Source organism: Eulemur rufifrons, chromosome 28 (genome assembly GCF_041146395.1).
Source record: "Eulemur rufifrons isolate Redbay chromosome 28, OSU_ERuf_1, whole genome shotgun sequence".
NCBI lineage: Eukaryota > Metazoa > Chordata > Mammalia > Primates > Lemuridae > Eulemur > Eulemur rufifrons.
Window position 1 is genome coordinate 43,229,788 of NC_091010.1, and position 72,089 is coordinate 43,301,876.

The window sequence follows — 72,089 nt, forward strand, 5'->3', positions numbered from 1 at the left end:
ACAGTTTTTTGTTCAGCTTGTTGGGTAGAACTTCATTGTGATGTTTTCTCTCCTGGGCCAGTGTGGTATCTGGGATTTGATCTTTAGCTCTTGAGTAGTTTTACATTCGTGGATCTTTCTTGTGCTGATCCGTGTATAATTCTCTTTTGAGTACTTCTTGGAGGGCTGGTCTTGTCTTGGTGAATTCCCTCAACCTTTGTTTATCTGAGAATGTCTTGATTTCTCCTTCGTATAGAAAACTTAGCTTAGCTGGGTACAAGATTCTAGGCTGGGCATTATTCTGTTTCAGAAGCGTGAAAATGGGGCCCCAACCTCTTCTTGCTTGTAAGGTTTCAGCTGAGAAATCTGGCGTAATTCTGATGGGTTTTCCTTTGTAAGTTACTTGTTTCTTTCTCCTTACAGCTCGGAGAAGTGACTCTTTAGTGGATATTTTGGTCAGCCTGATGACTACGTGGCGTGGTGTTTTCCTATTTGCTATGAATCTCCCAGGGGTCCTTTGAGCTTCTTGAATCTGTATGTCTAGAGTATTGGCAAGGCCTGGAAAATTTTCCTCGATTATGTCTTCAAATAGCTTGTCCAACCCTTGCTTATTATCTTCTTCACCCTCAGGAATGCCAATAACTCTCAAGTTAGGTTTCTTCACATAATCCCACATTTCTTGAAGACTCAGATCATTTCTCTTACTTTTTCGATCTATCTCTGTGACTGACTTATTTAGTTGGAAGGAGTTATCTTCAATTTCTGAGATTCTTTCCTCTGTTTGATCTACCCTGCTCTTGAGACTTTCCACAGTGTTTTGTAGTTCTCTGAGTGAATTCTTCACTTCTAGGAGTTCAGTTTGGTTTCTCTTCAATATTTCAATTTCTTTAGTGAATTTTTCCTCCAAATCCTGTATTTTTTTTGTGTTTTCCTTGTGTTGTTTATCCATTGATTCTTGTATATTATTCAGCTTGTTTATGATCCATAATTGGAATTCTTCCTGTGACATGTTGGTGTTTTGAGTCTGGTTTGTGTCAAATGGTTGGGAGCTGGTATTTCTCTTTGGGGATGAGCTTTCCATTTGATTCTTTTTGCTCTCCGTGTTTTTTCGCTGGGCCCTTCCCATCTAGATTTGTCGTTGGATCTTTACTTATAGGTTTAGTCTGGTTAACAGGACTCTTTGTGCTCTATTCTTAGGCTGTGAAACAGTCTAGGTATGTTGCTTCTTTTGGCAAGAGGGGGAGTTGCTGTAGCTCCCACGGGCAAAAGTCTGTCTTGGCCCAATGTCCCCAGGGATCAGGTTCCACACTCTCGCTTCTGGAGAAGTATTCAGTGTTTACACTTGGGCAGGGATCCTATATAAGGTCCGTGGACCAGGGGAGAGGGCCGTCCAGGGAGCCTCTTGGTACCCTATTGCTCCGCAGTGACTTGGCTGTGGGCTCTATAGTGGCAATTGCGTGCCCGCAGATCTCCGGCCCTGGGGGTGACTACTCAGGATCCGGTATGTACCAGAGCCAGGGACCTGGCCCGTTCCGAAGCTCACCGTGGGTCCCCAGTTTGAAGGCGAGAAGAGAGGAGAAAGAGAAGAGAAAAGAAAAAAAAAAAAAAGAAAAAAGAAAAGGAAAGAAAGCAAAGAAAGAGGAGAAAACGAAAGAGAAAAGAAAAAAAAGAAGAAAAAGAAAGAAAGAAAAAGAAAAAAAAAAAAAAAGAAAAACGGAAAAAGCCAAACCAAAAAACACCAAAAACGCCAACAAAAATGAACAAAAACAAACTACATAGCACTTCACCACACCGCAAGGCAGAAAGATACACAGATCTGAAGTATATAATTCAGCGACTCAATGTTTTTTTGTTTGTTTGTTTGTTTGTTTTACGCCTTAGCACAGCTCCGCCCCTTCACTTCCGCTCGGCTGGGTCCGGAGGGGCCATTAGATGTTTTTGTTTTTACGCCTTAGCACAGCTCCGCCCCTTCACGCCCGCCCGGCTGGGTCCCGGGCGGTTTCGCAGTGGATTTCAAGATGACGTCTGCGCGCCCGCACAGCTCCGAGGGTGGTGGGGATCCAACCTCCGCGCTCAAAAAGGCGCGGCAGCCAGAGGCCCAGAGGGCAAAGGTGCCCGCCGAGGCTGTCCGCCACCGGAAAAAAAAAGAAAAAGAAAAGAAAAGGAAAGAAAAAAAAAGAAAAAACCCCAAAAAAACAAAAACAAACACAAACACAAACAAACAAAACCCAGAAGAAATTTACCAAGAATAAAATATACAGTTCGGCGAGCCTATTCTTCTTGTTCGTGTTTTTTTTTTTTTGCCTTAGCGCAGCTCTGCCCCTTCACCCCGAGCGCGGCCCCGGCATATCCCGTACTCCTGGCGTTGGTTCAGAGACCAGCGGAGGGCGCCGGGCAGAGAGAGCCGCTCGGCACTTTATGGCTCCTGAGCGGTTTCGCCCTCGCTTTCGAGATGGCGCCTGCAGAGCTCCGGGGCTGGAGGAGACTGGCTCCTCGGCAGGCAGAGACCACCACTGCCCGGGGGCTGGCGAGCAAGGACGCGCACCAGGGGGTCACCGGCTGGAGAACCGCCGAAAAAGGCAGCACGGGCAGAAAGAGCCGCTGGGCACTTTTTGGCTCCCGAGCGGTTTTGCCTTCGCTTTCAAGATGGCGCCTGCCGAGCTCCGGGGCTGGAGGGGGCCGGCTCCCCGGCAGGCGGAGACCGCCACTGCCCAGGGGCTGGCGAGCAAGGACGCGCACCGGGGGGTCACCGGCTGGAGAACCGCCGGAAAAGGCAGCACAGACAGAAAGAGCCGCTGGGCACTTTTTGGCTCCCGAGCGGTTTTGCCTTCGCTTTCAAGATGGCGCCTGCCGAGCTCCGGGGCTGGAGGGGACCGGCTCCCCGGCAGGCAGAGACCGCCACTGCCCAGGGGCTGGCCAGCAAGGACACGCACCGGGGGTGACCGGCTGGAGAACCGCCGAAAAAGGCAGCACCGGCAGAAAGAGCCGCTGGGCACTTTTTGGCTCCCGAGCCGTTTCGCTCTCGCTTTCAAGATGGCGCCTGCCAAGCTCCGGGGCTGGAGGGGACCGGCTCCCCGGCAGGCAGAGACCGCCACTGCCCAGGGGCTGGCCAGCAAGGACACGCACCGGGGGTGACCGGCTGGAGAACTGCCGAAAAAGGCAGCACGGGGTACAACGCTATTTGCTCTCCGGGAGTCTTTTGTGTTTTTCTGCCCTGGGGCAGATCCGTCCCTCCTCGCCAAGCGCTGTCTCAGCTGAGATCCCCCAGGTTCTAAGGTAATTTCTCAAAAAAGCCTCCTGTCTGCAATGCGCCACGTATCCCTCAGTGATTCTGCGCTGGCCTGGGTCAGGGCTCTATTCAATTGGGAGCGGCGGTCAATGAGGAGGACAAGCCGCTTTCCCGAGAGGCTGCACCCGCCCCGGCTGGGGGCGGGTGTATCCGACCCGCGCTCCGCTGGCTAGTGTCTGTCCCGCGTTCCCAATTTTCGTTCACCTCAGACCTCACTCGCTCTGTTTGTCCCACGCTGATTCTCCGTGGATTCACACCGCTGTTCCTGTGTGGGAGCGGTCTTCTAGCGTTGTGGCAGGTCCGGATCGATGCCTTCCTTCCCGGGAGCGCAGATTCAGGCCGTCACCACCACTCCGCCATCTTTGATTCCTGCACTTTGTACATTTTTAACCAGTTTTTGTCCTTTTTGTTGATGTTATTGAGTTGTAGAAGTACTTTATATATTTTGGACATTAACTCTTAAAAGATATATAATTCCAAATATTTTCTGCTATTCTGTGGGTTGTCTTTACACTCTTGATAGTGTCCTTGGATGTAGAAAGTTAACTTTGATGAAGACCAATATATCTCTCTTTGCTTTCATTGCCTACGCTTTGGGTGTCATATTAATGAAATCATTGCCAAATCCAATGTCATGAAGACTTTCCGTAAGTAGTAAATTATAATTCATAAAGTCAGTCCAATATTCCTAGATACAACATTTTCTAGGAGCCATTCAGCCACCAGAATTATTTGAAATATGAAAATCCTCTTCCCTCTTCTAAGGTTTTCTAATCCACCAAGGAAAGAGAAACCAGATAATTAATTTTGGAACTTGATAAGTGTCAGTTAATTTGAAGAATACATTATTAGTGCTGGGTCTTGAGTTGGAGAATGGTTGTGGATTAAAGACAGTACTTACAAGGAAATTTATAGCACTGAATGTATATGAAGAAACTTCCTTTCATAAAAAGGAAAATGATATAAAATCGGTAATCTAAGTGTCTACATTAGGAAACTGGAAAAAGAAGTGCTAGGTCATTCCTAAGTAAGCAGAAGAAAACAAAAACTAGAGGAGAAATCAATGAAATTGGGAATAGGGCATGAAAAAATAAAAAGAACTGCCTGTTTCTCACATATTTGCTGGCAAATTAAAATTTTTTCATTTGCCAGCCAAGAAGGTTAATGGAGGATAATGTAGGTTAAATTTGTACTTTCTATTTTTAAGCTATTTTTAAAGTTTAATAGCTATTTGCATTTACTAATATGTAACAAGTCCTATCAAATTATTTGCCCATGTTTCTAGTACCTTAGAAGTTTACCTGGCAACCTGGCATATTGTTTAGTAAACACCAGCAAATTCTTTAATTGTATGTGTAACATGAACCCAATATTTTAAAGAATGACTTTTAAATCCACATGTATATGTTTGTTTATAATTATATGCTATATTTTAATTTACACCTATGCACACATACATGCATAGAGATATACACGCAAATATATGCATGTGTTAAATTACAAATGCATGCCAAGTATAAATGGCTTCCTCTAGATGAGCTTGGAATAGGTTAATGGGTTATGTCATTTCTCATCTTACTTCAAAACAGAAAAAAGTGGGAAAGAAGACCAGAATTTGTCAGATATATGTTCACCTGCTGATGCTGTACAGATGCTATGAGACTTATCATTTTAGCCCCAAAACATCAAATTACTATCACATATATATTATGTGTAAAACATACACATAGAAACTAGAATAATAATAGAACCTGGTGAGGTTTTCCAGAGATATTGTTCTTGTCTGGGGAGAGAATCATTACACTTGGAACACGTGAGTAGCAATATGAAACCATATATTCATAGGCGATTCCAAGTTGGATAGACGGTGAAAAGAGCATTCTAGATCTTTACTTGGCATTTACAGTAACACTCAAGCAGAACAGGAATTCCAACACTTAATGTCCATTCCTAACTGTCACTGATCCTGTCAATATAAAGGTTAGAGCTGCCCCTGGACACAGATTCTCTCTTTCAAATGCAAACCTCCAGTAACTGTTGGTGACACTCCTCCAAGGGAGCTTCCCTGCCCTCTTTCCCTTTGTCCCTCTCTGTGCTTATCATTATGAGGACCAGCATGGCCTCTGGGGACTCTGTTTACTTTAATTTCTTATTTGCATTATGCACAAAAGAAGGAAAGTCTGCAATCTGATTCAGCAATTAATAATACTTTTTATTTAAAACATGCACAGGAGAAATGGCTCTGAATTATCATACATTAATCATTTTATTGTGGTTTCTAGTGATAATATATTAACAACTCAACACTAGGTAAACATTGTCACATGTGGCAGTAAATGCTGTGTTACAGAGTATGAGGAAGAGCAGATATAGATAAAATTGTGTGTAAAATTCCAGAAAATCACATTAATGGACATTGGATGTTCACTGCATCTTAAGGGAATGGGGCAAAGTGAGACAACAGGTCAGAGAAGACATCCCTAATAAGAGCAAGGAGGTGGAGGACGTCATTGACAAGAGAGAGAGGCAGAAGACAGCCAGAGCAGGCAGATGATCTGACCTTCGTCACACAGGAATGAAGCAGATCTTGTACAAGGGTGGCAATGAAATAAAACCACCAGAATTCGAAGTGGCATTGAGCTTCTTTGGATCAATCAAAGATTTTAGGTTAAAGTTCTGTAAAATGCTGGTCAGGAATAAAAACAGCTCCATGCGGGCCAGTCCCTCTCCCACACAAATCCGTTTTCCTGAAAGTAATAAATACCAGGGGAAATTACTACTGATGTACAACTGTGACTGTAACAGGTACTGTGTTTGTGACTGTCACTCTTTGATGAATGTTTGGATGGAAGAATGAATTGATGGATGGATGGAAAGATGACTGGATAGACAACTGAACAAAGAATAGGCACACTTGCCATCCACCCGACATCTGATCTTAACAAAGACCCCTCATTCAACAAATGTTCACTGAATAACAGCTCCACACCAAGCAATTCATTAAGTAATCCCACATTATAACAGCTCCCTTGACATTTTGAGTTTAAATCTATATATCTACACGACCACATCCATATTCTCATGTTTCCTCTTCCCAGTCTGAAATTCCACAATCTTTCCTTCCACTCTTCATATCCTCTATGTTCAGCTCAAGCCATACACACTCTTCATCAGCCTCCAAACAAGAAGTTTGAAGTTTTATACTATGCTGTTCCTTTTGACCAACATGCACTTTTCAGAAACTAAACTCAGGTCACAGGTCAAATTCCATTTGTTCTTTGCTCTCTTTGTCATGTGCTCAATTAATAAAACCTGGCCCTCTCTGGGTTTCCACAGCATAGTATTATTGCTTTCAGTGAAGCAATGAAGTTTACCTGAAATCATAATTGCCTATTTATTTATTTCATTTATTGATTTTTCTATTGGTCTAAAATGTGAATTCTTGAAGAGAGGTTTCCATCTTTGTCATTTTGATATCTACACTGCCAGATATAAAGCAGGAATAAAAGCTGACAGCATACAGGAGTTTCCATGGCCAGACACTCAGCACACACATGGAAAGAGTGGAGATCCAGTACCCAAGGTGCATGGTCATGGTTGGAGGAATAGCAGGGTGCTGTGGAATCATTGCAGAGGATCCAGCCTCATTCACAATGTTTCCCTGGCCCCATGGTTAGGTGGCAAAGGTTCTAACACCCTTGATTTAGAGCAAATGTCCTGCTCCTGTGGTTCATTACCTTCTTGAAAATGCCCTGCCTTCTCTCTTTTCTGTTTGCTCTGCCTCCTTTGAGGTAGCTGCTGTTAGAATGTTGCTTACTCCAGCTTATTATGCCTCAGTGTAGGGTATGAGAGAGCAAGAAGCAGGCAGCTTCTCTCTCTGTCCCCTACACCCAGCAGCCTGTGCTTGGCTTTCTTCTCTCACAGCCCAGTCCTACTGAATTACAATGGGCTGTTTATTCATCTGCTTTCCTAAGTGGGGATGAGGCCCTCTGGTGCCCATTCTGTGCTTTTTTTTTTTTTTTTTTTTTTTTGAGTTTTTTTTTTTTTTTTAATTTCAGGATATTATGGGGGTACAAATGTTTTGGTTACTTGTTATGACTTTGCCTCACCCAAGCCAGGATTAGAGGTGTGCCATTCACTCACATAATGCTCACCGCATCCATTAGTGGTGAGTTTACCCACCCACACCTCCCAACCCCCATTCACTATTACTACCATGTGAGCACCTTAGTGTTGATCAGTTAGTGCCAATTTGATGGCAAGTACATGTGGTGCTTATTCCTCCATTCTTGTGATACCTCACTTCGGAGGATGGTTTCAAGCTCTCTCCAGGATAATATAAGAGGTGGTAGATCACCATTGTCTTTTGTATTTCAGTAGTATTCCATACTATACATATACCATATTTTATTAATCCATTCATGAATTGAAGGGCACTTGGGTTTCTTTCACATCCTTGAAATAGTGAATTGTGCTGCCATAAACATTTGAGTGCAGATGTCTTTATTATAGTATGTCTTTTGTTCCTTTGGGTAGATGCCTAGTAGTGCTATTGCTGGATCAAATGGTATTTCTATTTTTAGCTCTTTGAAGTCTCTCCAAATATTTTCCACAGAGGTTGTACTAACTTGCAGTCCCACCAGCAGTGTAAGTGTGTTCCTATGTCTCTACATCTTAGCCCCCACTCTGTGCTTGTTGACATGTGAATCCCCAAAGTTCAGATGGGTGATGAGGACACCAAGTGGAAGACACTCAGTGAAACTGCAGAGTGAGAACCTTTGCAGTGGCACATGAGGAAAGTCTAAATACATTTTGCATTCTAGGAGGAGTTCTTGAGTACCTCAGTGATGTATCCAAAGCAGAATTCCATTTACCTATACTTCAGCCTTCCTGATTATGAAGAACCAGTTTAACTCCCCAAAGCACCATGATGATTTTGGCCCAAAGATGAGGATGTCTAATGATGATTGGAAGTACATAGGTATTGGCAGTGGTGCTCCTGATCATGCACAGGAGCATTTCCACCAGCCCCAGAGGAGAAATCATGTAAATTCCAACTAATTCCAAAAAGTTTTCTGGTCCTCTAAAATAACAAAGGAAATAAATTTCTATTACCTGTTGAGAAAGGCATGAAGAAGTTGCTTTTTTTAAAGTTGCCACTTTCATCCAGAAAATGACCAGGGTCGAACTTCTCTGGGTTGGGGAATTCTTTGTCATCGTGCAGCACAGATGTCAGGGATGTTAATATGGTTGTGCCCTGGAAGCAATAGACATAGGTAACCAAGTTATGAAGGAGTCACAAAGCTGTATGAAACAATAGTAATTACCTAGATAAATCTTTTAATCTGTACATGAAGAAACACAGGTCCAAAAAAGAGCAGGAACAGTTCCAGACACACAGACCCAGTAATCAACAAGGATGAGTTTAAGACCAGTGGTGATGATCTTGCTGAAGGGCTCTCCAATCAAGGTTGAAATCCTGAGCACTTGGTCACTGGGGTGATAACCCTTCTGAATCTGTTCTCCTTATCGTCAAGGTTGGAAGCCAGGGTCTATCCCCACAGGCTGCACTATTTCATCACTTCAGTTTCACACATCCTAGACTATGGTGTAAAATTGAAATCTCTCTTGGCACTTAAAATATCCAGAGTACCTGTTCATAGGACTCTTTTAAAATAGATCATACGATCTAATAAAGTTTAAAATGACATCATCTAACATGAAAACAAGAAGTACAGTAACAGGAATAAACTGATTGTTTATCTTTGCCAAGCAGGATTTTTGTCTTGATATAAAATCATGGAAGAGATGTTCATTAGAGATTGATTCTAACTTACAACCATAGAAGCTATGATGAAATTAGAAAAAAATGTTCATTTTGTGACTATTCAGGTCAGGATCATCAGTTAAAGCTGAATTTATTGGGTGTGTCATGTGGGAAGCAGGATTTACATAAAGGCTTAAAGTACCGTGCCATGTATATTTATTAATTATACATAAAGAGCAAAACCTCTGCAAGCAGAGATCTGGCAAATACTACCTTATTACTGAAGAAATGAGCATAACCAATAATGGCACAAGGAACATATGTGCCCCACCTCACCAATGAGATTCTGTGTGATACTCAAAGCACCTATGTCTTATTCCTCCAAAATCATAACTGGAACCTAATCTTTAGAAAACAATCACACAAAAACAGCCTAAGGAACATTTTAAATGGCCACTAGCCTGGACTCCACAACTTAAAGGAAACAAACGAAGGAAAGTAACTGTGTCCTTGGTCACAGGTAACTAAAGAGCACGATAAACAAATTATATGCTTGTTCCTTGACTCAATGGTAAATGGTAAGAGGATAAAAGCTAAAATAATTCTAGTAAAATTGGAAAAATTTACATATAGGCTGTATATTAGATCATATTATTGTAACAGTAATTCTTGAATGTGAATGCTATTTTTATTAAGTTAGGAGAAAATCTTTACTCTTGGGGCCTACCTGGGAAAGTGCTGATATATAGAGAAATGGATAGAAAGATACAAAAGTACATGTATACACACTTTCATATTTATAGACATATATGTCTATATGTGTTTTAATTTTATTTAGATTAAATTTTTTAAGTACAAATATGGGGAAAATCTATCCCTAAATTTGTAATATGAAATGCCTATAATTTAATTTTTAAAATTATTTCTCTGAATGTTTAAACAAGTAATATATGAAAATGTTTCTTAAAAATATAAAAGCAGGTATACTTTCAAAAAATGATACTCAAACACCTGGAAATTCATAAGGAAAAAATTGAAGTATGACCATTACTACTCCACATGATAAATCAAAATTAACTTGAAATGTGTCTTTATCTAAATTGAAGTGCTAAGACAATAAAACATCTATAAAAAGATAAAGGTAAATCTCTGAGCCATTCGGTGGCAAATATTCTTCACATATATGGCACAAAAACACAATCAGTCTCACATCATTGCATAAATTTCTACTGAACAGAAATGTCTTCTACTGGGCACAAACATAGTACTTGCAAGACCATGCATGAATTCAACCTAGCTCTTTTTCTAACATAGCCCATCAGTATGAATGTTTTTACAAATGCCAAAGAATAACATTTTTTTTTTTGAGACAGAGTCTTACTTTTTGTTGCCCGGGCTAGAGTGAATGCCGTGGCATCAGCCTAGCTCACAGCAACCTCAAACTACTGGGCTTAAGCGATCCCACTGCCTCAGCCTCCCGAGTAGCTGGGACTACAGGTATGCGCTACCATGCCCAGCTAATTTTTTTCTATATATATTTTAGTTGGCCAGATAATTTCTTTCTATTCTTAGTAGAGACGGGGTCTTGAACTCCTGACCTCGAGCGATCCACCCGCCTCGGCCTCCCAGAGTGCTAGGATTACAGGCATGAGCCACCGCGCCCAGCCAGAATAACATTTTTGACATATGAAAAATATATGAAATTTAAATATCATTCTCCATAAAAATTGGTACATGTCCTTCCTCATTTGTTCACACATTGTCTCTGACTGCTTCTATGCCACACTGGCAGATTTCAGTAGTGCAGCAGAAAAGCTATGGCTTGAAATGTCTAAAATATTTACTATGTGGCCATTACAGAAAAAGTTGGTAAACTTCTGTCTTAGACCATTATCTCCACCTAGATTAGTGGCTCCAGCTTGGGGCAAAAGAGTCCATTTATCTCACTTGTAAGAGGATGGAATTAGCCAAACACCTGAATATTTCTCTACAAGACTGTCCTGCACAGAAGGAAATGAATGGTATTCCTTGGGCTCTGGGCTCTCTCCATTCAAAACTCACCAGGCACAGCAAGAGCCGCCCAAAACCTGGTGAATGGGAGATCTCAGCAGATTCAGTGCTCCCCAGAGACAGGCCCTCAGTCTGATGCAGTGGATGGGCGTGGGGAGGTGGATATCCCTCTCTGATTCCTCAGTCTATTTCCCATGTAGATAGCTATAGGAGACCAAGTTTCATTACTGCTACACTCAGACCTGAATAGGGAGAAGCAAATTCCTTCTTAGCTATGTCCTTGGTGAAAACAGAATGAGCTGAAATGTTAATCCTTGTGCCCAATCAGTGACTTTAGGGAGAGCCCCATAATCTCTTGGTAAAGTTATCAATTCTATGTCCTTCAAGAAATGACGTATTTGCAACCTTACCAATCTCATTTATTTTTGCCCCATGAAAATACAATATTTATATATATATATTTGTTAATTTTAACAATAATATGTCCTAGGTCAGGTGAAATAGAGTCGCCTGCAGCATAGCAACTATAACATCTGGATGAATACGGAAACCATGTGAAAAAGGCATTGTATAGCTGCTAAGAAAAAAAATTGGTCTCAAGATCCAGAGATGGGAAAACATCAGAGAGGTACATTCATGGTATAGTTAACTATCAACTGTGTTCACATCATGTCCTCCTCGGAGTCAGGCTAGGGGGTGTTGCAGCATTATGATTGCCATGAGAGGAGAATGCTCCCTTTCTGGAAGAAGATAAACATCATCTCAAATTCTGCATTGTTTCATATATAATATCTAGTGTTTATTCAGAAGTTGTTAGACATTTCAATGATACATCCAAGTGGGCAGGAGAAGAAAAGTGGGGAGGAGAAGGTCATAAAAACAGACCTACATTAGGGAACATTTTTCACCTATTTTTATATATGACCATAATCTTGATACCAAAACTCTGTCAAAAAAAAATGTGAGGAAGAGATTAGAGACCAAAAGCCCTTATGAATAAAAATACAAAAGTCCCTCTATAATATGGAGGAGATCAAATCCAGCTATGTGTATTGACTTATGCATATTTAGTGAGGAAAGTGAGGAAAATATATAATCATACCAAGAGACACTGGGAATCATTTGATAAAATTATCCACACATTCATGACAAAAATTATATAAAAAAAGAGAAGGGAACAAAATTTCCTAATGTCATAAAGAATATATACCCAAATCTACTTAGAGCGGCATTCTCATTGATGAAGTACTAAACCTCCATCCCTTCCCACAGATCAGAATTGAAAGAGGGATGCTCACTATCAGCATTCTATTCAACACTATCCTATAATCTTCACCAGTTCAATAATACAATAAAGAGAAAATAAGGACACAGGAATTGGAAAATAAAAATAAAACAAATAACCTAAACAGAAGGATAATGTACATAGAAATTCCAGATGACTCTACCAACAAATTATTAGCAATGATTAACCAACTTAGCAAGGTTAGTACATATGAGGGCATCAGAATGATAAAACCAATGGTATTTCCAGATAGCAGGTAGAGAGAAATGAAGAAGGCATTTTAAATGTTTATAGGAATGAGATATCACTTATTTCCACTGAGAATGGCCTTTATCAAAAAGTCTCAAAACAAAAAATGTTGGCATGGATGTGGAGAGATAGGAACACTCATACACTGTTAGTGGGACTGCAAACCAGTACATCCTCTGTGGAAAGTAATATGGAGATACCTTAAAGACATACAGGTAGATCTACCATTTGATCCAGCAATCCCATTACTGGGCATCTACCCAAAAGAACTAAAGACATTCTATAAAAAAGACATCTGCACTGGAATGTTTATAACAGCACGATTCACAATTGCAAAGATGTGGAAACAACCCAAGTGCCCATCAATACATGAGTGGATTAATAAAATATGGTATATGTATACCATGGACTACTACTCAGCTATAAGAAACAATGGTGATATAGCACTTCTTGTATTTTCCTGAAAAGAGTTGGAACCCATTCTTCTAAGTGAAGTGTCCCAAGAATGGAAAAATAAGCACCACATATACTCACCATCAAATTGGTTTCATTGATCAACACCTAAGTGCACATATAGGAATAACATTAATTGGGTGTTGGGCAGATTGGAGGGGGAGAAGGGGATGGGTATATGCATACATAATCAGTGCGATGTGCACCATCTGGGGGATGGACATGCTTGAAGCTCTGACTGGGGGGGGAGGTGGGCAGGGGCAATATACATAACCTAAACATTTGTATTCCCGTAATATGCTGAAATAAAATAAAAATTTTACAGCAGCAACTAAGTACTAATTCTTTAGGAAAAAATCTGGCCAAAGATTTGCAAACCACAGCACTGAAAACACATTGCTGGGAAAAATAGAAGAAAGTCCAAATAGATCAGGAGCATAATCATATGGATAAATTGAAAGATATAAGGAATCAAGATGTTAATTCTTTCCAAATTGAACTATGGATTTAATATAACCTTGTTAAAACTCCCAAAGAGTGTTTTTGTGAAATTGACAAAGTGATACTTTTAACATCTATTTGAGAGTATAAACACTTAAGAGTAGCCAAAACAATATTAATGAGGCAGGACCGACTTGGAAGACACACAGTACCAGCAAGCAAGACCTGTTATAAACTTTTATAACCCCAAACAAAAGAGCACAAAGTCCATCAAGCTGCTGAATGTATGAATTTTGCATTTCTCATCTTGTGATGGTAGAGGATTGGAACCAGACTGTGAATTTGGGGATTCAAGAGTACTGAGGTACAGTGTAGGACAAACAAATTTACCTTGGGGATCAGGTAGTTTCTGAATTTAATGTCAGAGGTCACTGCACGTGGCACATTATTGGGGACCAGGTCAATGTATCTCTGGATCTCATGCACCACAGCATCTGTGTAGGGCATGTGGCTCCTGTCCTGCATGCAGGGGCTCCGATGTCTGCCAATCACACGGTCAATCTCTGCCTGGACTTTAGCTGATAAGACACAAGTAAGAAATGATGGAAAAAGAGAAAAATATCACATTTGTTATAGCAATTTAAGATTACATGAAGCATGAGGAAAGTGTCTCAACAGCATTATATACATGAGTTATATGCCCATATGTACACCTAGACTTATACTGAGATTTGCCATAATATATATATACATACCACTCTCCTGCAAACTAGGTATCACAATGCATTAGTACATACCTATACATTAGCATCCAGGACAACTTTAACAAATAATAAACATAGAATCTATGTTGCTCCACATTTATTTTATGTATAATAACAAAACAAAATATTTCAAAAAATAAACACAACATAGTTAAGTCAAGAAATTGCAATCATTTCAAAATGAAAAACATAAAACAAATATTACATTAATGACAAAATAAGGTATAGGGTTTAAAAATACATTGGAATGGATCTATATATGTGTATGTGGTTGGTTTCTTTTTTTTTTTTTTTTAGTTTTAAAATGAGATTTATTGAATTCTAACTTACATACAAAAAGTCGCCTATTTTAAATGTATAGTTTGATGAGTTTTAACAAACTCAAGACAATCTTGTAACTACTATCACAGTCAAGATATGGAATATTTTCATCACCCCAAAAAATTGCCTTTGACCCCTCGCAACTTTTGGCTTCAGGCAACCACTGATGTGCATCCTGTCACTACACTTTGGTTTTCCTAGCATGTCACAAAATGGGAGCATAGAATATATAGTCCTGGGGGTCTGGTTTTTTCTACTCAATATGACACTTTTATGTGTATGTGTTTTTTTCCGTGTGTCTCTGTGTGTATATGCATGTGGAATTTAGAATGGTACACTCTTTAACTTCCCACATCTCACATGTGACCACCTTGAGCATTCTAGCAGCTTCTTCTGACTTTATGTTAATATTTCTAAAAGATGTTTCTGTTTCTTCCATAGCCATTCTTAAATAATATTTAAAGATTTCCTGATATAGGAGATGAGAATTTTAATCTCCATGTACACAGCATATATAGACACAAACACACACACAGATACACACCTGCACGCACACAATTCCTCTCACTCTATTTAACAGAATATATTTAGACCACAATTTCTGCTTATGTCACTATTCATTGTTTACATCATTCTGAGTACATAAATATTCTTCCCTGCTAAGACAACTATGATTACATTATAGTTTTAGTATTTACTTGAATTCATAATTTCTATAGCTCAAGTTAGAATTACTTTCCAGTGCTCAGGTGGATGTTTCAAACTCTCACTAATAATTTCCCAATTATTGGGAAACCACGGACTATCGATCACTTCTCCCTTGTTCCTGGAGTCTCCCCTCAACACGTCTTATCCACCAAGGACATCATGAAGTGCTGGTGCACAGCAGCCTCCCTGACACGCTCCTTCTCCTACAGGAGGTGCCCTGACAGCTGGAGTTCATGACATCCTCTGACTTAGTTTCAAATATTAATATTTAGATGGAGCTCAGCCTCCAGTATTGGAGAAAGAGAAAATAGAGTATAAAATTTGTGGCAATCCCACACATGTTTGAACATACCCTTTTCTTTTAATACACAAAATAATATTGAGAATTCTGATAATTTCTGAATCTTTTCCTTTATACATGACCTAGTAGAATTCTCAGAAAGATTTTATGCTTTTCTCTTTTATCCTGCTGTTCCAAAAATTCCATGACCCTTTAACTTGGGGTACAAGTTTTTATTTCATTCACTCTGCTGAATGCTTGGAGAGAATGGTCTATAAAGATGGCAAATACAAGTAACATTTTTCTAGAATTTTCCTCTTCCTGGAGTAAACAAAAGATGGAGGACCCTAGCAACATCTACCCAACATTCTTTTCTGCAATTCACTATGCTCATCATCTGTGCTCATACCTGTGACCTCTGGGTGCTTCAGCAGGAGCAGAAGTCCATATCTCAGAGTGGTGCTTGTTGTCTCTGTCCCAGCAACAAATAAATCAGATACTGTGCTCACCAAGTTTTCCATAGTGAACTCAGACTGTGAGTTGTTCTTTTCCTAGGAAACATTTGATAAAATTATGTGACCAATTATTTACCAGAACATTTAATTACAGTGAATTTAAAATACCTCACATTGTTATAAGGTTATACAACATATAACCTGAATCATTTATTACTAGACAACACTATTATATGGCAGGGTAGAAACTGTTAGATGAGTTGACTGAAATTTTATTTCCTACTCCCTGTCCCTGGCATGCCTATAAATTTCATTACGGAGACTATTTGCCTCTACGTGAGCCACACAGTGTATTTCTTTTGCCAAAATATAATCAAAAGTGCACTGTTGTCTTTTCTTCATCCATTTTGTGTTGTGTGAAAGAATACAACAGACTGAGTGCTTTATCTAAAACAGGTGTTTGTTCCTCAGAGTTCCAGAGGCTGAAAAGTCCAAGAACATGACATTGACCTTTGGTTTTGCCCTTCATGCCATGTCATCCCATGGCACAAGGCAGAAGGGTAAGAGAGGGCTAGAGCAAGTGAGCAAGAAGGGGATAAATTTGCTTTGATAACAAATCTACTCTTGAGAAATGACTTGAATGCTAGTGCTGTAGGCAGGGTGCAGAGTCCTCACATTGTGAAGGGCAACAAATGCTGAGGTCCCTCTAGCACTTCTCTGGAAACATTGTCCTACAGGTCCCAGCTTGGCTTGAAGATCTCTGAAATGCCTTTGGGGTCATCCTCCTACTGTCTTGATGAATAGCACCTGCCCCCTTTCTTTACATACTAATCCTTTTAAGCAAATGATGCCTTGAGGAATCCCTTGGTTTGCTCATCTAAAGGTGCCTTTGACTCTATACTTGGCCAGGCTGGAAATTTCCAAAATTTTACCACTGTTTCCCTTCTTCTCAATAAATTCCACCTTGAAAACATCTGTCTTCTCTCATTCTATTATAAGTGGCCAAAAGAAGCCGGGCAGCACCCTGAATGCTTGCTGCTTAGGTATCCCTTCTGCCAGGTATCCTAACTAATTGCTCATAAAATCCACATTCCATAAAGCCCTAGGACATGAACACAACTCTGCAAATTTCTTTGCAACTTTGTAACAAGGAAAACCTTTATTCCAGTTTTCCATAACTTGTTCCTCATTGCCATCTGTCACCTCATCAGAATGGCCTGTAATATTCCTTGTTCTATCAATATTCCGAACAATACCACTGAAATAATGTCTAAGATGATTTAGGCTCTCTGTACAAATTCTTGTCTACTTCTGAGCCTACACTAGAATTGCCTTTAACACTCCAGGCATGGCAATCTAGGCTTCTAGGTTTCTCCCTCAAAGTATTCAAGCCTCTACCCATTTTTTCTCTGCCCAGAAAAAATAACCCCAGGTATGTGAACTTTCACCACTTGTATTCAATACAGTATGAAGATCCTAGACACAGTAATCAAGCAAGAAAAAGAAAAGTCATTTAGATAGAAAAGATAGAAGTAAGACTAATTCTGTTTGAAGATAACATGAGTCTATATGAAGAAAAGTCCATAAAATCCAGAAAGAAAATAACTAGCAAAAATAAATGATTTCAGCAATATTTCAGGATACAAGAACAATTCAAAACTAAGATGTGTCTCTATATGCCAATGATGAACAATCTGAAAATTAAATCAAGTAAATAGTTAAATTTACAACAACATTCAAAAGGAGAAAAGACCTAAGAACCTTAGGGGAACCTCAGGAAAGACTCATACAATGAAAACTGACAATTGTTGCTCACAATAATAACAATAATAGAGAATACCTAAATAAATGGAAAACCACCCCACCTTCAAGAATTGGAAGACATCATACTATTGAGATGGCAATTGCTTTCCAAACTGATGTGAATATTCAATGTAATCCCTATCAAAATCATAATGGCCTTTTTGGCAAAAATGGCATAGCCAATCCCCAATTCATATGTAACTACAGGGGAGTACTCGATTTCCCAACTTCAAAACTCCAAATCAAAGATATAATAATCAGTGGGGGAGAATGGGCAATATACATAATCTAAACTTTTGTACCCCCATAATAAGCTGAAATAAAAAAAAATAACACTATGGTAGTGGCAAGAGGAGAGACATCAAGAACAATCATACAAGTCGAATTGACATCTAGAAAGAAACTTTCATATGTATCACAAATTCATTTCTAGCAAGCATGGCAAGAGCATTCAATGTAAAGGAAGAGTTTCTTCAACAAACAGTCATCAGACATCTGGATAATCACATGCAAAGGAAATAAGTTGGCCCTATCCCTCACACTATACTCAAAAGAATTCTGAAAGTGGATGAAAATTCAAGGATAGGAACTAAAAGGATGAAAGTCCTACAATAAAATATAGGGGTAAATCTTAATGCCTTCAGATTTGCCAATGTATTCATAGATTTGATACTAAATGACCAGAAGAAAAAATAGACACACTGGACTTCATCAAAATTAAAATATTTGCCCATCAAGGGACATAACTGAAATGTAAACTGACAACCTACCGATTGGGAGGAAGTATTTTCATATCATTTATTTAATATGGACTAGTTAAACACTTTACTGGGTTTAATGTCAAGATTACATAAATAATTCTTACAGCTCAACAACAAGGAGACATGAAACTCGATTTAAAAAATGAGCACAGGACTTGAATATCATTTGTGCAAAGAAGATATGTAAATGAGAAACAGCATGGGAAAAGATGCTCAATATCTTTGGTCATGAAGGGCAAGCAAGTCAAAATCACTTTCAGTGACACAAAAATTACAAAATTACAAGTAGTAACAATTATGTACAGATAGGAACACTTGCAGAATACTGGTAAGAATGTAAAATGTTGCATTCTCTGCAGAAAGGCTTACTTGTTTTTAAAAAAGATAACCTTAAAATTGCCATAGGACTCAGAAATTCCAATCCTAGGACTGTACTTAAGAAAAATGAAAAATATTCTTGAAGAAAGATCTACTCAAATGTTCATAGCAGCATTATTTATAATATAAATACACAAATGCCCATAAACAGATGAAGCTTAAATTGTTGTATGAATGCGTGGAAAATGCAAGATTACTCAGCCACAAGAAAGAATAACATAAGGATACATTCTATAAAGTAGGTCAGCCTCCAAATCACTATGTTAAGTGAAAGAAGGCAGAAACAAATGGTCACATACACTCTGGGTCCTTTCATATGCTATGTCCATGATAGGCAAATACATAGAGGCAGAAAGCAGATGGAAGGTTACTACATTATGGGGTGGGGAATGGGGAATGATCATGAATGCATTTGATATGCTTTCTGGGGTGATGAAAAGGTCTTGAAACTAAAGACAGCTGGTGGTTGCACAACATTGCGAATACAATAAATGCCACTAAACTGTATACTTTATATAGGCTCATTGCATGTTACATAACTTTTGCCTGAATTTTAAAATGTCAGCACTTCCTGAATTACTCTACAGATTTAATGCAACCCCTGTCAAAATACACACTGGCTTCTGTGAAGACTGACCAGCTTATCCTAAAACTCATACAGAGATGCAAGGGATTCAGAATAGCCAAAATAGCCTGGAAAAAGAGCAATGAACTTGGAGAACTCATACTTTGTGATAGAAAACTTAATGAAAAGCTACAGTAATTAAGACTTCAAGATACTGCACAACTGGCATAAGGACAGACATATAGATCAATGGAGTAGAATTGAGAGCCCAAGAATAAACCCTTACATTTGTAGTCTACCAGTTTTTGACAAGGATGCCAAGACAATTCAATAGAGAAAAACTAGCCTCTCAATGAATAATACAGTGATGACAGGATTCATCACTGTTACCTGATTGACAGCAGCCTCCAAGTCTTTATCTGTGCAAATTCATTTTAGGTTACACTCAATTAAACCTTCCCTCTTCCATCTACCTACTTCTCCCACCACACACTTCTACACCTGTACATAAACCACTCAAACCATCTAAAAACTCCGCTCCTATACCTCATTGAAAATATTTTCAGGTCATTTCTATCTGCAGGACATTGAGGAAGCCCACGTATGTTGAGCCATTCTTTTCCATTCTTCCATGCATTGTATCCAATGATGCTGCCCATCTTCATCTAATGGCATTATATTTTATATTTTCTAACTACTTTGTAATTATTATCATTTCATATGGAAAGTGCATTCTATTCTCTTCAGGGAGATTGTTTTTATTTAAAGAAGTCTATGCATTGTACCTATGAGACAATTTAATTGTACATTTTCTATGATGCTTAGTGCAGATTCATAAAGACAATATGCATTTTATATGCTTGCCAAGAACTGAGGCCTGACTATTTAGACCCAAATACATTAAAGAACTACTCAATGAACCACACAATGCACAAACACTCAAATAACTGTTGCTAACATTTTACCTGCTCCATTTTGATCAGGAAACAATCAATAAAGTCCCGAGGATTATTAACATCCAGCGATTCTTGGTGTTCTTTTATTTTCTCCAAAATATAACCTTTTGTACGAGCAATGTTTTCAAATAGTTTGTTATGAATTCCAGGGAAATAATCAATGAGAACAGGGAAATGATTGCATAGCTAAAATAGAGCACAATTTATTTAATAAAAAACATGTAACAAAAACATATATACCATATACCAAGCTGTGCTAAGAAATTATGGCTTTAACCATGTGTAAAACATGGTGTCAATATTGACAAAGATATTTTTATTGTGCATATAAAGTAATCCTCTATGCTTACAAAAAGATTTGAAGGAAAAAATTCTGACCTGAGAATCAAAAATGTTAATCATTTCCTAGACTCATACATCATTTTTATTGCATAAAACACTTTTCCATCAGTTCTTTCAATTTTCAAACCAATTCTTCCCTACAACCTTATAAGTAAACACGGCATGGATTATTAGCATTCACATTTTGTAGATGACAGCAGAGGTTAAGAGAGTTTGGGCAACCTGATTGAGACCAGAAAACTGGTCCTTGCTGTTTTTCTTTCTGTAAAGCAGCCTCAGAAATGGAATCAGCATTTTAGAAGGGGGATTGTTCTAAAAAGTATCGTGAAAGCCAACAGTACATCAGACTAATTCAATAACTTCTCTAAGACCAAACAATTATTCCTTAGGCAGAGTGTACATCATGCCAATTCAGCACAGGGTAACATTGTGATGCTTGTTTCTGGTTCATGTACCATAAAAACATTCATTTTGTCATTCTTAACACAGTTAGCTTATCAGCTAGGTTCCCATCTGAGGCATCAAACACCCCTGCATTAGGCAGTGTATCCTGACAGTTCCTATGGTCCCAAATAGTTGCAGTCCTTGCAGGAGATATTCTCTTCCTAACTTAGGATACTTTTGCCAAGTAATAGGATGAAGAGGTCTCTAAGTGTTGAGGACAAGACATGTGGGTAATGGAAGTCTTCCAAAAGGGCCTGGATGTGCGTCGAATAATATAGGCGTATTTGGGCTGTCACCCAAGTACCTTATAGAAGTAGGGCTTTGGGGGTGAGTGGAAAAGCCACTGGTCAGGGAGCTAATGGGCTCGAAATCCAGCCCTACATTTAGACATTCACTTTCTGTGTGTAAAATAAAGGGCTCAGCCATCTATCCCAGATGGTCACTTCATAAATCTCTGGGAAGGATGGCAGTATTCAATCATGAACCTGACAGCTTGGTCCATGTAGAATTTTGGATTTGTCAGAGAAAAGAGCATAAGTAGTTTCTCAGGAAAAAGAAATCCCAGACTCACCTGGATCCAGAGGGAGCTTTGCATTTTGAAGTTTTTATTGAACCTCTCCATCAAGGCAAGAAAAATCTCATCTTTGTAATCAAAACGATTCTGGAAAATGATGGAGCATATCACATTGCAGGGAGCACAACCCAGGATAAATGTGGGATCACAGGATGAGGCTAATGAATTCAGAACAATTTTTAAATACCATTAAAATATAAAATAATTTGCCTTTGTAACAGGTGAAGGTAATTTTGATATATTAAGCACTATCTGATCAACAAATTCCCCTAACATCAAAAATTAAATTCAGGACATGTGAAATCAATAAACTTCAGTTGCACCTTAAACCTGAGTTTCACATTAAAACCTCACAGGTTAAATAATGGAATTTCACATGTGGCAATTCACATCCATTGCCTTTATTTATACCCTTTTAAACCAAGTTGTATATTATTTTGGAAGGAGAGAGAAAACATTTTAAAAAGCTACTGATCCAAGATTGTAGGGAAGAGTCAGGTCTGTCTTCAAAGCCTGTGAACACTAAAGCACAGAGATAGAAAACAAGTGAATAATTTGGACATGCAAAGTATTTATATATAATGGATAGCTGCAAGAATCCTATGTTGAAGCAGTAGAAAGGAACTAAAGAGAGAGAGATTGTGGGTGAATTCCTGCACTGTGAAAAACAAATGTGAAAAGTACAATATAGCCCCGTTACAAGAGATGAAAAGCTAATACAAATGAACACTAAACGTAAGATGGATTTGTGTATCTAATAAAATAAAATGAGTAATTTTTATTTCAAATATAAATGCAAGTTAGGCAAGCCAACAAAGTATTGATAAATGAAGTCTTCTCATTTCTCATTTCAACGATTTTTTTAAAACTTCTTTCCCTATTAAGTAAGCCTCCATAATTTCCAATCAACCTCCAAATTTAATTTATTACAGCAAAGCCACTCTTTGCAGATTCTGGAATAATGCTCTCTATGGCCATCAAAACAAGTATGTTTTAATAAATTTTAAAATTTGACCATAACTTAAGACAAATGTGTCATATTACAGACAAAGAAATTAAATTATAAGAAAGGTTGTCCTTTTCTTTTGGTAGGGTGTCTCCAACATGAAAATGTTCTAATTAAGTGATCAGTAAATGTTATTTGTAAAATCTCCCAAACACACATCTATAGACCCTAAATAAGAATGACCTCAGTAAAAGTGTTTCGAATAAATGGTAGGACATTGAACAACAGGAAACCTGTTGAGTTAACCTATGCCAGGCTCCTTTCAACATTACAGGTTTCTGAGCTTTCAGGAAAAGTTGTGTTTCAGTCAAAGAGGACGAAGTTAATTGGCGAAGCCTTAGGATTGTATCTGTGTGTGCGTGCCTTTGTCTGTATGTGTGTGCACTGGCACACATAAAATCTGATTTTCAATCTTTCCTTTCACTTCATTTGAAAGAGAGAATTTTAAGAGGGTAATTTAAAATCTGAGCTGATAATCAGATCCATTGTAACCCGCACTTCATAGGTTAGGAGAATTGGAAATGGGAGGAAAATAATTACCATAAATATCTAAACTAAATCCAATAAACAGAGGAAAAAGAGATAAGAAAAACTGAAAACAGAGCCAAAGTACTCTTAGGAAAGAAAAGGTAAAGAGTTATTCATAGCAGTTAAAATCTAGTTAAACAAATAATTTATAAATTGTTATTTGTGTGTTTTTCAGAATTATACTACAAAATATATTTGCTCAAAAAAGAGAAATCCATACAGTTAGTAATGGTAAACAAGAAATAAGTAATGCTGGTATTTTTTGAATAGTGCTGAATCTCTACAGAAATAGTAACTAATAAGAATTGCACTGAGATATACCTAAGCAAGTAAAACCATACATAGCATCCTCACTGGCCAGAACTGAGCAGGGCCTGGCAGAAACACCCAGACATGTCAGTGAGACTGACTATGCAAACATAGTCCAATTAAATGAAAGCATAGGTCACATGGTAGGTGCTCTGTAAGTGTGTGATGGGGTCACTTCCACCATGACCATTTGCCACATATTCTCTGGGGAAATGTTCTGAAATAGTAACTTACATTTATGCTATGGAAAAAGCATTGCTCTTTAGCAGTTTCTGAAAATGAACTCAAAACCTATACTCATGATTTCTGATTTGAAAACAAAGACACAAGTTAAGGAGAAAATCAGATTAAATGACCTTTTATGTCCCCACTCTATGCACAATCATGCCTGTATACACAGCCCAGATGCACTCAAGCTCCCTGGGGTCTCGGCTTCAAACCTCCCTCCTCCACTATAGGGCTGACAACCAAGACTCATAATGAAAGATCTTGCCACCCCTGAATGTGTCCAAGGATGTCATTAGAGAAGACAGCAGTCTGTAGAGGTCAGTGATAGAGAGTAGAGAGTCACCCACCCTTGGTTTTCCTCAACTCGTCCACAAGGCAGCGGGCCTCCTCTTGGACACGTTCCTCAATGGTCCTCTTCCCCATCCCAAAATTCCGCAGGGTCATGAGGGCGAAGCGCCGAATTTCCTTCCATCTATTTCCATTGCTGAAAATGATTCCTACCAGAATGGGAAACAGAAACTAGGAGGGAAATTCCAGGCAAGGAGGAGGGAACTGACACTCCACAGTCATGTGAGTGGGCCAAGCTCTACCCAACCAAGCTACGTTTCCATCCTCCCTACCCACTTTACCACTGCTGACTCAGGCACATGTACACTTACCAAGTCCTTTACTAGATCTTTCAGAAAGTGGGAAAATGCCTCTTCCAGAAAACTCCTCTCCATGATCAATCAGGGCTTCCTTCACTGCTTCATATCCATGTAACACCACAATGGGCTTCATGCCAAAGTACACAGTGAACACAGGGCCATAGACTTGTGAGAACTGGGAAATGGAAGCAAGATGCAAATAACAGCAAAAGAAGTCAGTATTTGGTCGATATATTGTGCCTGTTCAGACTGATATTATCACTGTATTAGTTAATGTTTTTATTCTGCCACAAACATATTCAAATATGTCTGAATTTTATGCATAAATGTGATGGTGATAGTCATAGCAGCCACTTATCAATGAACTCCAGTGTGCCCTGCATTGGCCCAGGCAATCAGTATACAGATTGCAATTGATTCTGATATTGCCAATCCCATCAAAATACCAACGTCACTTTTCACAGACCTAGATAAATTAATCCTAATCTTCATGTGAAACCAAAAAAAGAGTGCAAATAGCCAAAGCAAACTTATGCAAAAAGAACAAGTTTGGTGACATCACCTTACCTGACTTCAAGTTATATTACAAGGCTATAATAACCTGAACATCATGGCACTGGTGTAAATGTAGTGACATAATTCAATGGAACACAGTAGAGACCTCAGATATAAAACCACATAGCTATGACCAACTGAATTATCATAAAGCAGTCAAAAACAAATGTTGGAAAAAGTATGCCCTATTCAATAAATAGCTCTGGGAATATTAGATACCCACTTGCAACAGAATCAAGAAGAATCCCTCCCTCTCTTGCAATATAAGAAACTTATACAACATGGATTAAAGACTTAAATGTAAGACCTAAATTCATAAAATTTCTAGAAGGAAAATTAGCAAAAACTCTTCTAGACATTGGCTTAGGCAAAGAATTTATCAGTAAGACCCAGATGGCAAACACAGCAATAATAACAAATTAATAAATGGGGCAATTAAATTGAAAGGTTTCTGCTCAGCAAGAAAAATAATCAAGAGACTAAAAAGACAATCTACAGAATGAGAGAAAATATTTGCAAACTATACACCCAACAAATATCTAGCATCCGTAATCTACAACAAATTCAAACAAGTCAGTAAGTAAAAACTAATAACTCCATTAAAGAGTGGCCAAAAGGCATGAACAGAGTTTTCTCAAAAGAAGATAGACAAATTGCCAAGAAACACATGAAAAAATGCTCAACATCGCTAATCATCACAGAAATTCAACTTAAAAACCCACCATCAAATTGGTTTCACTGATCATCACCTAAGAGCACATTTAGCAATAACATTAATCAGGTGTTGGACAGATGTGGCGGGGGTGGGAATGGGTGTATACATACATGATGAGTGTGATGCACACCGTCTAGGGGATGGACAGACTTAAAGCTCTGATTCGGGTGGGGGGAAAGGGCAATATATGTAGCCTAAACTTTTGTACCCCCATAATATGCTGAAATAAAAAAAAATCCAGTAAGATTTCATATTACCCCTGTCAGAATGGGCATTATAGAAATGTCTAAAAACAATAGATGATGGGATTGATGCACTGAAAAAGAAATGACTATACACTGTTGTTGGGACTGTATGCTAGTAATATCTCCATGGAAAACAATATCGAGGTTCATCAAAAACTAAAAGTTGATCTACCAATTGATCCAACAATCCCATGACTGGTTATCTACTCAAAGGAAAAGAAGTCATAATTTCAAAAAGGCAAACACACACACACATACACACACACCATGGAGTGGTACTCAGCCATAAAAAGGAATGACATGATGCCCTTTAGAGCAACTTAGATGGAACTGGAGACCATTACCCTAAATGAAATATCTTAAGAATGTAAAAACAAACATCATGTGTTCTCACTAATAAGTGGAGGTAAAGAATCGGTAAACACTGCCACAAAGAGATGTAAAGGATATTGGAAATCAAGAAGCGGGGAGAATGGGAGGGCTGTGAGAAATAAAAATGTATATATCTGGTACAATGAACACTGCTCTGCTGACAGGTCCACCAAAGCCCTGACTTCAACATGGCACAATTTATCCCTTTAACAAAAACATTTGTCCCCCTTTAATATTTTATAATTTAAAAAGTTTCAACCTCAATACATTTAGCAGGTTTATTTGCCCTATTTTTCAAATAAAGAAAGTCAGGTCAGAGAATTCCAAATTCATTTTCAGTGTCCCAGAGGTGATGTACAAAATATCCAAATTTCAATCTCTGCTTCTTGAAATTCTGACCCTTGAGCAATTTATCAGTTCCTCATGTCTGCCTTGAGACCAATACCCAGTTGACTGCTTCAAGATCACATAAGTAGATCTTGCTATGGGATCCTCACTCAGTACCCCTGGGTGAACGCTAAAACCTTATATTTTTAGAAATCACAACAGATGATTCTAATGCCCAGACCTCTTTGGGATCTGCTGTTATTACTGATGGTGAAACAGTCAGCATCACAGAGGCAGTGTCAGGACATGTAACATCTCCTGACAGAACAACATTTTCCATCCACCAGCATTCTGGGACACAGAGAGCAGCTTTCTGCAGAATCCAAAAGAATTCTCATACCTCCAGTTGTGCCCTGACTGATCACTTGTTTCTTTCATTCACTTATGCTCATCCTGAACCTGTAGCTATTTCTTTGATGTCAGACATACATTCATTATTCAGAGAAGTTCAATTTTCTTGGCTATTCTGAATAAAACCTCTGGCTATTCTGACTTATTGAATAAAATCTCTAATCACACACAGTTTTCCTACCATTTACCTTGAGCCAAAAATCATACCAAATGGCTACAATACAAAGACAGGACACAGCACTCCAAACCATTGCCACTATATTATTTTGGTTCTACCATACAATGACCCAAATGTTCCTCTACTCACTAAATTCATTACCTGATTTTACTGCTTCTGACAGTAACAGACTAGAAAAAGCAACAGAAACATCAAAGTTTGTAGGGATTATGTTTCTTTACAATGATCTATTGTAACAGTATGCTTCCAGGAATATATTTTATTTAATTTTTTTGCATTTCAATCCTTTATTTTACACATTACAAAATTAATTTATCTAAAATGGGTAAACCATCTTTAAAAATAAAATTTGATGAGTTTGTATTTTTTTACATTTTTATACTTTTATACCTTAAAAACTTTCTCTAAAACATATACTTGTGGGCTTAAAATAATGGAGAAACAGAAGGATTTTTTTATAGCAATATTTTACTTTTTTTCTTTTTTTGGTTTCAGAATATTATGCAGGTACAAACATTTTGGTTACATATAATGCCTTTGCCTCGTCCAAGTCAGGGCTACAAGCGTATCTTTTCCCACTACAGTGAGCTCTGCATCCATTAGTTGTGAATGTACCCACCCCCACCATCCCCCTCCCACGGGACGGGCACCCAGTGAATATTACTACCATGTGACTACTGTAGTGTTGATCAATTAGTACCAATTTGATGGCCAGTACATGTGATGCTTATTTTTCCATTCTTGTGATACCTCACTTCAAAGGTTGGGCTCAAGCTCCATTCAGGAGGTGCTAGATCACCATTGTTTTTTGTAATTGAGTAGTAGTCCGTGGTATACATATACCACATTTTATTAGTCCACTCATGTATTGATAATCACTTGGGTTGTTTCCACACCTTTATAATTGTGAATTTTGCTACCATGAATATTTGGGTAAAGATATCTTTATTGCATAATGTCTTATTTTTCCTTGGGTAGATGCCTAGTAGTGGGATTGCTGGATCAAATGGTATATCTATTTTTAGCTCTTTGAGATATCTCCAAATTACTTTACACGGGGATTCTAATAACTTGTAGTCCTACCAGCAGTGTAAGACTGCTCCAATCTCTCCACATCCATGCCTGCATTTCTTGTTTTGGGACTTTTTAATAAAGGCCATTATCAGTGGAGTTAAGTGATATCTCATCGTGGTTTTGATTTGCATTTTCCTAATGATTAGAGATGTTGGGCACTTTTCTATATGTTTCCTAGCCAGTATTCTATCTTCGTTTGAAAAGTTTCAGTTCATGTCCTTTGCCCAATTTTTGATAGGGCTGTTTGATTTTTTCTTGTTAATTTTCTAATGGTTCATGTAGATTATTGTTATCAGCCCTTTATCGGATGTGTAGCATGCAAATATTTTCTCCCATTCTATAGATTGAGTATTTACTCTAATGATGGTTTCCTTGGCTGTACAGAAGCTTTTTAATTTGATTGGGTCCCATTTATGTATTTTCGTCGCTGCTGATTGCTTTGGGAGGTCTTCTTCATAAATTCTTTGCCGAGGATGATGTCTATAAGAGTTTTCTCCACATTTTCTTCTAGAATTCTTAAGGTTTCATGCCTCAGGTTTGTCTGTTATCCATTGTGAGTTGATTTTTGTGAGAGGTGAGAGGTGAGAGGTGGGGATCCAGTTTCGATCTTCTGCATGTGGTTATCCAGTTGTCCCAGGACCATTTATTGAATAGAGATTCTTTACCCCAATGTATATTTTTGTCTGCTTTGTCAAAGATTAGATGACAATATGAGGATGGTTTTATATCTGGGTTCTTAGTCCTGTTCCAAAGCTCTATATCTCTGTTTTTGTGCCAACCCCATGCTGTTTTGGTTACTATGGCCTTGTAGTAAAGCTTGAAGTCTGTTAGACTGATGCCTCCCAATTTGTTTTTTTTTTTTTTTTTTTTTAAGATTGCTTTGGCTATATGAAGTCTTCTCTGATTCCACACAAAGTGTAGAATTATTTTTCTAGATCTGTAAAATGATGATGGTATTTTGATAGGGATTACATTAATTCTGTAGATCACTTTAGGTAGTATAGACATTTTAACAACAGTGATTCTGCCAATCCACGAACATGGTAGGTTTTTCCATCTGTTTCCATCTTCTATGATTTCTTTTCTGAGTGTTTCGTAGTTCTCCCTCTATGTGTTTTTCACCTTCTTCATTAAATATATTCCTAAATATTTAATTTTCTTTGATGCTATTATGAAAGGTGTTGCATCTTTTATTTGACTGTTGGCTTGACTGTTATTGGCATATATGAATGTCACTGATGTCTGTGCATTGATTTTGTATCCTGAGACTTTACTAAATTAATTTATCAATTCCAGTAGACTCTTGGCTTAATGCTTGGGATTTTCTAGATATAGTATCATAGAATCAGCAAAGACTAAGAGTTTGACTTCTTTTGCATGCATTTGGAAACCCTTAATTCCTCTCTTTTGTCTGATTGCTCTGGCAAGGACTTCCAGCACTATGTTGAATAGAAGTGGAGATAGTGGACAACCTTGTCTGGTTCCGGTTCTAAGTGGGAATGCTTTCGATTTTTCCCCATTCGGTATGATATTGGCTGTGGGTTTAGCATACATGGCTTTAGTAATTTAAAGGTATGTCCCATCTATGCCTATTTTGTTAAGAGTTATTGTCATAAAAGTGTGCTGGATTCTGTGAAATGTGTTTCTGCATCTATGGAGAGTATCATATGGTCTTTGTTCTTGCTTTTATTTGTGTGGTGAATTGCATTTATAGACTTGTGTATGTTGAACCAAACTTGCATCACTTGGATAAAGCCCACCTGGTCATGATGAATTATCTTTTTGATGTGTTGTTGGATTCAGTTTGCTAATATTTTGCTGAGTATTTTTGCATCTGTATTCATGGAGGATATTGGTCACCAGTTTTCTTTTGTTGTTGTGTCCTTTCCTGGCTTTGGTATCAAGGTGATATTGGCTTCATAGAATGAGTTTCGCAGGATACCATCATTCCCAATGTTGCGGAATAAATTCTGCAGTATAGGTATGAGTTCTTCTTTGAAAGTTTGTTAAATACAGGTGGTCCAGGACTTAATTTGCTGCAGTATTTTTAATTGCTGCTTCGGTTATTGTGCTTGATATTTGTCTATTCAGGAATTCTATTTATTACAGAGCAAGCCTAGGACGATTGTGTGTTTCAAAGTATTTGTCCATTTCCTCCATGTTTTGTAGTTTTTGGACATATACATTTTTACAGTAGTCAAAGATAATGTTTTGTATTTCCATGATATCTGTAGTGATCTCTCCTTTTTCATTTCTACTTGAGTTTATTGTAGTCCTTTCCTTTCTAGTTCTTGTCAATCTACCAGGAGGGTTGTCAATTTTGCTTATGTTTTCAAAAAACCAACATTTGACTTTATTAACCTTCTATATAGTTCTTTTCTTCTAAATGTCATTTAGTTCTGTTCTGATCTTAGTTATTTCTTTTCTTCTGCTAGGTTTAGGATTAATTAGTTGCTCCTTTTCTAGTTCCTCGAGATGCTTTATTAGTTTGCTGATTTGTGAGTTTTCTGTGTTTTGGATGTGAACATTTAATGCTATTAGTTTTCCTCTCAGGATGCTCTTGCTGTAGTCCACAGATTTTGATAGCTTGTGTCCCCATTATCACTTAGTTCTAAGAATCTTTTGATTTCCCTCTGCACCTCCTCCTTGACCCAGTAATCCTTAGCAATAGATTGTTTAATTTCCATGATACTGTGAAGTGATGAGTGTTTCTGTTGGAATTGATCTTTAATTTTATTCTACTTGATCTGAGAAAATACATGGTAAAATGTCTATTTTTTTAAATTTGTTGAGATCTGGTTTGTCACCTAAGATGTGATTGATTATAGAGAAATTTACATGAGCTGATGAGAAGAATGTATATTCAGTTTTATTTCAGCGGAATGTTCTGTAAATGTCTGTTAAACCCATTTGTTCTAGAGGTATATTTAAGTCCATTGTTTTTTTGGTTTTTTTTTTTTTTTTGCTTATTTTCTGCTTGTAGGTTATGTTCAGTTCAGTCAGTGGGGTGTTAAAATCCCCAGCTACTATGGTATTACTGTTTATCATGTTATTTAGATCAAGCAGAGTTTGCTTTATGTATGTGGGTGCTCCGGTGTTGGGTGCATAAATATTAAAATTCTTAAGTTTTCCTGTTGGATTTTTCCCTTCACCATTATATAGTGACCATCTTCGTCTTTCTTTACTTTGCCATTTTAAAGTTTATGTTATCTGATATAAGAATAGCTACCCCAGGTTTCTTTTGGTTTTCATTTGCCTGGAATTTTGTTTTCCAACCCTTGACCTTGACTCTAAAAGGATCTTTGTGAATCAGATGCATTTACTGGAGACACCAGATACTTGGCTTCTGTATTTTTTTATCCACTCAGCCAGTCTATGTCTCTTCAGTGGACAATTCAAGCCATTTACACTTAATGAGAGAATTGATATTTGGGGTAAATTTCTATTCATATTGTTGGATAAATTCTTATTGTTTTGTTTGACCTCTTCAGTCATTGTGGAATCAAGGTTCTGGAATTTAACTCTTGAGTGATTTTACCTTGGTGAGTGTCTATTGCACTGTTCAGTGTATAATGCAGGTCTGAATACTTCTTGCAGGGCAAGTCTGGTCTTTGCAAATTCCATCCCTGATTGCTTGTCTGGGAAAGTCTTTCATCCTCCCTCATAATGGAAGCTTAGTTTTGCCAGGTAAAGAATTCTACGTTGACCATTATTCCACTTTAAAAGATTGATGGGTGTTAAGTTCCTTCTGGCTTGTAAGGTTTCAGTTGAGAAGCTGGCAGTTAGTCTGATAGGTTTTCTTTTATAGGTTATCTGCTGTTTTTGTCTTACTGCTCAAAGGATTGTCACTTTCATGTTTACTTGTCCAGCCTAATAACCATGTGATGGGGTGACTGCCTTTCACATTGAGTCTCCCAGGAGTTCTGTGTGTTTCTTGTACCTGGATATCTAGATTTCTGGCCAGGCCAGGTATGTTTTCCTCCAGTATTCCAAGAAATAGTTTATCCAGCCATTGTATATTTTCTTCTTCTCTCCAAGATGCCTATATTATATTTCGTTTCTTTACATAATCCCACATTTGTTGTATGTTTTGTTCTTGTCTCTTGTTTCTGTGTTCTTTTTCTTCATCTGATTTGTTTAGCACATAGGCATTATCTTCAAGCTCTGAGATTAGTTCCTCTGTGTGATCCATCCTATCCTTAAGGCTTTCCACAGTGTTTTGTAGTTCCTTGAATGCCTCTTTCTTTTCCAGTATTTCTGTTTGGTTCTTTCATAATATTTCAATTTCTTTAGAGAATTATTTATTCATTTCCTGTGTTGTTCTTGTGGCTTCATTGTGTTTGGTTTCTATTTTCTCCTCAATTCCATTGAGTTTTCTTACAATCCATATTCAGAATTCTTCATCTGTCATTTTAGTCGTTTCATTTAAGTTTGTATCCAGTGTTGAGGATCTAATGATTTCTGTTGGGGTGACATTTCTCTCTGACCTTAATGTTTATTGCCTTCCTCCACTGATTCTTTCTCAGCAGGCTACTTGGTCGAGAACTGGGGGTGCTAGGACTGCTTTATGGCCCTATCTCCAAGTCCCCAAGGGTCGTTCCCTGAAAGTGCTGGGGAGAGGTGCACTGGTCCTGTATTGCCTTAGATGTATTTGAGGAATTTGCATTACCTCTGACCTGTTGTCTTCACCTCTTGCTAATGGAGACTAGTGAGTTTGGTCCCACAGCGTAAGCTCCCAGCTGGTGGATCACACTTGTGTGTATGACTCCACTGCCCTCTAATAGCTTGAGATGGAAGGCACTGTGTTAAGCTATGGAATTACCCTCTCTGTCATGTATTATAATTTGCATAGAGGAGCCAATCATCAATGTCTCTGTGTTAGGCTCTGCTCTCCTGGTTGGGGTATATGAATGCCCCAATCTTTGGGAAGGGTCTTGCCACTCGCAAGTGTTACTTGGACCATGTTCCCCCTTGAGGTAGGGGTAAGGGCAAGTGAAACTGCAAGTTAGTACAACCTCTGTGGAAAATAATTTGGAGATTTCTCAAACAGCTAAAAATATAAATACCATTTGATCCAGCAATAGCACTCTTAGGTATCTACCAAAAGGAACAAAAGACATTCTATAATAAAGACATCTGCACTCAAATCTTTATGGCAGCAAAATTCACTATTGCACGGATGTGGAAACAACCCTAGTGCCCGTCAATCCATGAGTAGATTAATAAAATATGGTATAGGTATACAATGGAATACTACTCAGTTACAAAAAGTAATGGTGAGCACCTCTTATATTTTCCTGAATAGAGCTTGAGCCCATCCTCCGAAATGAGGTAGCACAAGAATGGAAGAATAAGCACCACATGTACTCGTCATCAAATTGGCATTAACTGATCAACACGAAGATGCTCACATGGTAGTAATATTCATAGGGGGTTGGGGTGGGTAAACTCACAACTAATGGACGTGGTGAGCATTGTAGGGGGGAAAAAGGCACGCCTCAAGTCATGGCTTGGGTGTGGCAAAGTCATAACATGTAACCAAAATGATTGTACCCCCACAATATCCTGAAATTAAAAAAAAAAAAAAAAAAAAAAAGGATAGATCGCAGCTGGCGCCTGCAAGCCTTGGTGTGTGTATTTCTATGGTTGCTTGATCTGCCAGTAGGGGGAGCCACCAATATGTGATTCAGGGCTCTTTCACCACACTTGGAAGGCTGCTCCTGCTGGGAGGGGTCATTTGGTTCAATTGCTGAAGTCTCTGGGCAGGTTTTTCCTTCCCTGTCCACAAACCCCAATCCTGGCAGCTGCCCAGATGCAGACAGCAAGCCCTGGAGTTATTATCTTATGAGATGACTGAAGTCAGTCCAGCAGGCCAAATCAACAGGCCGCCAACTATTGTTCAGCACCAAAGCACCACAGATTCACATTGCTTGCACAGAGAAAGCAGCTTTTCTCACTTCTCACCATCTCCAAAGGAAAGTCGCCGGGCTGCTGGAGGAGTGTTGCCTGACACCACCGTGATCCCCAGCGTCTGCGGGCTGAGGATCCCACAGATGGTGGTCCCCCACCCCTGGAGAGCTAGCACTGGGGAGAAGCACTCAAAATTCACCTGCTGACACCAGCCAGCTACCCAAATCAACAGGTTGCGTGCTGTTTTAAAGCACCAAAGTCCCGAGGATTCACGGCAGCTGCACAGAGAAGGCAGCTTTTCTCACTGCTCCCCACCTCCAAGTTCGGAGCCCACTGAGCTGACATGAAAGTCCCCTGGAAGGGGGAGAGGTGCTGCCTGAAACTGCAGCATGTCACAGCATCTCCCAGTTGTACACCCCAAAAATGTCGGACGCCCACCCTTGGACAGCTAGTGCTGGATGTGACCACTCAGGAGTTGGCAGATGCCGGTCCAGTGGGCTGAATCAACAGGCTGCCAGCTGTCCCATCTACATCACAGTCCCACAGTCTCAGGTCTGCTTAGCAGAGAGTCCTGCTCTTTCTTTCCCACCCTAAGCCAACGTAATGATCAGTGGTTTTCATGGGCAGAGTCCCCTTTTCAGAGTTCACCTCCTTTGTTCTGCTCCCACTGACCACCAGGGTGAGGTCCTTGTCTCCAAACTCCCTCACACAGTAGTGCGAAGTAACTATTCAGACCGGTCCCTCCCCTGCTCAGTGTGGTCCCAGCACAGAGCACCAGGGAGTTCAAAATGTTTCCCGCTATTGTCTCCTCTCCACAGAGCCTGTCCTCCCATGCCAGGACTTTGCACCGACTCCAGGCATGTCTCTGTCTGAGTGGGTGTGTAGGTCAGTGGAGAAGCCAGGCATCCTTCTATCGGTCAGATCACGCTGCACTGGCTGGCCAGGTGGGCATGGCTATCCCACACTCGATTCCCCATTGTATATCTGGCACTCTCCAGTCTTTGCCACCATATCTCCTATTCACCTTTTTTCCCACCTGCATTTTGTGTCCCATGCTGTTTCTCTGCAGTTTCACAACACTGTTCTTGGGGGGGAGTGATCCACTCATGTGTAGCCATCCGAATTACTCACCTACTTCTCCAGGAACAGAAAGCCAAGAGGTGACCACTAATCTGCCATTTTTTTCTCTCACCAGAAGTATTTTAAATATTTTCTAGAACTAGTTTCATGAATCATTTTGTTCTTTGAAAGGACTTGAGACATTTTCTATACCAGTGATTTTTTTTATTTCAAAATAGTATGGGGGTACAAACTCTTTGGTTCCAAAACTACAAAGAAGAACTGGTACCTATACTGCAGAAATTATTGTACAATATTGAAAAGGATGGAATCCTCCACAACTCATTCTATGAAGCCAATATCTCTTTAATACCAAAGCCAGGAAAGGACACAACAAAAGAAAACTACAGACCACTATCCCTTATGAGTACAGATGCAAAAATTCTCAATAAAATCTTAGCACACTGAAATCAACTGCATGCTTGAAGCTCTGACTCAGGGGGACATGGGCAATATATATAGCCTGAACTTTTGTACCCCCATAATAAGCTGAAATAAAATAAAATAAAATAAATTTCCTAAATAAAAAAAAATAATAATTCATGATAACCAGATGGGCCTCATCACAGAGATGCAAAGATGGGTCAACATATGCAAATCTATAAATATAATTCACCATGTAAATAAAAGAAAAACAAAGACTAAATGATTGTCACAATAAACACAGAAAAAGTATTTGACAAAATTCATCACCTTTTTTAGATAAGAACTCTTAAAAAATAGGCATAGATGGGACATTCCTCAAAATTATTAAATCTATATACAACAAATGCACAGCCAACATCATACCGAACAGGGAAAAATTGACAGAATTCCCTCTTAGAACTGGAACAAGACAAGGTTTCCCTCTATCACCGCCTGTATCCAACATATCGCTGGAAGTCCTAAGCAGAGCAATCAGACAGGAGAAGGAAATCAAAGGCATTTATATACGGGCAGAAGAGCTCAAACTATCGCTCTTTGCTGACAGTAGGATATTATATATAGAAAATCCCAATTATTCAACCAAGAGACTCCTGTAATTGATAAACAAATTCAACCAAGTCTCAGAATGCAAAATCAATGCACACCAATCATAAGCTTTTATATACGCCAAATAAGAGTCAAGCCAAGAATTAAACGAAAGATGTAATACATTTCACAATAGCATCAAAGAAAATTAAATATTTAGCAATTTATTTAACTAAGGCAGTGGGAGATGTAAATAGGCAGAATATATTTTATTTAAAAATGGAAGTCCAATAACTTACCCTTTTGCAAGCCACTGAAGGAACATAAAGCGTACTTACATTGTTGAAAGTTTTCTTCATGTCCTTAACACCCATCTGTAGGATATTTCCAATAACTGGGAGAGGAGTGGGCCCAGGAGGGAACTTCCCTCTCCCAGAGCTCTGTCTCCAGAGGAAGAGCAGAAGCAAACTGGAGAGACAGAGCACCAGAACCACAGCTGGGTCCATTGCAGCCTTCTCTTCTAACCCAGACAACAATGAGCTTGCACCCCAAGGCTTTTATAATGCTCCCTGCTAATTCAGTGTGTGCTCTTTCACATATAAAGTGGTGAATCACCTAGATCTGCTGATGTCTTCCGAGTGGACTTTGGCCCACTGAGAGGGATAAAAACAAAATGTTCTTTAGCCTTCTTCTTTCCACTACCCACCCTAGACAGTCTTGTTTAATTGTACTGGATTGCAGCCCAAGTATATAAAATAAAAAACAGGGTTCCCCCCTTTCCATCACTGCAGAGGTGAACGTTGCTCAGAACAACTGGTGGAGGAGCCAAACTCAGAGATTTAGTGGGGAGGGTTTGAGAAGCTATGGCTTCTCCACCTCACAGTCTCCTCCAGACACAGCTGCTTCTGATGTTTTTGGTCTATCACTATCAGAAATAATAAAATGAAATAATGTACACTAAATGACAGTTGTAGATTCAATAGAGTATGGGAGGCAGACAAATCACTAAACAGACTCACAGCAGAGAAGCATCACAATGTGCTGAATGGAAGCTGACTGACATTCAGTGGTCATGAGGATCTCAATACAATCAGAATGATGAAAGTTACAGATCACTAATGATAGTGCTTGAGCAAAGGCATGTTCTGTAAAGATATCATCATATTCTTTCTAAATTAACTAGTGCAGTTATTTCCACCTGTTTTATTAAGAAAAAATAAGTTGTGTCAAGACCCAGTTACACAATGTTTTATCAGTCACGTTTACAGGGATTCTAACAATTTACAGAGAAGTTTCACACACACCATCTACCTCTTGATTCTCTCTGTTACCTTTGCCTGAAGTAAAATTATTCTCATCTTGGGGAAGGGAAAGCTGAGCCTTGGAGGTTCAGTACTTTGGCCAAGGATACACGACTGCAGGCAGAAATGCTGAGTCCAGAATCAATAATGCAACATTTGCACCCTATCTGCAAATAAAACATTCAGTTCAACTGGGTTCACCAAAGTTCACATATTGTGTAGTAAGATTCAATATTTCATTATTGAACCTAGTCAGTGACTTTCAACCTGAACATTAATTTTGTTAAATATTACAACACTGATTGACTAAACTGGAGGTCAAAAGAGTTTGGTTTTATAACCTTCAAAACCTCAGTGCCTGCATACGTGGCAAACACTTCATCCAGAGCAAAGAAAAAAGGAATTTTCTACCTGAGTCACATTGGTCTAAAAGAACCACACCAGCTTCTTTGGGTAAAATAAGCTCAGTTGCTCTCTGGAGAGAAATCATTTCGTTCCTTGAGACATAGGTGTCCCTGCTCTGCTCTTCCTCCCTTCTGCTCAGCTGAGGCTCCTGCATGGACCTTTCTTTTTACAGAATCAAAGAATCATAGACAATTTAAGCGGATCTCTCAGATTTACAGTTCTAAGCTTGCCTTTGGTATTTAGGAATGAGCAATTGGCAACTTAGCGAGATGAAGTATCACCAAGGCATCAACACAAGACATCATAGGCCGGGCGCGGTGGCTCACGCCTGTAATCCTAGCACTCTGGGAGGCCGAGGTGGGCGGATCGTTTGAACTCAGGAGTTCGAGACCAGCCTGAGCAAGAGCGAGACCCCATCTCTACTAAAAATAGAAAGAAATTATATGGACAGCTAAAAAATATATATAGAAAAAAATTAGCCGGGCATGGTGGCGCATGCCTGTAGTCCCAGCTACTCGGGAGGCTGAGACAGGAGGATTGCCTGAGCCCAGGAGTTTGAGGTTGCTGTGAGCTAGGCTGACGCCACAGCACTCACTCTAGCCTGGGCAACAGAGTGAGACTCTGTCTCAAAAAAAAAAAAAAAAAAAAAAAAAAAAAAAAAAAAAAAAAAGACATCATATTATTAACAGAATCTCCATGGTCCAACTTCCAGCTCAGTGACATCTCACATCCCATCCCACAGAATTCCCATCTTAGCATAGTTCATCAGGAGATTATCAGTATTAAGCCCCCCACAGTCAAAGAGTAAAGCAAGCCTTTGCTTTGCTAGAGTTGTGGATTAGAGAGGGTTTTTGTAATTATACAATTTATTTTTAGAGGAGTTTCAGGTTTCCAGAAAACCTAAATAAGAAGTATACAGCCCCCACATACCCTCTCCCCATACACAACCATATCCTCTCCCACATTAACTATCCTATCAGTGTGGTTTATTAGTTACAATTAATGATCCAACAGTTACACAAAATCATCAACCAAACTTTATAGTTGATATAGGCTTTCACTATTTGTGTTGCATGTTCTATGGGTTTTGACTACTGTACAAATGACATGTACCCATAATTCTAGTATCTTACAGGATAGTTTCACTACCCTAAAAATCCTCTGTGATCTCCCTATACATCCCTCCCTTCCGCCAAAGCCCTTGGCAATGAATGATCATGTAGTGCTGCCTTTGTCCTGGCTTTTCCAGAATGTCATATACTAATAGTTGGAATTACACAGTATGTAGTCTTTTCAGATTGGTTCCTTTCATCCACTAATGTGCATAAGTTTCCTCCATGTCTTGACAGTTCATTTCTTTTTAACATTAAATAATATTCCATTGTACAGATATACAATGCATCAAACTTTACCCATTCATCTATTGAAAATTTATAGTTTTGCATTTTACATTTAAGTCTTTGAACTATTTTGAGTTAACTGCTGTGAATACTGTAAGGTGTACATCTAGATTCATTGTTGTGCAAAAAAGTCCAATAGTTCCAGCAATATTTGTTGAGAAGACTATCATTTCTCCATTGAATTATCTTTGCTTATTAGTCAAAAATCAGTTAACTATATTGTGTGGATCTTTATTCTGTTAACTATATTTCTAATATTGTGTAGTACATATTTCAGGCTTTACATTCTGTTCTATTATTCTATTTAACTAATATTTTAGCAATACTACACCGTTTTGATTACTGTAGGTGTATAGTAAGTCTTTAAGTCGGCTAAGGCAGGGTCAGTCTCCCAACTTTGTTCTTCTTCTTTAACATTGGCTATTCTGGGTTTTTTGGCCTCTCCATATAATCTTTACAATCATATTTTTGTTAACTAAAAAAGAAAAAAGAACTTGTTTGGATTTTAGCTAGGATTGCATTTTATCCATAGATCATATTAAGAAGAATGATGACAATAGTGAGTCTTCATCTATGAACGTGGAATATCTCTTCATCTATTTAGATCTTCTTTGGTTTCTTTCATTAGAGTTTTGTAGTTTTCTCCATACTATCTTGTACATATTTGCTCACACTTATACCTAAGCATTTCATAATTTTGGTACTGATATAAGTGATATTATGTTTTTAACTTCAAATTTCAATTATTCATTGCTAATATGTAAATCAGTAGGAAAGTAATTCACTGCTATACCTTCGGCTTAGATCCCACAACTTTCCTCTAATTGCTTATAAATTCCAGGAGATTTTTTTGTTATTCCTGTTTTGTTTTATATTGCCTATTTTGTGTTTCCAGGGGTTCTTTTATTCTTCGGAATTTTTTACATACACAATTATGTGACCTGCAAACGACAGTTTTATTTCTTCCTTTTCAATCAATATAGCTTTTATTCCCTTTTCTTGTCACTGCATTAGTTAGGATTTCCAGTATATTGTCAAATAGAAGTGGTGAGAGAAAGCACCTTGCCTTGTTCCTGTGATTAGGCAGAAAGTTTCAATTTCTTACCATTAATGATGATGTTAGCTATAAGGTTGTAGATGCTCTGTATCAAATTGAGAGAATTCCCCTTCAATTCTAGTTTGCTGAGAGTTTTTATCATGAAGGTGTGTTGAATTTTGTGAAATACATTTCCACATCGATTAATATCATCAAGTGATATTCTCTTCTTTAGCAAGTTGAAGTAATGGAATACACTAGTTGATATTCAAATATTTATTCAGTCTTGCATACCTAAAATAAATCCCGCTTGGTACTGGTATATATTATAATTCCTTTTATGTACTGCTGAATACAATTTGATAATACTTTGTTGAGGAGTTTTGCATCTGTTTTCATTAGATATATTGGTCTCTAGTAGTTCTTTTTTTAATAATGTCCTTCTCTGGTTTTGGTAATAGGATAATGCTGGCCTGATAGGATCAGTTAGGAAGAATTCCTTCTGCTACTACATTCTGCAAGAGATTGTTAATTTCTGGTATAATTTCTCCCTGAAATGTTTAGTGTAATTCATCAGTGAAACTCTTCAGGCCTAGTGCATTCTATTTTGGAGGTTATTAATTATTGATTGAATTAATTTAATAGATAAAAGCCTATTCAAATTACCTATTTCTTCTTGTGTGAAATTTAGCAGTACTCCATGATATATATAAAAGATATATTGTGAATGCACTCATAAACTGATGGGGACTTAGGTTGGTTCCACATCTTTGTGATTATGAATTGTACTGCAATAAACACTCCACTATTGGTGTCCTTTTGATAAAATGACTTCTTTTCCTATATGTAGATACCAAGTAGTGGGATTTCTGGGTCGAATGATAGTCTACATTTATTTCTTTGAGGAATCTCCATATGTTTTACATAGAGGTTTTACTTATTTGCAGTCTCAACAACAGTGTATAAGCATTCCTTTCTCTCTGTATCCATGCCAGCATCTACTGTTTTATGACTTTTCAGTAATGGCAATTCTGATAAGGGAAAGGTGATATTTCACTGTGATTTTAATTTGTATTTGCCTTATGATTAGTGATGTTGAGCATTTCTTCATTTGTTTGTTGGCCATTTGTCTATCTTCTTTTTTTTGTTTATTTCAGCATATTAAGGGGGTACAAAAGTTTAGGTTATGTATGTTTCCCTTGTCCCTCTAGCCCCCGAGTCAGAGCTTCCAGTGCGTCCATTCCCCAGACAGTGCGCATCGCACTCATTATGTAGGTATACAGCCATCCCCTCCCCTGCCACATCTGCCCGACGCCCGATTAGTGTTATTCCCAAATGTGCTCTTAGGTGATGATCAGTGAAACCAATTAGATGGTGAGTACATGTGGTGCTTATTTTTCCATTCTTGGGATACTTCACTTAGTAGAATGGGTTCCAACTCTATCCAGGAGAACATAAAAGATTCTATATCACCATTATTTCTTATAGCTGAGTAATACTCCATGGTACACATATACCACATTTTATTAATCCACTCATGTATTGATGGGAACTTGGGTTGTTTCCACATCTTTGCGATTGTGACTATCTTCTTTTGAAAAACTTCTGTTCATGTATTTTTCTCACTTTTTAATGATTGTTTGTTTTTTTCATGATGATTTCTTTGAGTTCCTCGCAGACTTTGGATATAAGCTCTTTATTGGATATATAGTTTGTGAATATTTCCTACCATTCTATAGGTTGTCTATTTACCCTGTTGATTATTTCCTCTGTTATACACAAGATTTTTAATTTAATTAAGTCTCATTTGTTCACTTTGATTGTTGCTACACTTGCCTTTGTGATCTTGGTCATAAATACTTTGCCTAGAACAATCTCTAAAAAAATTTTTTTCTACATTTTATTCTAGAAATTTTATGGTTCCATGCCTTCATTTAAATATTTTATCCAATCTCTAATTTTTGTATAAGCAAATGATAGGGATCCTGTTTCACTCTTCTGCATGTTTTTCCCAGAAGCATTTATTGAGTAGGCTTTCCCTTCCCCCATGTCTATTGTTGTCTACTTTTCCTAAGATCAGTTTGTTGTAGGTAGATGGTTTTATATCTGGGTTCCCTATTCCATTAAATTGTTTTATGTCTATAATTTTACACCAGTACCATGTTGTTTTGGTTACTATAGCGTTAGAGTGTAATTTAAAGTCAGGTAGGATGGAACAGGAGACCATTGTCCTAAGTGAAGTATCTCAAGACCAGAAAACCAAACACATGTACTCATTATTAAACTGAAACTAAGTGATGAGCACAGATGTGCACCGAGGGAAGTAAAACTCAGTGAAAATCAAGCAGAGGGGAGAGCAGGAGGGGAGGGGCAAAAACCTACCCGATGGATAAAATTAGCACTATTTGGGCTATGGGCACACCTATAGCCATGACTCAAGCATTACAAAAGTAATCCATGTAGCCAAAGACATTTGTAGACCCTTAATATTTTGAATTTGAAACAAATAAGAAATAATGTTAGAAATGTGATGCTTCCAGATTTATTTTTTTGCTTGATATTGCTTTGTATATTTGAGCTCCTTCTTGGATGCAAATGAAGCAGAAAATTATTTTTTCTGGACCTATGAAATATGATGTTGATATTTTGAGGGAGATTGTGTTGAATCTGCAAATCACTTTGGGTAGCAGGGACATGTTGATTGTACCCATCCATAAATATGAGATGTTTTTCCATTTGTTTGTATCATCGATGACACAAGTTTAGGGTTAGTCTTTCATACTTCTACTTAGTAGAGATCTATCACCTAATGGGTTAAGTATATTCTTAAGTATTTTATTTTCATTGTAGCTATTGTGAGTGGTATTGAATCTTTGATTTCATGCTCAGATTACCTATTTTTAGTATAGAAAAATGCTACTGATTTGTGTACATTGTGTTTGTAACCTGTGACTTTGATGAATTTATTTATCTATGCTAGGATTCTTTTGGTAGAGTCTTTGGGTTTTCAAATATAAGATCATATCATCAGAGAAAAGCAATAATTTGACTTTGTCTTTCCTGATTTCAATAGGCTTCCATTCTTCCTCTTACCTGATTGCTCTGGCTAGGACTTCCACTACTATGTTGAATAAGACTTGTTTCAGTCTTGTTCCAGTTCATAAGGGAATGCTTTCAACTTTCCCCAATTTAGTATATTGTTGCCTGTGGGTTTTTCATATATGGCAATATCATTTTGAGGTATGTTCCTTCAATATCAAGTTTGTTGAGGAATTTTGTCATGAAAGGGTGCTGAATTTCGTCATATGCTTTTTCTACATCTATTGAGATATTCATGTGGTCTTTGTTTTTGCTTCTGTTTATGTGATGAGTCACATTTATTGATTATTGTATGCTGAACCATCCTTGTATCTCTGGAATGAAGCCCACTTGATTATGGCCAATTATCTTTTTTAGATGATGTTGAATGTTTAATAGTATTTTATCAAGAATTTTTGCATCTATCTTTATAAGGCATATTGGTCTAGGGTTTTTTTTTTTTCCTTGTGTCCTTTCCTGGCTTTGGTTATCAAGGTGATACTGGCCTCACATTAATAGAATGGGTTAGGGAGGATCCTCTCCTTCTCAACATTATGAAATTATTTCTGTAGAACAGGTACCAGTTCTTTGTATGTCTGGTAGAATTTGGCTGTGATTCCATCTGGCCTGGGGCTTTTTGTTGTTGGGAGATTATTTTATTATTCCTTCAAACTCACTGCTCTGTATCGGTCTGTTCAGGATTTCTGTTTCTTCCTAAGTCTTGGGAGGTTGTGTGTTTCTAGGAATTTATCCATTTCCTCTACATTTTCTACTTTGTGGACATAGAGATTTTCACAGTATTCACAGATGATATTATGTATTTCTGTGGTATCAGTTGTAATATCTCCTTTTTCAGTTCTGATTGAGCTTATTTGGGTCCTTTCTCTCTATTCCTGGTTACTCTAGCTAGAGGTCTATTGATTTCATTTATCTTTTCAAAGAACTAACTTTTTTTTTTTTACTTTTTTTAATTATTATTTCAGCATATTACGTGGATATAAAAGTTTAGGTTACGTATACTACCCTTGCCCCCCCCACCCCCTGAGTCAGAGCTTCAAATGTATACATCCCCTAGACAATGCACATCACACTCATTATGTATGTATACACCCATCCCCTCCATCTCCGACACCTGCTCAACATCCTATTAATGTTATTCCTAAATGTGCTCTTAGGTGATGATCAGTGAAAGCAATTTGATGGTGAGTACATGTGGTGCTTATTTTTCCATTCTTGTGATACTTCACTTAGTAGATTGGGTTCCAGCTCTATACAAGAAAATACAAGAGGTGCTATATCACCATTATTTCCAGTGAGAATGGCCTTTATCAAAAAGTCCCAAAACAATGAATGTTGGCGTGGATGTGGAGAGACAGGAACACTCATACGCTGCCGGTGGGACTGCAAACTAGTGCAACCTCTGTGGAAAGCAATATGGAGATAGCTTAAACAGATTCAAGTAGACCTACCATTTGATCCAGCAATCCCATTATTGGGCATCTATCCAAAAGAACAAAAGACATTCTATAAAAAGACGTCTGCACTCAAATATTATAGCAACACAATTCACAATTGCAAAGATGTGGAAACAACCTAAGTGCCCATCAATACATGAGTGGATTAATAAAATGTGGTATATGTATACCATGAAGTATTACTGAAGTTTTAATTTGAATTTTTAAGTCCTCAGCTTAATGATGCTGAGGACTTTAGCTGTCTGGTGGCAATATTTATTCATCATTCATAAAAGCTTAGTTTATTTTGCATATATAAATCCACAATGCCGTCATTTTTCTTTAGCTATCACAGGTATATAGGAAAGTTGCTAGTATAAACAAACACCTTTTTTACTTTGACTTATTTGAAAGTAAATTGTTGACCTAAGTTGAAAGACGTGACATATTGTAGTATTTCCCAAAAATACGGTGATTCTCTTATATAGATAGAGTAAAACCATGAAAATCAGGAAATTAATGTTAATAAGCTGAGACTTTCTAATCCTCATTTCTATTGGTGCTTCACCAATAAGTGCCAAAAATATAAGCTATGTCACATAGCTCCTGAACAAAAAGAACAAAGCTAGATGCATAATACTACCTGACTTCAAAATACACTGCAAGGCTATTGTAAACAAAACAGCATGGTATTGGTATGAAAACAGACACATAGACCAATAAAACAGAAGAGAGAGCCCAGAAATAAAGCTACATATTTCCAGCTAATTGATTTTCTAGAAAGGTACCAGGAACATACATCAGGAAAAGGATACCCTCTTCAATGAATGGTGCTGGAGAAATTGGATATCCATTTGCAGAAGAATGAAACCTTACCATATTTATCACCACATACAAAAATCAACTTGAGATGCATTTAGGACTTAAACATAAGACCCAATACTATAAAACTACTAGAAGAAAAATTAGGGGAAACATTTCAGGACATTAGTCTAGGCAAAGATTTTATGGCTAAGATCACAAAAACATAGGCCACAAAGACAAAAAGACAAATTAGACTATATTAAACTAAAAAGCTTCTGCACAGATAAGAAACAACAGAATAAAGAGAAAATCTGTAGAAGCGGAAAACTATTTGTAAAATATTCACTCAACAAGGTATTAGTATTCAGAATATACAAGGAACTCAAACAACTCAACAATAGAAATAATAATAATCCCACCAAAAAAGTGAGCAAAGGGCATAAATAGACATTTATCAAAGGAAGAGATACTCATAGCCAACAGGTGTATAAAAAAATACTCAACATCACTACCTATCAAAGAAATATAAATTAAAACCACAATGAGATATTATCTTACCCTAGATAGAATGGCTGTTATTAAAAAGAAAAAAATAATGAATACTGGTGAGAATGTAGAGAAAAGGGAACTCTTATATATTGTTGGTGGGGATGTAAATTACTACAGTCATTATGGAAAACAGTATGGAGATTTCTCAAAAAAAAAAAAAAATAGAACTATCATACAACCCAGTAGTCCCACTGGTGGGTATTTATCCAAAGGAAAAGAAATCAGTATATCACTGGAATGATATACATTACTAGATCACCAATGCCAATGCTTGTACAAAGGTGAGGCCTGTAAAGAATATCATGCTATTTGTTTTAAATTCATTAGTATAGTTGTTTCTAAGCTGTTTTGTAAGGAAAAATAAAGTTTTTGTCAAGACCCCAGGTACACAAATAGGGAAGATGGCGGAGTGGTGGTGACTGCCTGGATCCGTGCTCCTGGTGAGGAAGTCATGGATCCGGACCTGCCACAACGCTAGAGGACCGCTCCCACACAGGAACAGTGATGTGAATCCATGGAAAATCAACGTGGGACTAACAGAGCAAGTGAGCTGGGGAGCCACGGTGAGCTTCAGAACTGGCCAGGCCCCTGGCTCTGGTACATACCAGAACCTGAGCAGTCAGCCCCAGCGCCGGCAATCTGCGGGCATGCAATCGCCATCTTGGGGCCCACAGCCAAGTCACTGCGGAGCAATAGGGTCCCAATAGGCTCCCTGGATGGCCCCCTCCCCTGGTCCACGGACCTTATATAGGGCCCCCCCCCATGTGTAAACACTGAATACTTCTCCAGAAGCGAGAATGTGGAGCCTGGTCCCTGGGGACATGGGCCAAGGCAGACTTTTGCCCATGGGAGCTGCAGCAACTGGGGCGCTGAGCGAGCGAGGGCACCGTCCACTCCCCATAGCTAGTATCTTTCCTACGGATAGAGACAGAAACCACCCCTATAGAGGAAGAACCAAAGGGAAATAAACAAACAAAGAGAATTTTGGTCTACTACTAGTGTGGACCCTGCCTGCCTTCTGAAAGACCACAACGCAGTGTCCTAACTCGCCAAAGCGGTCTTGGATCACTCCAATCCTCTAGGGTTGGACCCATCAGAAGCAGTCCACCAACTGAAATAGAAAAATCTCTAAACAACACAACAGTCTCCCCCTCTTGCCAAAGGAAGCAACATACCTAGACTGCTTCACAGCCTAAGAACAGAGTACAAAGAGTGCTGTTAAACAGACTAAATCTATAAGAAAAGACCCAACGATAAATCTAGATGGAAAGGGCCCAGCGAAAAAACACGGGGAGCACAAAGAATCAAACAGAAAGCTCACCCCCAAAGATAAATACCAGCTCTCAACCATTTGACACAAACCAGACTCAAAACACCAACATGTCACAGGAAGAATTCCAATTATGGATTATAAACAAGCTGAATAATATACAAGAATCAGTGGATAACCAACACAAAGAAACCACACAAAAAATACAGGATTTGGAGGAAAAATTCACTAAAGAAATTGAAATATTGAAGAAAAACCAAACTGAACTCCTAGAAATGAAGAATTCACTCAGAGAGCTACAAAGCACTGTGGAAAGTCTCAAGAGCAGGGTAGATCAAACAGAGGAAAGAATCTCAGAAATTGAAGATAACTCTTTCCAACTAAGTAAGTCAGTCACAGAGATAGATCAAAGAAGTAAGAGAAATGATCAGAGTCTTCAAGAAATGTGGGATTATGTGAAGAAACCTAACTTGAGAGTTATTGGCATTCCTGAGGGTGAAGAAGATAATAAGCAAGGGTTGGACAAGCTATTTGAAGACATAATCGAGGAAAATTTTCCAGGCCTTGCTAATACTCTAGACATACAGATTCAAGAAACTCAAAGGACCCCTGGGAGATTCATAGCAAATAGGAAAACACCACGCCACGTAGTCATCAGGCTGACCAAAATATCCACTAAAGAGTCCCTTCTCCGAGCTGTAAGGAGAAAGAAACAAGTAACATACAAAGGAAAACCCATCAGAATTACGCCAGATTTCTCAGCTGAAACCTTACAAGCAAGAAGAGGTTGGGGCCCCATTTTCACTCTTCTGAAACAGAATAATGCGCAGCCTAGAATCTTGTACCCAGCTAAGCTAAGTTTTCTATATGAAGGAGAAATTAAGACATTCTCAGATAAACAAAGGTTGAGGGAATTCACCAAGACAAGACCAGCCCTCCAAGAAATACTCAAAAGAGAGTTACACACGGATCAGCACAAGAAAGATCCACGAATGTAAAACTACTCAAGAGCTAAAGATCAAATTCCAGATACCACAATGGCTTAGGAGAGAAAACATCGCAATGAAGTTCTACCCAACAAGCTGAACAAAAAACTGTCTCGCTTATCAGTTTTCTCAATAAATGTGAATGGCTTGAATTCCCCACTCAAGAGACATAGACTGGCCCAAAGGATAAAAAAATACAATCCAAGTATCTGCTGTCTTCAAGAAACTCACCTAACCTGCAAAGATGCATTTAGACTGAAAATAAAAGGATGGAAATCGATATTTCAAGCAAATGGTAACCAAAAGAAAGCTGGTGTGGCAATCTTAATTTCCAATAACTTAGCTTTCAAACCAACAAAAATAATAAAAGACAAAGATGGCTACTACATACTGGTTAAGGGCACAATTCAACAAGAAGCCATGACTATACTCAATATATATGCACCCAACCTAGGTGCACCTAGATTCATAAAGCAAACCCTACTAGATCTGAACCAAATGATAGATAACAATACTGTAATAGCTGGAGACTTTAACACCCCACTGACAGTACAGGACAGATCCTCTAAACAGAAAATAAACAAAGACATAATGGACCTAAATAGAATGCTAGAACAAATGGGCATGGCTGACATCTATAGGACATTCTACCCAAAGTCCACAGAATATACATTCTTCTCATCAGCTCACGGGATGTTCTCTAAGATTGACCATGTCCTAGGACATAAAGCATGTCTTAAAAAATTCAAAAAAATAGAAATTATACCATGCATCTTCTCAGATCACAGCGGAATAAAAGTAACGATGAACACAAACGGAAACCCTCACTCTTACTCAAAGTCATGGAAGCTAAATAACTTTCTCCTGAATAGTTATTCTATAAAGGAAGAAATCAAGATGGAAACCAAAAGTTTCTTTGAATTAAATGCAATGGAGATACAACTTATCAAAATCTATGGGACGCAGCTAAAGCAGTGCTGAGAGGAAAATTCATATCCATAAATGCCTATATCCAAAAGACAGAAAACCTGCAAATAGACAACCTAATGAATAGACTCAAAGAACTGGAGAAAGAAGAATAGAATGACCCCAAACCCAGCAGAAGGTGAGGAATAACTAAGATCAAATCAGAATTAAATGAAAAGGACAACAAAGAAACTAAAGGGAAATTAATAAAACAAAAAGTTGGTTCTTTGAAAAGATAAACAAAATAGACACACCTCTGGCTAGACTAACCAAGAGCACAAAAGTAAAATCTCTAATAACCTCCATTAGGAACATGAAAGGAGAAATCACAACCAATGCTACAGAGATACAAGATATCATCTATGAATTCTACAAAAATCTTTATGCACACAAACTGGAGAATGCGGAGGAAATGGACAAATTTTTAGAAACACATAGTCCTCCCAGGCTCAACCAGGAAGAAATAGAGTACCTGAACAGACCAATATCAAGAACTGAAATCGAAACAGCAATAAAAAACCTTCCCAAAAAGAAAAGCCCTGGTCCAGATGGGTTCACACCTGAATTTTACCATACATACAAAGAAGAACTGGTGCCCATCCTACATAAACTATTCTCCAATATTGAGAAGGATGGAATTCTCCCCAACACGTTCTACCAAGCCAATATAACATTGATACCAAAACCTGGAAAGGACGCAACAAAAATAGAGAACTACAGACCAATTTCTCTCATGAATATAGATGCAAAAATTTTCAATAAAATACTAGCAAATCGAATCCAAGTACTTATCAAAAAAGTAATCCACCACGACCAAGTGGGCTTCATCCCAGAGATGCAGGGGTTGTTCAACATATGGAAATCTACAAATGTAATTCACCACATAAATAGAAGCAAAAACAAAAACCATATGATACTCTCATTAGATGCAGAAAAAGCATTTGACAAAATTCAACACTCTTTTATGATAAAAACTCTTAACAAAATAGGCGTAGATGGAACCTACCTAAAAATGATATGAGCCATATATGACAAACCCACAGCCAACATCATTCTGAACGGGGAAAAATTGAAAGCACTCCCTCTTAGAACTGGAACCAGACAGGGCTGCCCACTGTCCCCATTACTTTTCAACATAGTATTGGAAGTCCTTGCGAGAGCTATCAGGCAAGAGAGCAAAATCAAGGGAGTCCAAATAGGGAAGGAAGAGATCAAACTCTCACTTTTTGCTGATGATATGATGTTTCCGTTCGACAGACAGCCGCATCTTCTCGCGCAGCGCCAGCACCGTCTCCGAGACACCATGGTGAAAGTGAAGGCTGGAATAAACGGCTTTGGCCATATCGGGCGCCTGGTCACCAGGGCTGCTTTTAACTCTGGCAAAGTGGATATTGTCGCCATCAATGACCCCTTCATTGACCTCAACTACATGGTCTACATGTTCCAGTACGACTCCACCCATGGCAAGTTCCATGGCACGGTCAAGGCAGAGAACGGGAAGCTTTTCATCAATGGCCATCCCATAACCATTTTCCAGGAGCGAGATTCCACCAAAATCAAATGGGGTGAAGCGGGCGCTGATTACGTTGTGGAGTCCACTGGTGTCTTCACCACCCTGGAGAAGGCTGGGGCTCACCTAGATGGGGGTGCCAAAAGGGTCATCATCTCTGCCCCCTCTGCTGACGCCCCCATGATTGTGATGGGCGTGAACCACGACAAGTACCAAAACAACCTCACCATCGTCAGCAATGCCTCCTGCACCACCAACTGCTTAGCCCCCCTGGCCAAGGTCATCCATGACAACTTTGGCATCGTAGAGGGACTGATGACCACAGTCCATGCCGTCACTGCCACCCAGAAGACCGTGGATGGCCCCTCTGGGAAGATGTGGCGTGATGGCCGTGGAGCTCTCCAGAACATCATCCCTGCGTCGACTGGCGCTGCCAAGGCCGTGGGCAAGGTCATCCCCGAGCTGAACGGGAAGCTCACTGGCATGGCCTTCCGAGTCCCCACTGCCAACGTGTCGGTGGTGGACCTGACCTGCCATCTGGAGAAGCCGGCCAAGTATGACGACATCAAGAAGGTGGTGAAGCAGGCGGCAGATGGCCCCCTCAAGGGCATCCTGGGCTACACTGAGCACCAGGTTGTCTCCTCCGACTCCAACAGTGACACCCACTCTTCCACCTTTGATGCTGGGGCTGGCATCGCCCTCAACGACCACTTCATAAAGCTCATTGCCTGGTACGACAATGAATTTGGCTACAGCAACAGGGTGGTGGACCTCATGGCCCACATGGCCACCAAGGAGTAAGAGCCCTGGACCACCAGCCCCAGCCAGAGCGCAGAGGAAGAGAGAGGCCTCAGCTGCTGGGGTGTCCCTGCCTACTCAGTCCCCATCTCACTGAGAATCTCCCCTCCTCAAGACACAGTTTCCATGCCACAGCCCCTGAAGAATGGGAGGGGCCTAGGGAGCCCCACCTTGTCATGTACCATCAATAAAGTTCCCTGTACTCGGAAAAAAAAAAAAAAGTTCCCCAGCACTCCAAAAAGTAACCCCCACCCTCCCCCCCACCCCAACTCCACGCCCACCAAAGCTCCCCTAGAAGGGGGTCCAGTCGATCTGGAAAACCCCCAGGATTCAACCATGAGACTCCTGGAATTGATTAACGAATATAGCAAAGTCTCAGGCTACAAAATTAATATACACAAATCAGAGGCATTTATATATGCCAATAACAGTCAATTGGAAAACCAAATTAAAGACTCAATACCCTTCAAAATAGCAACAAAGAAAATAAAATATCTAGGTATATACCTAACTAAAGAGGTAAAGGACCTCTATAAGGAAAACTATGAAACACTGAGAAAAGAAATAGCAGAACTTGCAAATAGAGGGAAAAATATACCATGCTCGTGGATCGGAAGAATCAACATTGTTAAAATGTCTATACTACCCAAAGTGATCTACAGATTCAATGCAATCCCTATTAAATTACCAACATCATTCTTCACAGACGTAGAGAAAATAATTATACACTTTGTATGGAACCAGAGAAGACCCCGTATAGCAAAAGCAATTTTAAGCAGCAAAAACAAAATGGGAGGTATTAATTTGCCAGACCTCAAACTATACTACAAGGCCATGGTTCTTAAAACAGCCTGGCACAAGTACAGGGACACAGACCAGTGGAACACAACAGAAAATCCAAATATAGAACCATCCTCATATAGTCACCTAATTTTTGACAAAGCGGGAAAGAATATACTCTGGGGACAAGAATCCCTATTCAATAAATGGTGCTGGGAGAATTGGTTAGCCACTTGTAGAAGACTGAAACAGGACCCACAGCTTTCACCTCTCACAAAAATCAAATCACGGTGGATAACAGACTTAAACCTTAGGCGTGATACAATCAGAATTCTAGAAGAAAATGTAGGAAAGACTCTTACAGACATTGGCTTAGGCAAAGAATTTATGAAGAAGACCCCCAAGGCAATCACAGCAGCAACAAAATAAATGAATGGGACATGATTAAATTAAAAAGCTTCTGCACAGCCAAAGAAACAGTCATGAGAATAAACAGACCACCTGCAGAATGGGAAAAAATTTTCGCATACTACACATCAGATAAAGGACTGATAACAAGAATCTATTTAGAACTCAGGAAAATCAGCAAGAAAAAAATCAAACAACCCTATCAAAAAGTGGGCAAATGACATGAATAGAAATTTCTCAAAAGAAGATATAAGAATGGCTAACAAACATATGAAAAAATGCTCAACATTCCTAATCATCAGAGAAATGCAAATCAAAACCACAATGAAATATCACTTAACCCCAGTGAGAATGGCCTTTATCAAAAAATTCCAAAACAACACATGTTGGCGTGGATGTGGAGAGACAGGAACACTCCTACACTGCTGGTGGGACTGCAAACTAGTGCAACCCCTGTGGAAAGCATTATGGAGGTATCTTAAACAGATTCAAGTAGACCTGCCATTTGATCCAGCAATCCCATTATTGGGCATATACCCAAAGGAAAAAAGGTCATTCTTTAACAAAGACACATGTACCCGAATGTTTATAGCAGCACAATTCACAATAGCAAAGATGTGGAAACAACCCAAATGCCCATCAATACATGATTGGATTAGTAAGCTGTGGTATATGTATACCATGGAATATTACTCAGCTATAAGAAATAATGAAGATACGACATCTCTATGGTTCTCCTGGAGAGAGTTGGAACCCATTCTATTAAGTGAAGTATCCCAAGAATGGAAAAACAAGCATCACATGTACTCACCAGAAAATTGGTTTCCCTGATCATCACCTAAATACACATCTGGGAATGACACCAATCGGATATCAGACTGAGGTGGGGGGTGGGGGAGGGGATGGGGATATGCCTACACAATGAGTGCATTGCGCACCGTTTGGGGAATGGTAACGCTTGAAGGTGCTGACTCGGGAAGGGGGGGTGGGGAAGGGAGGGATATATACCTACATGATGGGTGTAACGCGCACTATCTGGGGAATAGACACTCCTGGAGCTCTGACTTGGGGGGAAAGGCGGTACATGGGCAATGTATGTAACCTGCAATTCTGTATCCCCCATAACAATAAGATGAAATTAAAAAAAAAAAAAAAAGACCCCAGGTACAAAATGTTTAGCCCTCATTTTTATAAGGATTCTTAAAATTCACAGAAAATTTTCACAGCAATAATATCCCTTTTGATTCTCTCAATTACCTTTACCTAAGGTACAATTGTCCCAGCTTAAGGATAAGAAAGCAAGGCCTCATAGATTGGCCAAGGACATGGTATCTGCATGTAGTAAAGCTGACCCTGGAACCCATAACCCCTCCATCTCACATGCTTCCCTCCAAGCAAAACAGTCACTTCAGGAAAATTCAGCATTTACTGAGTGTGTACTATGATGTAATAGTCAATGATTTACTCTAATCAGTGACTTTCAAAATAAACATTGAGTTAATCATTGCAGCACCAGGTAACTAAAATAGGGGTTAAAAAAGTTTGATTTTATAACATTTAGAACTTTCATGAACCCAAGTCTCAGTGAACTCTATCTAGAACAAAGAGAAGCAGTAATTTAATGTCTGGTTCATGTTGCTTTAAACCTTAAAAGAACCATACTCCCTTATTTTGCCTAAAATAACCTCGATGGCTCTCTTTAGATCATTCACTTTATTCCCTGCGTGGTGGGTGTCTCTACTTTCCTCTTTTCTGCCATCATGCTCCTGTCTGGTCCTTTCTCTTTTTATAGAATGACAGAATTATAAATAATTAGTGACAGAAAGAATCTCAGAGAACCTGTAGCCTAATCCCTTTATATATATATATATATATATATATATATATATATACATATATATATATATATTATTTCAGCATATTATGGGGTTACAAATGCTTAGGTTATGTATATTGTCCTTCCCCCGCTACCCCCTGAGTCAGAGCTTCAAGCATGTCCATTCCCAAGACGGTGTTCATCACACTTATTATGTATGGGTATACCCATCCCCTCCTCCCCTCTCCCATCTCCCCGACAACTGATGAATGTTATTCCTATATGTGCCCGTAGGTGTTGATCAGTGAAACCAATTTGATGGTGAGTATATGTGGTGCTTATTTTTCCATTCTTGGAATACTTCGCTTAGTAGAATGGGTTCCTACTCTATCCAGGAAAATACAAGAGGTGATATATCACCATTGTGTCTCATAGCTGAATAGTACTCCATGGTATACATATACCACATTTTATTAATCCACTCATGTATTGATGGGCACCTAGGTTGTTTCCACATCTTTGCAATTGTGAGTTGTGCTGCTATAAACATTCGAGTGCAGATGTCTTTTTTATAGAATGTCTTTTGTTCTTTTGGGTAGATGCCCAGTAATGGGATTGCTGGATCAAATGGTAGGTCTACTTCTATCTGTTTAAGGTATCTCCATATTGGTTTCCACAGAGGTTGTACTAGTTTGCAGTCCCACCAGCAGTGTATGAGTGTCATATTTCTCCACACCTATGCCAACATTTATTGTTTTGTGATTTTTTGATAAAGGCTATTCTCACTGGAAATAAGTGATAGTTCATTGTGGTTTTTATTTGCATTTCCCTGATGATTAGAGATGTTGAGCATTTTTTCATATGTTTTTTGGCCATCGTTCTATCTTCTTTTGAAAAGTTTCTGTTCATATCCTTTGCCCACTTTTTGATAGGGTTGTTTGATTTTTTTCTTGATGATTTTTCTGAGTTCCAAATATTGTTTTTAGACTTTTCTATACTGGCCATTCTCACAAGGGTAACATGAAATCTCACTGGGGTTTTAATTTGCATTTCTGTGATGATTAGTGACGTAAGCATTTTCCCATGTGTTTCTTGGCCATTTGTCTATATTCTATTGAGAAAACTCTGTTCATGTCTTTTGGCCACTCTTTAATGGGGTTATTAGTTTTTACTTACTGACTTGTTTGAATTCATTGTAGACTCTGGATGTTAGACTTTTGTTGGTTGTATAGTTTGTGAATATTTTCTCTGATTCTGTAGATTTCTGTTTAGTCTCTTGATTATTTTCATGCTGTACAGAAACTCTTTAATTGCCCCATTATTATTTGTTTATTGTTGCTGTGTTTGCCATCTGGGTCTTACTCATAAATTCTTTGTCTCAGCCAATGTCTACACGAGTTTTTCCTACTTTTTCCTTCTAGAAATTTTATGGTTTTATGTCTTACATTTAAGTCTTTAATCTATGTTGAATTAAGTTTTTTTAATATTGCAAGGGAGGGAGGGATCCTATTCAATTCTTCTGCATATGGCTATCTAATTTTCCAAGCACAATTTATTGAATAGGGCATCCCTTTTCCAGCATATGTTTTTGACTGCTTTGTGACAATTCAGTTGGTCATAGCTATATGATTTTATATCTCAGGTCTCTACTGTGTTTCATTGGATTATGTCTCTACATTTATACCAGTACCATTATGTTCCGGTTATTATGGACTTGTAGTATAATTTGATGTAATGTGATGTTGCCAGATTTATTGTTATTGCATAAGTTTGCTTTGGTTATTTGCACTCTTTTTTGGTTCTGTTTAGGATTAATTTATCTAGATCTGTGAAAAGTGACATTGGTATTTTGATGGGAGTGGCAATGTGAGAATTAATTGCAATCTGTGTACCAATAGCCTGGGAGTTCATTGATAAGTGGCAGCTATGACTATCACCACCACATTTATGTATAACATTCAAATATATTTGAATCTATGTGTGGTAGTATAAAAACAGTGAAAAATACAGTGATAATATCAGTCTGAAACGGGCACAAAATATGGACCAAATAGTGACTTCTTTTGCTGTTATTTGAATCTTGCTTCCATTTCCCTATGCCAACTGGAACAATACACAACACTGTATCTACTTTTCCATCTATGTCTGACCTAGTACTCAATCATAGATTTATTTCTCTTTGTTGTATTCTAAACAATAATCTTTTCACATACCTGCTTTAAAAATTTTCAAGAGCTTAACATTGCCAGGTATGAAAAAGATATGTCACAAACTGGCCACAAGCAATTCTTAGAGCCTCATTTCTTTCCATTCCTTCCATCCAGTTCCCCACATCCCAACCATTACTAACTATATCACTCTCCAAACAAATTGGCAATTTCAAGTTTTATCTCAGACTCCAGGTCTTCTGCTATCTGGAATAATCTTCCCGTCTGCTCTGCCTGCCAATAGCCTATATATCCTTCCAAATTCAGTTCAGACTTCACTTATTCTATACAAACTACTTTGAGGTGCTCAGGGCATACAATTCACATTCTTATCTGTTTTCCACAACACTCATTAATGCTACTACAGTACACTTCACATGAAATTTAAATTATTCACTTTCTCACAGACTGGAATACAAACTCTTATGGTAAGCCCTTAGATCTATCTTGTAATACGCACAGTGACAAGACAAAAGGCAGGCCAGCAAACCATGTGAAATGAATAGGAATTTGAGTCACACTCATTATGCAACAGGGAACTCTAAAATACAGAAAGGAAGACAAGGAGCAGCGCAGCAGTGGCGCCTGTTCAGATTATCCCTGGTCGTGGTACATAATATTGAGATCACAATATCAAGTGTTGCTCGATATTTATTTTCTTAAATAATCAGAAGCAAATATCTTATTTCTCTCTCTGTTTCAATTACTTCTGTGGGAAAGGTCCTTTAGCCTCTAATTTTCCTCTTGCTTCTTCCTTGGAATGTGCTGAAAATTCTCCATCTCGTCCTCTTTCCAGATCCATTCTGTATTTCCTTGCCTTTGTGCCTAACTGTTCCCAGGAAACTCACTTCTATGGACTGCATTAACCCAGAAGTTAGTTCCCTTCTGGGTGCTGAGTAAATTCAGAAGATTAGATGCTGAGAAGGTCAGAGTGTCTATTTCCTCAATCCCACCCTGCCAGGCAGCAGTTTTGGCAGTGGCTGTGTTCCTATCTATATAGATGGTTCTCCTACATCCAGTCTCTCCTGGCTAAAGGTCTGTTCACGTTCCAATAACACCCTCCTTCCCTTGTCTCTTCTGGCCCAGGATGGTAACATCTCCCTGCTGATGTTAGTCCTGAGTACTTTACAATGCTTTGTTTCTTCCCTTATCCTGCCCACACCTCTGAAAACAGTCTCTTCATTAAACTCACTTTAATTAAACTTTTTGAGTGTGCCCACCTGTTTCTTTCCAGGGCCCTTAAAAATCAATGGAAGAATCGCAAATGTTACTTCCTGAAAGAAAATTTCCCTTACCCTCCAACTTCTCTGGCCCTGCCTCCTGGAAAAACACCAGAGTCAGGAGCTCCTCTCTTTGGGCTCACACAGAAGCCCCGATCACAGCATTTGTCACACTGGAGTCTCATTGCCTGTTAATTTGTTTTCCTTTCTCTTAGAGGGAAGATCTCTTTCTTGTTCACACTTGGATCCCTGGATCTGAGCATAGCATTGCTATATGTAAGGTGTTCAGTAAATTATATTGAGTGAACTGGCTTCTTGGGATAAATTAGAAAAGCTTTTCTAGAACTGGACCGCTAAGAGGAAATCTTGAGGACCTCAGTGGGGGTCAGGAAGCAGAATCAGTGAGTACAGCCACCAATTCAATGAGAAACACCCAGGACTTTGGGAGTGGTGCCTCTGGCCTCATACAAATGATAATCTGTCCATCCCAGAATACCCTCCACTCAAAAGCCCTTCCTCATCTCACTTAACCCCTCATGTACAAATAAAAAGAAAGCTTGCTTGCCTGCTGAAAAAGGCATGAAGTAGTCACTCTTCTTAAAGTTGCCACTTTCATCTAGAAAGTGGCCAGGGTCAAACTGCTCTGGGTTGGGAAACTCTTTGTCATCATGTAGCACAGAAGACAGGTGTATTAATATGTTTGTGCCCTGATGGAAAGAGAAACAGATAAAGCAGATCATAAAGAAGGTCATGGAGCTTGAAAAAAAAAAATAGACATCCTTTATCTAATCCTTTTGTTTCATAAAAGGATATTGAGGCACAAAAAAAGGAGAATTTATTTGCTCCATATCACAGAACAAATTATTGACCACACCCAATAGGTATTAAATCACATAATGGCCAGTCCAGGCCCCTGTTCTTTGATTGCAAGGCCATCTTCACCAGTGTGTAGTCTGACACCACCATGTATTTGCAGAAAAACCAGGAAGCTCCCTGGAGCACATTGCTCTTGGCAAATAAATTGCAATATTGTCTAAGAGCGCTGATACCACTGAAAATCCGGCTCATTCCCTTTAGAACAACCAACTATGAGGCCTTCCTCAGAACTCAGTAGTTTAGTGGCCTCATTCTGAAAATCTTCAATTTCTCATCAAGATGAGAAACTGATAAGTATCGCCTCCTTCTGCTATGTTCCTTCAACTGAATTTTCACATATTCTTGTGGAAAGGAGAGAGCATTTTCAATTTCTAGTAAGTTTTTCTGAAAATCAGAAATAATAGTGAGTTACAGTTTAGTTTTCAGAATCAGTCAAATCTTTCTCTCCACCAAATGAAGCTCTGTGACCATAGCTAAGTTGTTTAGCATTTCAATGCTTCATTTTTATCACTAGTAATATGTAAACAACATATTGGTAAGATGAGATAATGCAGGAAATACTTTTTTATGCAAAGATTACCACATGTTAAAATGCTCCACAGAAAGAGGTTTCATTACTGTTATGATGATAATGATTGCATTCACAATAGTTTGGGATCTTAACAAAGGCCATACTTTTACCAAGTAGCAGAGACCAATTTTAAATCCAGATATGTCTGAATGTGTTCTGGCATACTGCATGGCCTCTCCAAACATGAGGTAGTTCTCATTTCACAAAATCCATAGGCCAAATGCATAAAATGTCATATCCATGTGGACAAATGAAAGAGAAAAAGAAGAATCAGCCCTTCCTGACCCTCTTCCTAGTAACCCAGCTATTCCGGTGATTCATTTCCTGCTTGGGTGAACTTAGAACACATCCTCAGCATGAAGTACAGGAAACTTGTATGTTCAGCCCCAAAATGAGCTTCCAATAAAGTTAAGTTGTGAAAAAACACTTCTGGCTGGTGGGGCCATCTGCCTCTGGCGATGACACAGTAACTGCGTTGGAGTTGCCCTCACAATTAAACAAATAGAAATCTGAAAAACATATATAACATAAGAGTTTTTCTTCATTGCACAAGAGGCAATCCAAGATTGCACCATTTTACTAAAGAGAAATTAGGCCCCATAAGCACCCTGGATTTCTGACTTGGGAACACATTCCTTCCACTATGTGGGGTAGTGAGGGACAAGCAAAGTGGTGTTACTTTCAAGCTAAGAAAACAGAGATCAAAATTTGGCACCTAGAATTTGTAAAAATTCTAGGGTACAGGACAGGAGGAATCCACAAATAGTGAGGATTTCAAAAGTGTGCAAGACTCTTCTCTGTAAGCCCATGGCTGTGGGTTGGGTGGCACATATACAGTCGGAAACTCCATGAAGCCTACTAGAGTATGACTGCTGGAGAGTTGAGAACTGAAGATAAATACCAGATGTTGTAAAGGAACAGGTGCAGCTGAAGTTCCAACCCAGCCAGGACAGAGTGAACTTTCTTGTAACCTCAGATATTCTGTGCTGACCTCCAAAATTCCAAACTGTTGGACTGAGGAACCCCATCCTGGACTAAGGGCCATGCCCAAAGACCAAATTTAAAATTGAAATTAACCCACAATGACAAAGAATTATACTAAGCCTAACAGAATGATAAACATCTGTCCGTAATACAACTGCCTGCTAAACGAAAAGTCAAAGCCTTTTAAAGGAAGATAGCATAATCCAGACTCCCGACAAAGCATCATTCAAAATGTCCAGCATACGATAAAAAATTATTAGACATGTAAAAGAAAGAATGTGACCCAAAATTAGAGAAAAACAGCCAATCAATTAGAGAAAAACAGACCCATGAAATAATAGATGGTAGGATTATCACACAAGAACTTCAAGGTAGGAATAATGAATATATATTTTCCCTACCTCAGCTCTCCAATCAGCCATTTCTGTGAGGACCCCTGGGAATTTCATCTGACGATGTAGTTTACAATCAAGATTTCTGCACTAGTTGTGCTCATTTTAAGTGGGTATCAGCAGGTCCAAGGCATGTCAGAAAACAGAACTAAAGAATATCTGCATTGTAGCTATAATATGCATCTTGATGAAAAAGAAAATGAAATGACTTGACTTTAACACCATAAAGAAATGAATTGTCTTGAATTATTACCTATCAAGGCAAATCATGACTTGCAGCAAATGACATGATAAGCTTTAAAAATGAAGAAAGGCAGACCTACAGAAAAGAAATCAAAGATCTAGAAGAAATGCTGGAAAGAAACATTCTTCTTCTCAGAGACAGATTCTATTCCTGGAAACAAAAGCCCACGATCATTGGATGAGAGCCTGAAAAGCTAAAAGAAATATCATCATCTGCAGACAAGAGCTGACAGACACAACACCGAGAATCTCCCAACTATGATTAAACTCTTGTTTACAGATATAAATCCACAGGCAGTTGATCATCCTGATGGAGCATTTGACAGGGAGCATTTGCTCCCTGCTCTCCATGCACAGGGTTCTGCTTCCCCTGACACAGGAGGATTCCTCGCCTCTCTCCTCAGACAATCCCTTTGCCTTCCAGCCTCTCCTCCACATTCACTTCCCAATCTCAAGGTTCCCTTGGCTACAAAAGAGCTATTCTTAAAATTAAAAAGGGAGGTTTCTCCTTTCCCACAACAAAAATTTGAGTCCCTCCTCTTCTTAGAACCAGTCACATCAAGGCCTAGTGTCCATGGGTCGGTCCAGGGGAAGAAAGGTCTCTGTGAGGAGCCTCACCCCCAGGTGTGATCCCACTGGGCTCCTCAGCCTTCAGTGCATGAAGGATTTGCAGACAAACTCAGGTCAGGGCATTGGAATCAGGATAAACCACCTGTCCAGCCTTGGTCCAGTGACCACTCTGGGAAAGGAGTTGGGGCTAGACAGGAAGTGGGGCCTTTCCTAGGATTAGTGATGCAGTGGGGAAGCTCATCCTCTTCTAGTCATGGTGGAGTAGCTTCATCAGTCCCACCTGCCCATGGGTAACACTGCTTCAATCTGGAGAAAATACTGACAAGAACTCAGTTCATGGAAGTCTCTGGAGAGTGGCCCAAGACAGGCATATTCCAGAGGGGACACCTGTGAAAAGGGACTACATGGATTGAAGTCTCTGAACTCACAGGTTTTCAGCAACACATGCTCCGTGAGTGGTTTCACCAGTGCTCTTTTTCGTCTTGATTTTATTAGAGTTTTCAGGATAGCTTTACTGAAGAAAAGTTATTTAAGTTATTGTCATTCTATTGTGCTATCTAGATAATATAAGTAGTAATTTTATGGAGTATTTAGTTGTGGCAAGACATACTTAACATAAAATTATCCACTTTAGTGATTTGTATTGTACCGTTTAGTAGCATTAAGTACATTCACAGTGTTATGCAACCAACAACACTATCTCCAGGTCTCTTTTCATCTTACAAAACCGAACTTTGTATCATTAAACAATAACTCCATATTCTCAAATACTTCCTGTCCCTGACAACTGCCCATATTATAACCCACAGAGACATTCTGTTACCATGAATTTGCCTATTCTAGGTAACTCATAAAAGTGGAATCATAGAATATTTTGTATAATTATGACTGGCTATTTTCTCTTCATGTAATATCTTCAAGTTTTATTCATGTTGTAACATGTGTCAGAATTTCCATTGTCTTAAAGCCTGAATAAGATTCCATTGTATGTATATACCATATGTTCCTTATCCCATTGCTTAGTCCATGGACACTTTAAATGCTTCTACCTTTGTATTCTGTGAATGCTGCTGTTATGAACAGTGGGGTAAAAATATCTCTATGATACCCAGCTTTCATTTCTTTTGGGTACATACCCAGTGTTTCGATTGCTGGGTCATATGGTAATTCTCTAATAAAGTTTTTGTGGAAGCACTACACTATTTTTCACAGTGGCTGCATCACTATACATTCCCACAAGAAGTGCATAAGTTTCCTGATTTCTCCACATTCTCATCAACATTTACTATTTGCTGAATCTTTGAAACAACCATCCTAATGGGTAGAAGGTGGTGTCTCATTGAGGTTTTGATTTGCATCACCATAATAATCAGTGATGATGTGCATGTTTTCAAGTGCTTAAGCCATTCTTTATCTTCTTTGGTGAAATGTTCATTCTAGCACTTTGTACATTTTTAACAAGTTTTTGTCCTTTTTGTTGATGTTATTGAGTTGTAGAAATACTTTATATATTTTGGACATTAACTCTTAAAAGATACATGACTCCAAATATTTTCTGCTATTCTGTGGGTTGTCTTTACACTCTTGATAGTGTCCTTGGATGTAGAAAGTTAACTTTGATGAAGACCAATGTATCTATCTTTGCTTTCATTCCCTGTGCTTTGGGTGTCATATTAATGAAATCATTGCCAAATTAAATATCATGAAGACATTTTGTAAGTAGTAAATTATAATTCAGAAGGTCAGTCTGATATTACTAAACACAGCATTTTCTATGTGCCATTCAGCCTCCAGAGTTATTTAAAATATGAAAAATCTTCTTCTCTCTTCTAAGGTTTTCTAACCCACCAAGGAAAGAGAAACCAGATAACTAATTTTGGAACTTGATAAGTGTCAGTTAATTTGAAGAATACATTAGTGCTGGGTCTTGAGTGGGAGAGTGGTTGTGAATTAAAGACAGTACTTACAAGGAAATTTATAGCATTGAATGTATATGAAGAAACTTCCTTTCATAAAAAGGAAAATGATGTAAAGTCAGTAATCTAAGCATCTACTTTAGGAAACTAGAAAATGAAGAGCTAATTCATTCCTAAGTAAGCAGAAGAAAAGAAATCATAAAAACTAGAGCAGAAATCAATGAAATTGGAAATCGGACATTAAAAAATAAAAAGACTGCCTGTTTCTCACACCCTCACTAACAAATTAAAATTTTTTCATTTGCCAACCAAGGTTAATGGAGGATAATGTAAGTTAAATTTGTACTTTTTATTTTTAAGCTATTTTCGAAGTTTAATAGCTATTTCCATTTATTAATGTGTAACAAGTCCTATTAAATTATTTACCATGTTTCTAGTACCTTAGAAGTTTACCTGGCAACCTGGCATATTGTTCAGTAAACACCAGGAAGTTCTTTAATTGTATGTGTAATATGAACCCAATATTTTAAAGAATGACTTTTGAATCCACATGTATATGTGTGTTTATAATTATATGCTATATTTTAATTTACACCTATGCACACATACATGCATAGGGATATACACACAACTATATGTGTGTGTTAAATTACAAATGCATGCCAAGTATAAATAGCTTTCTCTAGATGAGCTTGGAAAAGGTTCTTGGGTTATGTCATTTCTCATCTTACTTCAAAATAGAAAGAAGGGAGAAAGAAGACTAGAATTTGTCACACATACATTTTCACCTGCTGATGCTGTACAGATGCTATGAGACTTATCATTTGAGTCCCAAAACATCAAATTACTATCACATGTATATTATGTGTAAAACATACACATAGAAATTAGAAGAATAATAGAATCTGGTGAGGCTTTCCAGAGATGTTCTCGTCTGGGGAGATAATCATTACACTCAGAACACATGAGTAGCAATATGAAACCATATATTCATAGTCAATTCTAAATTTGATCGAGGGTGAAAAGAGCATTCTAGATCTTTACTTGGCATTTACAGTAACACTCAAGCAGAACAGGAATTCCAACACTTAATGTCCATTCCTAACTGTCACTGATCCTGTCAATATAAAGGTTAGAGTTGCCCCTGGACACAGGTTCTCTCTTTCAAATGCAAACCTCCAGTAACTGTTGGTGACCCTCCTCCAAGAGAGCTTCCCTGCCCTCTTCCCCTTTGTCCCTGTCTGTGCTTATCATTATGAGGACCAGCATGGCCTCTGGGGACTCTGTTTACTTTAATTTCTTACTTACATTATGCACAAAAGAAGGAAAGTCTGCAATCTGATTCAGCAATTAATAATACTTTTTATTTAAAACATGCACAGGAGAAATGGTTCTGAATTATCATACATTAATCATTTTATTGTGGTTTCTAGTGATAACATATTAACAACTCAACACTAGGTAAACATTGTCACATGTGGCAGTAAATGCTGTGTTACAGAGTATGAGGAAGAGCAGATATAGATAAAATTGTGTGTAAAATTCCAGAAAATCACATTAATGGACATTGGATGTTCACTGCATCTTAAGGGAATGGGGCAAAGTGAGACAACAGGTCAGAGAAGACATCCCTAATAAGAGCAAGGAGGTGGAGGACGTCATTGACAAGAGAGAGAGGCAGAAGACAGCCATAGCAGGCAGATGATCTGACCTTCGTCACACAGGAATGAAGCAGATCTTGTACAAGGGTGGCAATGAAAGAAACACACCAGAAATCGAAGTGGCATTGAGCTTCTTTGGATCAATCGAAGATTTTAGGTTAAAGTTCTGTAAAATGCTGGTCAGGAATAAAAACAGCTCCATGCGGGCCAGTCCCTCTCCCACACAAATCCGTTTTCCTGGAAGTAATAAATAGCAGGGGGAGTTACTAGTGATGTGCAACTGTGACTGTAACAGGTACTGTGTTTGTGACTGTCCCTCTTTGATGAATGTTTGGATGGAAGAATGAATTGATGGATGGATGGAAAGATGACTGGATAGACAACTGAACAAAGAATAGGCACACTTGCCATCCACCCGACATCTGATCTTAACAAAGACCCCTCATTCAACAAATGTTCACTGAATAACAGCTCCACACCAAGCAATTCATTAAGTAATCCCACATTATAACAGCTCCCTTGACAGTTTGAGTTTAAATCTATATATCTACACAGCCACATCCATATTCTCATGTTTCCTGTTCCCAGTATGAAATTCCAGGATCTTTCCTTCCACTCTTCATATCCTCTATGCTCAGCTCAAGCCATACACGCTCTTCATCAGCCTCCAAACAAGAAGATTCAAGTTTTATACTATGCTGTTCCCTTTAGCCAAGATGTACTTTTCAGAGACTAAATTCAGGTCACAGGTCAAATACCATTTCTTCTTTGCACTCTTTGTCATGCGCTCAAGTAATAAAACCTTGCCCTCTCTGGGTTTCCACAGCATAGTATTATTGCTTTCAATGAAGCAATGAAGTTCATCTGGAATCATAATTGCCTATTGATTAATTTCATTTATTGATTTTCCTATTGTGCTAAAATGTGAACTCCTCAAGGGAGGTTTCCATCTTTATCATTTTGGTATCTACACTGCCAGATATAAAGCGGGCATAAAAGGTCACAGCATAGAGGAGTTCCCATGGCCAGACACTCAGGACACACATGGAAAGAGTGGAGATCCAATATCCAAGATGCATGGTCATGATTGGAGGAACAGCAGGGTGCTGTGGAATCATTGCAGAGGATCCAGCCTCATTCACAATGTTTCCCTGGCCCCATGGTTAGTTTGCAAATGTTCTAACATCCCTGCTTTGGAGCAAATGCCCTGTCTTCTCTCTTTTCCATTTTCTCTGCCTCCTTTGAGGTAGCTACTGTTAGAATGTTGCTTACTCCAGCTTATTATGCCTCAGTGTGGGGTATGAGAAAGGGAGAAGCTGACAGCTTCTCCCTCTGTCCCCTACACCCAGCAGCCTGTGCTTGGCTTTCCTCTCTCACAGCCCAGTCCTACTGAATTACAATGGGCTGTTTATTCATCTACTTTCCTAAGTGGGGGTGAGGCCCTTTAGTGCCCTTTCTGTACTTCTTTTTTTTTTCTTTTTGAGTTTTTTTCTTTATTTCAGGATATTCAGGGGTACAAATATTTTGATTACATGTTATAACTTTGCCTCACCCAAGCCAGGATTAGAGGCGTGCCATCCCCCCACAGAATGCTCACTGCATCCATTAGTGGTGAGTTTACCCACCCCCACCCCAAACCCCAATGAATATTAATATCATGTGAGGACCTCAGTGTTGATTGGTTAGTGCCAATTTGATGGCAAGTGCATGTGGTGCTTATTCTTCCATTCTTGTGATATATGACTTCAGAGGATGAGATCAAGCTCTATCCAGCATAAGAGGTGCTAAATCACCATTGTTTTTTGTAATTGAGTAGTATTCTACAGTGTACATATACCATATTTTATTAATCCACTCACGGATTGAAGGGCACTTGGGTTGTTTCCACATCCTTGCAATAGTGGATTGTGCCACCATAAACATATGAATGCAGATGTCTTTATTATAGTATGTCTTTTGTTCCTTTGGGTAGATGCCTAGTAGTGCTATTGCTGGATCAAATGGTATTTCTATTTTTAGCTCTTTGAGGTATCTCCAAATTATTTTCCACAGAGGTTATACTAATTTGCTGTCCCACCAGCAGTGTAAGAGTGTTCCTATCTCTCCACATCCTAGTCCCCATTCTGTGCTTGTTGACATGTGAATCCCCAAAGCTCAGATGGGTGGTGAGGACACCAAGTGGAAGACATGCAGTGAAACTGCAGAATGAGAACCTTTGCAGTGGCACATGAGGAAAGTCTGAATACGTTTTGCATTCTAGGAGGAGTTCTTGAGTATTTCAGTGATGTATCCAAGGCAGAATTCAATTTATCTATACTTCAGCTTCCTGATTATGAAGAACTGGTTCAACTCCCCAGAGCACCATGATGACTCTGGCCCAATGATGAGGATGTCTAATGATGAAGTAAGTACATAGGTGTTGGCAGTGGTGCTCCTGATCATGGAGCATTTCCACCAGCCCCAGAGGAGAAACCATGTAAGTTCCAACTAATCCCAAAAAGTTTTCTGGTCCTCTAAAATAACAAAGGAAATAAATTTCTATTACCTGCTGAGAAAGGCATGAAGAAGTTGCTTTTTTTAAAGTTGCCACTTTCATCCAGAAAATGACCAGGGTCGAACTTCTCTGGGTTGGGGAATTCTTTACCATCGTGCAGCACAGATGTCAGGGATGGTAATATGGCTGTGCCCTGGACAAAATAGACATAGGTAAACCAAGTTATGAAGGTGTCACAAAGATATAAGAAACAAGAGTAATTACCTAGATAAATCTTTTGATCTATAGCTGAAGAAACACAGGTCCAAAGAAGAGCAGGAACATTTCCAGACACACAGACCCAGTAATCAACAAGGATGAGTTTAAGACCAGTGGTGATGATCTTGCTGCAGTGCTCTCCAGTCACAGCTGAAATCCTGAGTGCTTGGTCACTGCGGTGATAAACCTTCTGACTCTGTTCTCCTTATCATCAAGGTTGGAAGCCAGGGTCTATCCCCACAGGCTGCACTATTTCATCACTTCAGTTTTCACACATCCTATATATAGACTATGGTGTAAAACTGAAATCTCTGTTGGCACTTAAAATACCCAGGGTACCTGTTCATAGGACTCTTTTAAACTAGATCATATGATCTAGTAAAGTTTAAAATGACATCATCTAACTTGAAAACAAGAAGTACAGTAACAAGAATAAAATGACTGAGTGTTTATCTTTCCCAAGCAGGTTTTTTGTCTTGATATAAAATCATGAGGGAGATATTCATTAGAGATTGATCGTAACTTACAACCATAGAAGGGAAGATGAAATTAGAAAAATGCTCACTTTGTGACTATTCAGGTCAGGATCATCAGTTAAAGCTGAAATTATTGGGTGTGTCATGTGGGAAGCAGGATTTACATAAAGTCTTAAAGTACCGTGCTGTGGATATTTATTAATTATACATAAAGAGCAAAACCTCTGCAATGCAGAGATCTGGCAGATACCACCTTGTTACTGAGGAAATGAGCATAACCAATAATGGCACAAGTGACATATGTGCTCCACCTCACCAATGAGATTCTGTGGGATACTCAAAGCACCTATCCCTTATTCTTGCCAAAATCATAATTGGAATCTAATCTTTAGAAAACAATCACACAAAAACAATCTAAGGAAAATTTTAAATGGCTGCTAGCTTGGACTCCATAAAAAGGTCAACATACTGAAGAAAACAAACGAAGGAAAGGAACTGTGTTCTTGGTCACACAAGACTAAAGAGCATGATAAGCAAATTATATGATTGTTCCTTGACTGGTTGGTAAATGGCAAGAGAATAAAAGCTAAAATAATTCTAGCGAAATTAGAAAAATTTACATATAGGCTGTATATTAGATCATATTATTGTAACAGTAACTCCTCAATGTGAATGCTATTTTTATTAAGTTAGGAGAAAATCTTTAATTTTGTGGCCTACACGGGAAAGTGCTGATATATACAGAAATGGATAGAAAGATATAAAAGTAGATATATACACACACACATATATGCACACATATATGTCCATATGTGTTTTAATTCTATTTAGATTAAATTTTTAAGTTCAAATATGGGGAAAATCCATCCCTAAATTTGTAATATTAAATGTCTATAATTTAATTTTTAAAATTATTTCTCTGTTGAAATAAGTAATGTATGAAAATGTTTCTTAAAGATATAAAAGCAGATATGCTTTCAACAAATGATACTCAAACACCTGGAAATTCATAAGAAAAAATTGAAGCATGACCATTACTACTCCACATCATAAATGAAAATTAACTTGAAATGTGTCTTTATCTAAATTGTAAGTGCTAAGACAATAAAACATCTATAAAAAGATAAAGGTAAATCTCTGAGCCATTTGGTGGCAAATATTATTCAGATATGGGGCACAAAAGCACAATCAGCCTCACATCATTGCATAAATTTCTATTGAACAGAATTGTCTTCCACTGGGCACAAACATAGTACTTGCAAGACCATGCACGAATTCAACCTACCTCCTATTTTGGCATAGCCCATCAGTAAGAATATTTTTACAAATACCAAAGAATACCATTTTTGACATATGAAAACTATATGAAATTTAAATTTCATTATCCACAAAAATTGGCACATATCCTTCCTCATTCTTCACACTTCACAATTCACTTTCGTGCCACACTGGCAGAGCTCAGTAGTGCAGCAGAAAACCTATGGCCTGAAATGTCTAAAATATTTACTATGTGGCCATTCCAGAAATAGTTGACCAACTCCTGTCTTAGACCATTATCTCCACCTAGATTAGTGGCTCCAGGCTTTGGCAAAAGCACCCATTTATCTCACTTGTAGGGGATAGAATTAGCCACACAGAGCTGCATATTTCTATACTAGACTGTCCTGCACAGAAGGAAATGAATGAGTCATTCCTTGGGCTCTGGGCTCTCTCCATTCAAAACTCACCAGGCACAGCAAGAGCTGCCCAATGGCCTGGTGAATAGGAGATCTCAGCAGATTCAGCACTCCCCAGGGGCATGTTCCCAGTCCGATACAGTGGATGGAGGTGGGGAAGTGGATATCCCTGTCTGATTCCTCAGTCTATTTCTCACATAGATAACTACAGGAGACCAAGTTTCATTACTATTACCCTCAGACCTGAATAGGGAGAAGAAAATTCCTTCTTAGCTATGTCCTTCGTGAAAACAGAATGAGCTGAAATGCTAATCCTTGTACCCAGTCAGTGACCTCAGGGAGAGCCCCATAACCCCTTGGTGCAGTTATCAGTTCTATCTCCTCCAGGAAATGACGTATTTGCAACCTTACCAATCTCATTTATTTTTGCCCCATGAAAATACAATATTTACATATATATATACATATATATAATTTTTAATTTTAACAATATGTCCTAGGTCAGGTGGAATAGGGTTGCCTGCAGCATAGCAACTAGAACATCTCGATGAATATGGAAACCGTGTGAAAAAGGCATTGTATAGCTGCTAAGGAATAAAATTGGTCTCAAGATCCAGAGATGGGAAAACATCAGAGAGATACGCTCATGGCTATAGTTAACTATCGACTGTGTTCACATCATGTCCACCTTGGAGTCAGGGCAGGAGATGTTGCAGCATTATGACTGCCATGGGAGGAGAATGCTCCCTTTCTGGAAGAAGATAAACATCACCCCAAATTCTGCATTGTTTCATATATAATATCTGGAATTTATCCAGAAGGTGTGAGACATTTCAAAGATATATCTAAATGGTCAGAAGAAGAAAAGTAGGGGGAGGAGAAGGTCATAAAAACAGACGCACATTAGGGAACATTTCTCACCTACTTTTACACACCACCATAATCTTGATACCAAAACTCTGACAAAAAAATTATGAAGAAAAGATTAGAGACCAAAAGTCCTTACGAATAAAAATACAAAAGTCCCTCTATAATATGGAGGAGATCAAATCCAGCTATGTGTATATACTTATACATATTTACTGAGCAAGTGTGGCCAATATATAATCATACCAAGAGACACCAAGAACCATTTGATAAAATTATCCACACATTCATGACAAAAATTATATAAAAAAAAAACCAGACGGGAGCAAAATTTCCTAACGTCATAAAGAATATATACCCAAATCTACTTAAAGTGACATGCTCGAGGATAAAATACTAAACCTCCATCACTTCCCACCCATCAGAAATGAAACAGGGATGCCCACTATCACCAGTTCTATTCAACACTGTTCTGTAATCCTGACCAGTTCAATAATACAATAAAGAGAATTTAAGGACATAAGAATTGGAAAATAAAAATAAAACAAATAATAGCTTAAACAGAAGGATAATGTACATAGAAATTCCAGATGACTCTACCAACATATTATTAATCAACTTAGCAAGGTTACTACATATGAGGGCGTCAGAATGATAAAACCAATGGTATTTCCAGATAGCAGGTATAAAGAAATGAAGAGGGCATTTTCGAAGTTTA

General features: G+C 38.6%; 3 protein-coding genes across 6 annotated transcripts in view; 1 reads left to right on the plus strand and 2 right to left on the minus strand.

The window, feature by feature from the left end:
• Positions 1 to 5,459: 5,459 nt before the first annotated feature.
• On the minus strand, positions 5,460 to 37,023 carry LOC138376062 (cytochrome P450 2C20-like). Of its 2 annotated transcripts, XM_069460042.1 has the most exons (9): positions 36,738 to 37,023; positions 24,555 to 24,717; positions 24,243 to 24,392; positions 21,822 to 21,982; positions 20,474 to 20,650; positions 15,956 to 16,097; positions 13,864 to 14,051; positions 8,384 to 8,525; positions 5,460 to 6,015 (listed from the first exon to the last, which is right to left on the minus strand). In XM_069460042.1, the coding sequence occupies exons 1-9, from the start codon at positions 36,903 to 36,905 to the stop codon at positions 5,834 to 5,836; spliced, it is 1,473 nt and encodes a 490-aa protein (XP_069316143.1). In that variant the 5' UTR covers positions 36,906 to 37,023; the 3' UTR covers positions 5,460 to 5,833. The 2 variants fall into 2 exon arrangements, with proteins under 2 accessions (XP_069316143.1, XP_069316145.1); XM_069460044.1 differs by lacking the exon at positions 20,474 to 20,650.
• Positions 37,024 to 50,902: 13,879 nt separating this feature from the next.
• LOC138376036 (glyceraldehyde-3-phosphate dehydrogenase-like) lies at positions 50,903 to 52,058 on the plus strand. 2 transcript variants are annotated; one of them, XM_069459991.1, is made up of 2 exons: positions 50,903 to 51,080; positions 51,135 to 52,058. In XM_069459991.1, the coding sequence occupies exons 1-2, from the start codon at positions 50,952 to 50,954 to the stop codon at positions 51,957 to 51,959; spliced, it is 954 nt and encodes a 317-aa protein (XP_069316092.1). In that variant the 5' UTR covers positions 50,903 to 50,951; the 3' UTR covers positions 51,960 to 52,058. The 2 variants fall into 2 exon arrangements, with proteins under 2 accessions (XP_069316092.1, XP_069316091.1); XM_069459990.1 differs by having other exon boundaries at positions 50,903 to 52,058.
• Positions 52,059 to 65,260: 13,202 nt separating this feature from the next.
• LOC138376066 (cytochrome P450 2C20-like) overlaps positions 65,261 to 72,089 on the minus strand; it is a 22,308-nt gene continuing 15,479 nt past the window's right edge. The window contains exons 8-9 of one of the 2 annotated variants that reach the window (XM_069460052.1): positions 68,146 to 68,287; positions 65,261 to 65,837 (exon numbers count right to left, since the gene is read on the minus strand). In XM_069460052.1, coding sequence (XP_069316153.1) covers positions 65,656 to 65,837; positions 68,146 to 68,287 — 324 coding nt within the window. In that variant the 3' untranslated portion in view covers positions 65,261 to 65,655. The remainder of the gene's footprint in view (positions 65,838 to 68,145; positions 68,288 to 72,089) is intronic. The other variant, XM_069460054.1, reaches the window with a different exon arrangement.

Excerpts from the sequence above, each read along its gene's own strand:
- LOC138376036 (XM_069459990.1), top strand. The coding sequence starts at position 50,952 with ATGGTGAAAGTGAAGGCTGGAATAAACGGCTTTGGCCATATCGGGCGC.
- LOC138376062 (XM_069460042.1), bottom strand. The coding sequence starts at position 36,905 with ATGGACCCAGCTGTGGTTCTGGTGCTCTGTCTCTCCAGTTTGCTTCTG. Across the intron at positions 24,393-24,554 it reads AAGATCTAGTAAAGGACTTG|GAATCATTTTCAGCAATGGA; the intron begins GTAAGTGTACAT and ends CCATTCTGGTAG. Across the intron at positions 6,016-8,383 it reads CTTCATGCCTTTCTCAACAG|GAAAACGGATTTGTGTGGGA; the intron begins GTAATAGAAATT and ends TATTACTTTCAG.